Source organism: Ylistrum balloti, unplaced genomic scaffold (genome assembly GCF_031769215.1).
Source record: "Ylistrum balloti isolate Yb309-2 unplaced genomic scaffold, AGI_CSIRO_Ybal_v1 Utg370660, whole genome shotgun sequence".
NCBI classification, from domain to species: domain Eukaryota; kingdom Metazoa; phylum Mollusca; class Bivalvia; order Pectinida; family Pectinidae; genus Ylistrum; species Ylistrum balloti.
The window spans coordinates 348,616-420,704 of NW_026782400.1; the positions used below are offsets into that span (position 1 = coordinate 348,616).

Here is a 72,089-nt window from a genome sequence, read left to right on the forward strand (position 1 = left end):
ATTTTTTCAATTTTGTTCAAAACCTTTATAATGGGGTAATCTAAAGAACAAAAAAAATCACCCACGGCCACACCGAGAAACTGTGTACTGCTACCTAGGTGTTTAGAATTAAATTTCTTCTAGAAAGTTGTAGTGTTAGGTTGGAATTAGCAGTATTTTTGCATTTTTAGCATTTTTTCAGTAGGTAACCATGACAATCAAATGTCAGAAATCAGAGGAATTTTTTTACTCAAATTTCATCTCTCTACTGTTAATGTAATTGTTATGTAGTTTATAAATATATATACATGTAATGATGTATTTTTCATAACCAATCTGCTATACCTGTATATCTGAAACATGACAAATAATTTCAGGAAAAATGCAAATTAACTGTTTACTGCTACCTAATCATATATGATCCCAAACTACTCCGAATCTTGCCTGGTGCCAGATGATGACAAGAAGCTTGTGAAAATTAAACAGAAACGACTTACTGGACAACCTATTTTATGTATAGAGATTTCGTGTAATTTGCATTTAACTGTAGAAACATGAACGTGCTTGTACCTCTTAAACATTAACTGTACATTATGTTGTTCTGGGATTTAAGTAAGATGAAATTATAATGTGAATGTCTAAAAGAGATTTATTTTTAACATGATAGTATAATTATACTCATCCCAGTCACACAAAATACAACTGATGTTTTCAAATTTATTTAAACACCAATTTAAAAGTCTTCACGATTTATCAATCACTAGAAAAAAAATGATGTGTTTAGAGTGTGTCCCTCCATATTTAGCCATACACCTAATTGTTATACAGTGTAATGTTGTAACAGTGTACTTTATATTCCAAGCCACGTATCTTAATGCATTATATTGCGCCTGCATTTTCTCTCCTTGTTATTATGTGTAATATCCTGAGTACGATAGTTGTACACCTGAAGTACTTGCTTCTAATCGTGTTTAGTGTGATTTAAGGTTGCACTGGTGAATTGCAGATTGTACAAGGTTGTGTCAGTGATTTGTGGTAAAATGAACAATAAAACTTCGTATTCGGTCCTAAATACGTCTTTTCCAAGTGATTGTACTAATTGCCATCTTTACAGCAAAAACATATAAGTTAACATTGAAGTTTCTCTGATATTTATTTATCTGTTTTTTCCCCGTTTCAAAAACACGGTAAAAATATCCATTGAAATATATATATAATATTTAAATCACGCAAGGCATCATTCTGTCCTGTGATTGATGTAATTTTGTAGATATCGGGACTCAACCTTCTAGGAAAACATTTTCTTTTTAAGAAAGTAACAGTGATCAATCAATCGTATTTGTGAAAAATATGGTAAATGAGAAAACATCCAACATATTCAGAATTTCGACACATACGATATGCTACTATTTTGGAAAATGCTTTAACATTGTGAAAGTGAATCTGAAACTTTCGTGTGTTATTTTCCCTCGATAAACATTATGTTGCCTATCCAGAATATTCTATTCTAAAATTTGAACAAAGACAAATATATATCCAAAATGAGAAAACTGAACAGAGACCTGCCACAATTATGTAAGAGAAAACATGTCCCTAACAGGGACTAGATGTTGTACAGGTTACCATCGACACTACACCACAACACATGGTCATCAAAACTTTCTTGGCAAGGGTTCAGTTCCTTCTACATAGTTCGATGTGTGTAAGGCGCTATCACGCGACATCAATAAATAATACACCCACAAAAAGCACATAAAATGCTACAAGACACGTCTTCCCCCGTGAAATTACTCCTTGTAATCAATCTCATCAAACATAGAAATCGGGAACTATTTACGAGTTTATTCCAAACCAACCCATACATTTTTCCTGAAGTATCCTTCTTGAATTTAAAAGTTTTTGACAATGACATTCAGATGAAATTTACTTATATTTCTTCTTATTCCGTGTTTGTTTTAGGATTTCAAAAGCATCATTCAGTATTTCAAAATCAGCATTCAGTATTTCAAAATCATCATTCAGTATTTCAAAATCATCATTCAATATTTCAAAATCATCATTCAGTATTTCGACTTTAATGAGCAAAAGACAAGACAAATAATATGTAACTATCCACTGTCTTGTGTAATATGTACCTTACTACCCTTACTATTGATTCATACCGACCCCCGTGTCTACTAGACAACTTATAATTACGTGCCGAAAGTCTGTTTAAACCGGTCGGACGCCTGTTGGTCGGTGTGAGTATTAAAGGGGGGATAAGCAGCCCTATGATTAAGGATGTCCCGATTTGTAGCAAAATTTAGCTTTGGTAACTTCCTGGGGCGGTTCCTGGCGAATTCATTGAAGTGTTTATGTAAAACTGTAATTTTCACATCCATATTGGCACTCTCCGATAATGCGCTTCGGTCGTCAACTACCGCAATTTCTAGTTTTCCATTTCGGTATACAGCTTCGGCTTTCAATGACATTGGTACCCTTCCGTTTTTGTGAAAAATGATTTCCGGTTTGTTGTTGGACTCCGTTGACGCTTTGAACTCGTACGAATCCTCGGTGTAGATGCCTTTCTTTTTGGATTTTCTTTTTCGTTTTGCTGCGGCAGAGAAAGACTGCTCGGAGAAACTGCTCTGACCAGATGTGAGCTGTACTGGGTTTAATGAATTTATTTTAGGGAATTTTACAGACACATTCTCATTCCTAGTGGACTGTTTTGGTTGCCTTGCGTAAGCTGCATAGATTCCTCCGTATGGAGTGCTAGAATAAGCCATAGTGTGTTTATCTTTTCCTTGCGAATTCGGATTAAACCCAGCGTTTGAACTTGTCACAGATTTGATACTCCTGGTGTCCTCCTCGAAATCATCTTCATAAGCCAATGAATAGCTTGACACATCGTTAACCTTGATGGTAGTGTCGGATGACGCCATGGTGCTGGTTTGTGCACCAGAACTAGCCGATCTCTCCTCGGATTGCTGGGAGCCAGCAGCCTCGCTGCTGTTGACATTGTTGTCTGTTGCTTTCTTTCCTCGTGTTTCCGTTCCGTTTTGGAGCTTCTTCTTTTTTGGTTTGCGTTTGTTGAATGATCCAGTATCTTCCGACGAGACTTTCTGCGACTTCTTGCTCTTACCAACTGGGGCATTTTGCTCACTAGGTACTTTTTTCTCCTTTATCTCAGATTCAGAATTAACATCTTTGGTTGCCTTCTTTGTAGATTTCTTTCTAATGTTGGTTTGTTGAGAACCATTCTTACGCGCAGGATTCCTTTTTTGTTTAACAGTGGTTTTGTTTGAATCGACGTCTGGCGTGACTTTCTCGTGATGGAAAAGTGTGATAGCAGAATGTATAGCATCGCCCACCTCGCTGGAATCGACGACGTTTTTCTTAGCAAGAGTTTTGGTTTTGTTTGACCATGGCTTCTTCGTATCATTTTCTTTTTTATCATCCACAGAAAGTTCAACAACTTGACTATTTACTGAAGGCGACAATAGATTAACAGATGTTCTACTGCCAGTGAGCGCTGGGGTTGGAACCTTTTCTTCTGCCGTGTCTGTGGCCATGAATTCGAAGTTAAGATCTTTCATTTGTGTAAGATATTTTGGCTCTCCTCGGAAGCCACTGGGCGTGCCGTCCTTTTTAAGGATATCGCCTTCATTGTTCACAGACTCCGATCGTGTAACATTGTATTGCCTTCTGTAAGTATCAGTATCTTTTGGTGTCGACATCCTCCCATTGGGAGACGTTCCAGGTGAACATTCACTTCGATGAGCTAATGTCGTTTCTCCCTTTTCTTTTTCGTGAAACCAATCAAGGTCGTGTTTCTTTATTGCTTCAGTTGATTGAAGCATAAGGGTTGCACCTCGAGATGACGTTTGAGAAATATCGGATATAGATCCGGCTTCAACATGATCCTGATCGCTCGTAAACCAACTCATGTTGGCGATTCCGGACGCCATCTTTGCTTCAATCGGATCTGAGGATGTGTTGGCGATTCCGGACGTCATCTTTGCTTCAATCGGATCTGAGGATGTGTTGGCGATTCCGGACGTCAACTTTGCTTCAATCGGATCTGAGGATGTGTTGGCGATTCCGGACGCCTGTTCATTCTTCATTTCCTTGTCACTTTTAAGCCAGTTTACACTAACGGCCTCTTTGACTACCGTTTCACTTGGCTTTTGTTTGTTATGGTTCAGTTGGGATGCCTGTTTATCTATGTACCTGTCAGGTTTTAGCCAACTGTAATCGCCATCTTGATGGGATTTGGACGGTAATAGTGTTACCGGATCAGGTCTCTCGGCATCTTTTTCACCCGTTAGCCAACTCATATCAGTGTCTTTCATAATATCGGGTTTTGCGGTCTTAAAATCATTTTCCGATGTTAGCGAACTTAAATCGGAGTTTCCATCCGACATTGCCGTTGGAGTCTGCACAGTGGTAGAGGTACTATCAATATCAATAGTATTCTCCTTGACAACAGATCCACTTATGTTTCCTAAGTCCGCATTATTCCTGTGGTTATCGAGGGAATAAAATCCATCTTCTTTATCCTGTAGATTGGATTCAGAGGGAAGTTTTGTCAAATGGACTTCCTGTGGTGACTTTTTGCCTGATGATTCACTTTCCATATCCCGTAGATTGGGTACAGAGGGAAGTTTTGTAACATTGACTTCCTGTGGTGACTTTTTGCCTGATAATTCACTTTCCAACCAGGTAAAGCTTAATTCATTGTCTACACCTGACGCTGGGGAAGTTTTGTAACATTTACTTCCTGTGGTGACTTTTTGCCCGATGATTCACTTTCCGTGTCCCGTAGATTGGATTCAGGGGGAAGTTTTGTAACATTGACTTCCTGTGGTGACTTTTTCCTTTTCATTCATTGTCTCCATTGCACTTTTCAGTATCTGGCTTAATTACAACATGGCTTATGTTCGACTTAGAATCAATATTCGAGTTGGATTCTCTGTCTGTTTTGCCAATTTCCTCGTCCGATTTATTCTCGGAGAGTGAAATATCTGACAGTAAACTAATGACAGAATTTCTTCCATGTTCAGGTGCCACAATTTCATGTTTGGATACCTGAAGTTCCCGATTATACGTTTCCGGTGTACTCACTTCTCCACCTTCCAAAACATCCTTCAATTTTCCACTACTTCCACGTACTGGATCAACATTTAATATACCACCACTTCCGTCTACTTGTTTTAATTCCGGCGTGTTGTTACTGTCGCTCGCTAGTTCAATGACTTCCTCTATACTCTGGAAGCTGCTGTCTGTGATTTGCCGACCAGAAGTTCCATTGAACATTGCTGACAACGTGTTATTCACGGGTTGATGATTGTCTGTAGCCCCTGGTTTATCGCTGCCCAAGTGTTCGACTGGGTTCACCGTTGTATCAACCCTGTCATCGAAGAAATCAAACATCGAGTCCGCTGAATTGGACTCTGTAGGCAATGCCATGTTGTTTCTTCGTATACTGGTCAACATTGTGAGGTATTTTCCCGAAATACATCCGAAAATATTACGTCACACGATAATAGTATTTATGACGTCACACTGGGTTACAGCAGTGCTAAGATCGTCTTCCTGTCCGATTTTACCTTTCAACTGATAATCCCATGTCTTCTGTTGTTACCATATAATATAAACATTGTCTAAAGGACGTGTCCTTATATTTTCATATACGTTCTTCCTCTTGGTAATAATTGGTAAATTAAACACCGTCATCCGTTAAATTTTTATCAACAACAGTTTTTGTTATTCACTAGAACGCTATTGCACGTACTTTTACACAGTTCCCTGCTTTGTATAACTTCCTAAAAAGTCGGACCGTTGTGTACAAATAGTGCGTTTCTTATGCGAAACATTATTCTTAGGATCACTTTTAAACTTCACTTGGTTACACGATAAACATGTACATGTATCAGCCACGGTACGACATCCTCTTTGAGGTGATATTTAAGTAGTAATGCTATCCGAATGAATCGACAATGGCAGTTTGATATCCGCTTCTTTATGAAAGTTTAATTAATGAGCAGGTAAAAGTTAGGTGTTCCTATAAACTTATCGATTGACCGGCAACAAGAGATCGAGCGGGGAACAGAATAGCGATGAAGAGATAGAGCTTGTACAACACAACACCTGTTAGCCATGAATGTTTAACCATCTCCGTCGATACCAAGCTTACAAGTGGACACGCTCATGTCAGGTATCAGTAAGAAAATTTCTTTAAACATGAACTGTGTAAACCGTCCGCTGTATAGCATGAAACATGACCTGTGTAAACCGTCCGCTGTATACCATGAAACATGATAAGTGTAAACCGTCAGATGTTATGTGGAGGAACATGACCCGTGTAAACCGTCCGCTGTTATACCACGGAACATGACCTGTGTAAACCGTCCGCTGTATACCATGAAACATGATAAGTGTAAACCGTCAGATGTTATGTGGAGGAACATGACCCGTGTAAACCGTCCGCTGTTATACCACGGAACATGACCTGTGTAAACCGTCCGCTGTATACCATGAAACATGATAAGTGTAAACCATCAGATGTTATGTGGAGGAACATGACCTGTGTAAACCGTCCGCTGTTATACTAAGGGCCTAAAACCGTGTAAACCGTCCACTGTATAATACGGAACATGATCAGCGTAAACCGCCAGCTGTATACCACGGAACATGATCAGTGTAAACCGCCAGCTGTATACCACGGTACATGACCTGTGTAAACGGTCAGCTGTATACCACGGTACATGACCTGTGTAAACCGTCCGCTGTATACCACGGTACATGACCTATGTAAACGGTCAGCTGTATAATACGGAACATGACCTGTATTAACCGTCCGCTGTTATACTAACTTTCAAGACCTGTGTAAACCGTCCGTTTCATACCACGGAAAATGATATGTTAACTGTCCGCTTTCCACAACGGAAGAGTACCTGCATACGAGAACCGTCCTATCTACAAAACGAAAGAAGACCGGTGCAAATCTCTGTATAAACCGTCCATTTTATAATACGGTACAGGATCCGTATAGACAACCCGTTGTACCAAAACATCTTCCTATCTCATCTGTTACACAGTGGTCTAATTGACTTGTGTAGAGTTTGTACGCTCTCCGTAATAAAACAGTGTGTAGTGATGTAGAGTAAAACGCTCAAAGTCAGGATACAAAATAACTGTTTATTTTACCAGTGGATTTATACAGATATATTAATATGTTTTCTCTAACCTGTTTTCCACATACTTATAGATTGAACATTTCCAGTCGGACACAATCTAATCACACTTAATTTTGTTACGCCAATACTTGTTGGAATTGCTATAAAAATACGTTCTTACATTATAAAAGTGAGGCACTTGAATTTGTAGTGTGTGGTCACATGACCACCATACAGAATAGTTTTCTACCAGATCTACGGTTTATCATCAGCTGGAGAGATCGGGAGGCGTGTCTTGGTGACAATGCATCCTTTTTTTCCTGATGTTTTTAATCACTTTTATGATAAAGTATACATTATTAATAAGGAATGTAGATTAAAAAAAATTGTTCATGTTTTTTTTAGATGAATGCATGAAAAATAACAATTTCATATGAATGTAAAAATTAGTTGTCAGATATACACTGATAACTGCTTATTTATTTCTATTTTATAGACTTTAAAAACCAATTTTGCTTTGCAAGGCCAGAAAAAAAATCAAACAGTTAAAAAATTAATTTCACTTAAATTTCTGTCCAAGTGACATCACGTTTTCTATACAAGCTTTTTATGCAGTAAAAAATATTGAACAGTTAAATAATTAATTTCACTTTCATCTCTATTCAAGTGATCTTTAACCAATTTTCTATACAAACTTCTCCATAGATTTTGCACAGATTTAACAACAAACACGATTTATTGAGCTTTGAACTAGGAACTTTAACATTTCAATTTACCCAAGAAATGGATATAGATAACTCTAGCTCTGAAATTTAATAAGGTTGTCTGATGTCTCTCTATTCTTCCTACATACAAACAAAAGTAAGGCTTCACAGCTGGTACCTGAGAGAAACCTGTACATAAAATCTATTGAGGATCTGCAAGGTACTCACCGAAAGAATTAGGAAACTTGCGTTCATGTACATATTTTGAGAAATATAAGTAACAAGCTTTGACCCCAAAATTCAAATGAAAACTTGGTCTCGCTGGGATTCAGTATATGCTTATCATTTTTTAAGATTAAGGCACAGCTTAAAGCTCTATGTGACCATCCAGAAATGGATAAAACAAATAGCCCCAAAATACATACCACTGAGGTAAACCTGGAATCTGGAATGTATTAATCCTTTAATACCAAGCAATCAAATGCCTGGTATGCTGTTAAAAGGTTATTTAATTTATTTCCATGTTGTGGTACTATAGTCAAAAAGGCCAGCTAGAACATCTAGTCCAGTGTCATGGTCGACTTTGCCTCTTCATGCTCTGTGATTGCATCAAAAATATGATTAAAAGGCTAAGATTTCAAATCACAAATTTGACCAGAGTAGCAGGGGTATATGTAAATCCTGGTAGCATTTATGGGTTAGTATTTTTCATGTCATTTGTCTGTAATGTTATACAAGAAGGGTTTGGATTTCATCTACAATGTTTTCACATGTAAGTGTGTCCTCTAGGCCTATTTCAATCTTGTAAAATTTTATATTACCTATTGGGCCTTGAGGCTCAGACCTCAGGTTTTATCAAACAATTAGTTTCCTTGGCTATATAAAGTGCCTGATAAGATCTTTTCAATCCTATTCAGCCACTGCTTTGTTTGGAATAACATGAAATCCTAGAGATATTGTGGCACCTATCATTGTTTGATCTTTGTAAATTCTTAAAGAATTGGATCTTTTTCCTTTTTTCTTTCCTAGTTTTGCTTTTAATTATATGCAATTTTAAAAATTCCTCTCTAGAAATAATGAAAACAGTCTTCAACTGTCAAATCCAAGATGGTTGCCTGTTAGCCATTTTGTCTTTCTGAAAAAAGTCCCCAAATCAAAAGGGTACAACTATAGTATCTACATATGAAATTTGAGAGATCAATTTATTATTTCTCAAGAAACAGCGACAACATACTACCATTGTCTAATATTTTTTATACATGAAAAGTGATGACTATTACATGCCAAATGATCGAAGTCAAATGCAAAAGTCAAAACATGACTGGTCCCATGGGCATCATTCACTTGGATACCAAGCAGTTTAAGCAACCAGAGTGAAGTAGTGTCAGTAATGGTTTAGCTTAGAAACAGAATTAAACCTTAAAGCATGTATGCATCTGTATCACATGTCAACTAGTTTAGAAAATCTATTGCACATTAATCAAAACTCACCAATAATTATAGGCTAATATGTCTGTGTATATATACATATTGATCACATATTATACAACTTAATCAAAACCCTGTTCCTTCATCAGTAAGGATGTATACATTGAGAATAAATTCTCAAGGAAAAATTTATACAAATAGCTATAATACACATACATATGACCTTTTTTGAGAGAGATAAGCAAGACTCTGACCGTTAGTATGAATGTCCTGATTCTTTACAATACAGACAACAAAATTGATGCTGTGTGCTGTGTATGTATATAATTAATCTTGTGAAAATGCAAACCTGAATACACATGTCATCACAGATAATGAATCATTTGATTACATACATGGCTTTCTTCACTAAAGTTTCCTTTAACAGTAGTGCAACCTTTATACACGAGTGTAATACATGTTTATAGAATAAAACCAGTCACCTCTATCTAATAGAACGTTCAGCCAAATGGACTGGTCAGGAAATTGTAGTACATCAATAAGATATCAATAAAACCTTTAAGACTTTGACCAACAATTAGGCAGACCACCCTAAAATATTGCAAGGAACAAGGAAGTATGATTTACATGAAACTTGTAAAACACTGTGTCACACAGTATGACAAAGTGCAATTGGTCCAACCAATCACAACAGATATCTATCAACCAATCAAATTATCTATCAACCAATCATATATTTCTGTTAACTATCACAACACACATCTATCAGCCAATCACATCATATACATATCAACCAATAACATTATTTATCTATCTACCAATCACATATTTCTGTTAACTATCACAACACACATTTATCAACCAATCACATCATATATCGATCAACCAATCACAACACACATCTATCAACCAATCACATCATATACCTATCAACCAAACACATCATATACCTATCAACCAATCACATTATCTATCTATCTACCAATCATATATTTCTGTTAACTATCACAACACATATTTACCAACCAATCAAATCACACATCTATCAACCAATGACATTATATATCTATCAACAAATCACAATATCTATCAACCAATCACATCGCATATATCTTAACCAATCACATCATATTTCTGTCAAACAATCATATCATATATCTATCAACCCGTCACTTCTCATACCAAATCTCATAACATATGAAGACAAAATCAAGATACATTTTATCACATATCTCAGAAAAGTTACATTTTTATAGGTTTAAAGGTAAAAGTACGGAGGACAAAAGCAAAAATACCCATTCTGTTATGCCTTTTCAATTTATGATGTAACATCAAATCTATGACATCATAATAGATTTCTGACTGGCACAGCCAATGAAAAACACTACAGGGTATATACCCTAGTTACATAGAGGCAAAAAATACCACATGAGCAAATTCAATGGATAACAGGCAGATATGTGATAAAAATAAATATGATGCATTAAATAAATAAAGCCATACTATTTATTCTAAAATCTGATTAATGAGTTGATATTAAAATAATTATTATATACATTGTATAAGACATACTGTATAAATAAAATATCACATCCATTTCACAAGTAACTTCATCACTTTTTAATTCATACACAAAAATATCATCATAAACAACAAAGTGTAACTGTATTAAATGAAGCTGAGTCCCTGTAGAACAACAAAATCTATTATACTGGGTTGAGTCCCTGTGAAACAACAAAATCTATTAAACTGATTAATTCCTTGTGGGACAACACACTCTATTAAACTGGGTTGAGTCCTTGTGAGACTAATGAAATCTTTCACCCCCTTTAGAGTTGATATCAACCTGAGGGAGAATATTATCAAGGTATCAAACACGAGTTTGACAGCACAAAAATCTTCTCCCAAGGGAAGAGATCACTCTATTTGATCCTAAAAGGAGTGAATGATTATTTTTCTCTTATCCTGTTTCGCCTTTGCAAGACAAAGTGTATTGTGGGTAAACAAAATCTCATGGAGGGCATAAGGATAGTGACGCGGCCTGCGCCTTTAGACGCATCATGATTATGATTATAACTTCAACCTTTCACAAATAATAATTCTAGTGTACTTGCCAATTAAAGTCAAATACAATTATACTCTTGATATTTTACATACATTTCTAATACTGGTAATAACTTGTGGATTGAGTTGAATTTTAATCTTGATTGATAACACAGGATATTCAGTTTTAAGCTTAAAGTGTATGTGTATGACCTCATAAAAGTAGTTCCTCAAATAATATCAGTGACGACTCTTAAATTCTTTTCAGAATGTACAAAGAGCATGTGCAACTTGTCTCAACCCTAGGGTGAGACAAGAAAATCTCACACTGGGATAAAGTGTGGATTTACCTGTCTGAGGTAAGAGAAAATCTCCATTACACTGGTTTGAGCCCCTGTGGGACAAGCTGTATAAACGAAGATGAGCTCAAAGGGATCACACTGAATATTGATATTATGTTGGGCCCCAGTAAGACCCTATTCTTCATCCATACTATGTTTAGCCAAAATTTTCAGTTCAGATTGGGGCCATACTAAAACAAATTTTAACTTCTATCATTGACATGAGGAAACTATTTGGACTAATTCAAACCCAGTGTAGATGGATCTAGATAAAATTATACCAGATAAAGTAGCTAGGTTATAGTGAACTTGTACTATAGTGTGTAAGGCAGTGGTTAATGAATGTCTATTTTGGTTGTATTGGGTAATTTAAGGGAGGTAAGTCCGCCCAGAACAAGAAGAGCTGCCACCATTATCATAGGCACTGCACAGTGAACATCCACTAATTCCCCAAATGCAAGGTTTCCAAGGATTGCACCAATTCTACTTGCTGCAGAAGACAATCCCATAGCTGTTGACCTACAAGAAAAAACAAGGCTACGATGATGTAAAATTGTTTGATTTTGTAAGGGATAAATGTTTCAGATGTTCCAGTTGGAAATAATTTACAGGGATAAAATTATTTTTTAGGCAACACTACTCAAACTAGTATACAGGAGAGATGCAAGAGGATATATAATTTTCTTAGAATATGATTTTATCAAAAATACTTGACGAATATCAAATTTTGCACTATCTTTAATGACTGCAACAAAGCAAAATAAAATCCCTCACAAATATTTCTAACTTTACAGTAAATGAGCATGTTACATTATTCATTGTTTTATATTCATGCATAGATTCAAAACCATCAAAATCTGACACCTGGTAAAGATGGAAGCTGTACTTACCTGACACCTGGTAAAAATGGAAGCTGTACTTACTCCACACCTGGTAATGATGGAAGCTGTACTTACTCCACATCTGGTAAAGATGGAGTCTGTACTTACTAATCCCCTAGTGAAAATGGAGGCTGTACTTACTCTACATGGGGTGAAGATGAAAGCTGAACTTACCTGACACCAGTTGGAAATAGCTCAGCCTGAAGCACATCAAGAGCATTCCAGGCCAGTGTGGAGATGAGACCAAATGTACAGGAGAGCAAGAGATTCTGGATCTTATTGTGGATTAAGGGGATGAAAAACACTGACACACCAGATCCCAGCATACCAATCACTGCAGATACAAAAACATTATGATACAAACTTTTATACATTCATACCATATACCAAACAGAACCCAAAATATAAGTTCACTATAACAAGTAACTGTCTAACGTTTGTGAGATAATTACCTGAGAATCTTGGGAAATATGTTTGTATAGATGAATGACAGAATCCATAATCAGGTAACACAATAAAATACAATCTATTCTTAAGCCGAACAATTTTGTCCTACATTAAATATTTAACAGCTGAACTGTAACCTGTAAGTCCAAGCACAAAACAGAATTTTACCAGATTTTTTTTTTATTAATTGTGAGTGGTGCAAATGTTTTGTACTAGTGAGACCTCTGTGGCAGTGTATATGTTTTGTACTAGTGAGACCTCTGTGGCAGTGTATATGTTTTGTACTAGTGAGACCTCTGTGGCAGTGTATATGTTTTGTACTAGTGAGACCTCTGTGGCAGTGTATATGTTTTGTATGAGACCTCTGTGGCAGTGTATATATTTTGTATGAGACCTCTGTGGCAGTGTATATGTTTTGTACTAGTGAGACCTCTGTGGCAGTGTATATGTTTTGTACTAGTGAGACCTCTGTGGCAGTGTATATGTTTTGTACTAGTGAGACCTCTGTGGCAGTGTATATGTTTTGTACTAGTGAGACCTCTGTGGCAGTGTATATGTTTTGTACTAGTGAGACCTCTGTGGCAGTGTATATGTTTTGTATGAGACCTCTGTGGCAGTGTATATGTTTTGTACTAGTGAGACCTCTGTGGCAGTGTATATGTTTTGTACTAGTGAGACCTCTGTGGCAGTGTTTATATGTTTTGTACTAGTGAGACCTCTGTGGCAGTGTATCTTTTTTGTTATAGTGATACTTCTGTTTCAGTGTATATTTTTTTTTCTAGTGAGACCTCTGTGGCAGTGTATATGTTTTGTACTAGTGAGACCTCTGTGGCAGTGTATATATTTTGTATGAGACCTCTGTGGCAGTGTATATGTTTTGTACTAGTGAGACCTCTGTGGCAGTGTATTTATGTTTTGTACTAGTGAGACCTCTGTGGCAGTGTATATGTTTTGTACTAGTGAGACCTCTGTGGCAGTGTATATGTTTTGTATGAGACCTCTGTGGCAGTGTATATGTTTTGTACTAGTGAGACCTCTGTGGCAGTGTATATGTTTTGTACTAGTGAGACCTCTGTGGCAGTGTATATGTTTTGTACTAGTGAGACCTCTGTGGCAGTGTATATGTTTTGTACTAGTGAGACCTCTGTGGCAGTGTATATGTTTTGTACTAGTGAGACCTCTGTGGCAGTGTATATGTTTTGTACTAGTGAGACCTCTGTGGCAGTGTATATGTTTTGTACTAGTGAGACCTCTGTGGCAGTGTATATGTTTTGTACTAGTGAGACCTCTGTGGCAGTGTATATATTTTGTACTAGTGAGACCTCTGTGGCAGTGTATATGTTTTGTAATAGTGAGACCTCTGTGGCAGTGTATATGTTTTGTACTAGTGAGACCTCTGTGGCAGTGTATATGTTTTGTACTAGTGAGACCTCTGTGGCAGTGTATATATTTTGTTTTGTGGCAGTGTATATGTTTTGAGACCTCTGTGGCAGTGTATATGTTTTGTACTAGTGAGACCTCTGTGGCAGTGTATATATTTTTTATGAGACCTCTGTGGCAGTGTATATGTTTTGTACTAGTGAGACCTCTGTGGCAGTGTATATGTTTTGTACTAGTGAGACCTCTGTGGCAGTGTATATGTTTTGTACTAGTGAGACCTCTGTGGCAGTGTATATGTTTTGTACTAGTGAGACCTCTGTGGCAGTGTATATGTTTTGTACTAGTGAGACCTCTGTGGCAGTGTATATGTTTTGTACTAGTGAGACCTCTGTGGCAGTGTATATGTTTTGTGAGACCTCTGTGGCAGTGTAGTGAGACCTCTGTGGCAGTGTATATGTTTTGTACTAGTGAGACCTCTGTGGCAGTGTATATGTTTTGTACTAGTGAGACCTCTGTGGCAGTGTATATGTTTTGTACTAGTGAGACCTCTGTGGCAGTGTATATGTTTTGTACTAGTGAGACCTCTGTGGCAGTGTATATGTTTTGTACTAGTGAGACCTCTGTGGCAGTGTATATGTTTTGTACTAGTGAGACCGCTGTGGCAGTGTATATGTTTTGTACTAGTGAGACCTCTGTGGCAGTGTATATATTTTGTGCTAGTGAGACCTCTGTGGCAGTGTATATATTTTGTATGAGACCTCTGTGGCAGTGTATATGTTTTGTACTAGTGAGACCTCTGTGGCAGTGTATATGTTTTGTACTAGTGAGACCTCTGTGGCAGTGTATATGTTTTGTACTAGTGAGACCTCTGTGGCAGTGTATATGTTTTATACTAGTGAGACCTCTGTGGCAGTGTATATGTTTTGTACTAGTGAGACCTCTGTGGCAGTGTATATGTTTTGTACTAGTGAGACCTCTGTGGCAGTGTATATGTTTTGTACTAGTGAGACCTCTGGCAGTGTATATGTTTTGTACTAGTGAGACCTCTGTGGCAGTGTATATGTTTTGTACTAGTGAGACCTCTGTGGCAGTGTATATGTTTTGTACTAGTGAGACCTCTGTGGCAGTGTATATGTTTTGTACTAGTGAGACCTCTGTGGCAGTGTATATATCTGCGATTAGTGAGAGGTACGTGCGTTCTGATTTTTTGTGTTCTTGTGTGACCTCTGTGGCAGTGTATATGTTTTGTACTAGTGAGACCTCTGTGGCAGTGTATATGTTTTGTACTAGTGAGACCTCTGTGGCAGTGTATATGTTTTGTACTAGTGAGACCTCTGTGGCAGTGTATATGTTTTGTACTAGTGAGACCTCTGTGGCAGTGTATATGTTTTGTACTAGTGAGACCTCTGTGGCAGTGTATATATTTTGTATACCTCTGTGGCAGTGTTGAGACCTCTGTGGCAGTGTATATGTTTTGTACTAGTGAGACCTCTGTGGCAGTGTATATGTTTTGTACTAGTGAGACCTCTGTGGCAGTGTATATGTTTTGTACTAGTGAGACCTCTGTGGCAGTGTATATGTTTTGTACTAGTGAGACCTCTGTGGCAGTGTATATGTTTTGTACTAGTGAGACCTCTGTGGCAGTGTATATGTTTTGTACTAGTGAGACCTCTGTGGCAGTGTATATGTTTTGTACTAGTGAGACCTCTGTGGCAGTGTATATGTTTTGTACTAGTGAGACCTCTGTGGCAGTGTATATGTTTTGTACTAGTGAGACCTCTGTGGCAGTGTATATGTTTTGTACTAGTGAGACCTCTGTGGCAGTGTATATGTTTTGTACTAGTGAGACCTCTGTGGCAGTGTATATGTTTTGTACTAGTGAGACCTCTGTGGCAGTGTATATGTTTTGTACTAGTGAGACCTCTGTGGCAGTGTATATGTTTTGTACTAGTGAGACCTCTGTGGCAGTGTATATGTTTTGTACCTCTGTGGCAGTGTAGTGAGACCTCTGTGGCAGTGTATATGTTTTGTACTAGTGAGACCTCTGTGGCAGTGTATATGTTTTGTACTAGTGAGACCTCTGTGGCAGTGTATATGTTTTGTACTAGTGAGACCTCTGTGGCAGTGTATATGTTTTGTACTAGTGAGACCTCTGTGGCAGTGTATATGTTTTGTACTAGTGAGACCTCTGTGGCAGTGTATATGTTTTGTACTAGTGAGACCTCTGTGGCAGTGTATATGTTTTGTACTAGTGAGACCTCTGTGGCAGTGTATATGTTTTGTACTAGTGAGACCTCTGTGGCAGTGTATATGTTTTGTATGAGACCTCTGTGGCAGTGTATATGTTTTGTACTAGTGAGACCGCTGTGGCAGTGTATATATTTTGTACTAGTGAGACCTCTGTGGCAGTGTATATGTTTTGTACTAGTGAGACCTCTGTGGCAGTGTATATGTTTTGTACTAGTGAGACCTCTGTGGCAGTGTATATGTTTTGTACTAGTGAGACCTCTGTGGCAGTGTATATGTTTTGCAGACCTCTGTGGCAGTGTATATGTTTTGTACTAGTGAGACCTCTGTGGCAGTGTATATGTTTTGTACTAGTGAGACCTCTGTGGCAGTGTATATGTTTTGTTCTAGTGAGACCTCTGTGGCAGTGTATATGTTTTGTACTAGTGAGACCTCTGTGGCAGTGTATATGTTTTGTACTAGTGAGACCTCTGTGGCAGTGTATATGTTTTGTACTAGTGAGACCTCTGTGGCAGTGTATAGTGAGACCTCTGTGGCAGTGTATATGTTTTGTACTAGTGAGACCTCTGTGGCATGTTTTGTACTAGTGAGACCTCTGTGGCAGTGTATATGTTTTTTACTAGTGAGACCTCTGTGGCAGTGTATATGTTTTGTACTAGTGAGACCTCTGTGGCAGTGTATATGTTTTGTACTAGTGAGACCTCTGTGGCAGTGTATATGTTTTGTACTAGTGAGACCTCTGTGGCAGTGTATATGTTTTGTACTAGTGAGACCTCTGTGGCAGTGTATATGTTTTGTACTAGTGAGACCTCTGTGGCAGTGTATATGTTTTGTACTAGTGAGACCTCTGTGGCAGTGTATATGTTTTGTACTAGTGAGACCTCTGTGGCAGTGTATATGTTTTGTACTAGTGAGACCTCTGTGGCAGTGTATATGTTTTGTACTAGTGAGACCGCTGTGGCAGTGTATATGTTTTGTACTAGTGAGACCTCTGTGGCAGTGTATATGTTTTGTACTAGTGAGACCTCTGTGGCAGTGTATATGTTTTGTACTAGTGAGACCTCTGTGGCAGTGTATATGTTTTGTACTAGTGAGACCTCTGTGGCAGTGTATATGTTTTGTACTAGTGAGACCTCTGTGGCAGTGTATATGTTTTTTACTAGTGAGAACTCTGTGGCTGTGTATATGTTTTGTACTAGTGAGACCTCTGTGGCAGTGTATATGTTTTGAGACCTCTGTGGCAGTGTATATGTTTTGTACTAGTGAGACCTCTGTGGCAGTGTATATGTTTTGTACTAGTGAGACCTCTGTGGCAGTGTATATGTTGAGACCTCTGTGGCAGTGTACTAGTGAGACCTCTGTGGCAGTGTATATGTTTTGTACTAGTGAGACCTCTGTGGCAGTGTATATATTTTGTACTAGTGAGACCTCTGTGGCAGTGTATATATTTTGTATGAGACCTCTGTGGCAGTGTATATGTTTTGTACTAGTGAGACCTCTGTGGCAGTGTATATGTTTTGTACTAGTGAGACCTCTGTGGCAGTGTATATGTTTTGTACTAGTGAGACCTCTGTGGCAGTGTATATGTTTTGTAGTACCTCTGTGGCAGTGTATATATTTTGTGAGACCTCTGTGGCAGTGTATATGTTTTGTACTAGTGAGACCTCTGTGGCAGTGTATATGTTTTGTACTAGTGAGACCTCTGTGGCAGTGTATATGTTTTGTACTAGTGAGACCTCTGTGGCAGTGTATATGTTTTGTACTAGTGAGACCTCTGTGGCAGTGTATATGTTTTGTACCTCTGTGGCAGTGAGACCTCTGTGGCAGTGTATATGTTTTGTACTAGTGAGACCTCTGTGGCAGTGTATATGTTTTGTGAGACCTCTGTGGCAGTGTATATATAGTGAGACCTCTGTGGCAGTGTACTAGTGAGACCTCTGTGGCAGTGTATATGTTTTGTACTAGTGAGACCTCTGTGGCAGTGTATATGTTTTGTACTAGTGAGACCTCTGTGGCAGTGTATATGTTTTGTACTAGTGAGACCTCTGTGGCAGTGTATATGTTTTGTACTAGTGAGACCTCTGTGGCAGTGTATATGTTTTGTACTAGTGAGACCTCTGTGGCAGTGTATATGTTTTGTACTAGTGAGACCTCTGTGGCAGTGTATATGTTTTGTACTAGTGAGACCTCTGTGGCAGTGTATATGTTTTGTACTAGTGAGACCTCTGTGGCAGTGTATATGTTTTGTACTAGTGAGACCTCTGTGGCAGTGTATATGTTTTGTACTAGTGAGACCTCTGTGGCAGTGTATATGTTTTGTACTAGTGAGACCTCTGTGGCAGTGTATATGTTTTGTACTAGTGAGACCTCTGTGGCAGTGTATATGTTTTGTACTAGTGAGACCTCTGTGGCAGTGTATATGTTTTGTACTAGTGAGACCTCTGTGGCAGTGTATATGTTTTGTATGAGACCTCTGTGGCAGTGTATATGTGTTGTACTAGTGAGACCTCTGTGGCAGTGTATATGTTTTGTACTAGTGAGACCTCTGTGGCAGTGTATATGTTTTGTACTAGTGAGACCTCTGTGGCAGTGTATATGTTTTGTACTAGTGAGACCTCTGTGGCAGTGTATATGTTTTGTACTAGTGAGACCTCTGTGGCAGTGTATATGTTTTGTACTAGTGAGACCTCTGTGGCAGTGTATATATTTTGTATGAGACCTCTGTGGCAGTGTATATATTTTGTACTAGTGAGACCTCTGTGGCAGTGTATATGTTTTGTACTAGTGAGACCTCTGTGGCAGTGTATATATTTTGTACTAGTGAGACCTCTGTGGCAGTGTATATATTTTGTACTAGTGAGACCTCTGTGGCAGTGTATATGTTTTGTACTAGTGAGACCTCTGTGGCAGTGTATATGTTTTGTACTAGTGAGACCTCTGTGGCAGTGTAAATGTTTTGTACTAGTGAGACCTCTGTGGCAGTGTATATGTTTTGTACTAGTGAGACCTCTGTGGCAGTGTATATGTTTTGTACTAGTGAGACCTCTGTGGCAGTGTATATGTTTTGTACTAGTGAGACCTCTGTGGTAGTGTATATGTCTTGTATGAGACCTCTGTGGCAGTGTATATGTTTTGTACTAGTGAGACCTCTGTGGCAGTGTATATGTTTTGTACTAGTGAGACCTCTGTGGCAGTGTATATGTTTTGTACTAGTGAGACCTCTGTGGCAGTGTATATGTTTTGTACTAGTGAGACCTCTGTGGCAGTGTATATGTTTTGTACCTCTGTGGCAGTGTATATGTTTAGTGAGACCTCTGTGGCAGTGTATATATTTTGTACTAGTGAGACCTCTGTGGCAGTGTATATGTTTTGTACTAGTGAGACCTCTGTGGCAGTGTATATATTTTGTATGAGACCTCTGTGGCAGTGTATATATTTTGTACTAGTGAGACCTCTGTGGCAGTGTATATATTTTGTACTAGTGAGACCTCTGTGGCAGTGTATATGTTTTGTACTAGTGAGACCTCTGTGGCAGTGTATATATTTTGTACTAGTGAGACCTCTGTGGCAGTGTATATGTTTTGTACTAGTGAGACCTCTGTGGCAGTGTATATGTTTTGTACTAGTGAGACCTCTGTGGCAGTGTATATGTTTTGTACTAGTGAGACCTCTGTGGCAGTGTATATGTTTTGTACTAGTGAGACCTCTGTGGCAGTGTATATATTTTGTACTAGTGAGACCTCTGTGGCAGTGTATATGTTTTGTACTAGTGAGACCTCTGTGGCAGTGTATATGTTTTGTACTAGTGAGACCTCTGTGGCAGTGTATATGTTTTGTACTAGTGAGACCTCTGTGGCAGTGTATATGTTTTGTACTAGTGAGACCTCTGTGGCAGTGTATATGTTTTGTACTAGTGAGACCTCTGTGGCAGTGTATGTGTTTTGTACTAGTGAGACCTCTGTGATAGTGTATATGTTTTGTACTAGTGAGACCCCTATATATTTTGTACAATGTATATAGCTACGACAGTGTTAAACTTGTTTACCTAGTATTGTCTTTCGACCGAGTCTATCCATAAGGAATATTGTGAACAAGTTTCCCGGCAAGTTGGAGAGTGCTGTGAGGAATCCCGACTGATACGTCCAATTATCTGGAATTATACAGGTGTGGTTGTTTGATGTGGCATTAACGACCTTCACATGATCACAGGGAGATCCACCATATTTCTCTACACGAGAAAACAACTCAGGAAACCACATCCACAGCCCATAGTACCTGTCACAGAAAAGTTCTCATTCTAATACAATGTGTATTCAATATAATGGACTTTCATGTCCCCTATCTGCAGTAATGTGTCTCATAATGGCAGTGTCATGTCCCCTATCTGCAGTAATGTGTCTCATAATGGCAGTGTCATGTCCCCTATCTGTAGTAATGTGTCTCATAATGGCAGTGTCATGTCCCCTATCTGCAGTAATGTGTCTTACAATGGCAGTGTCATGTCCCCTATCTGCAGTACTGTGTCTCACAATGGCAGTGTCATGTCCCCTATCTGTAGTAATGTGTCTCATAATGGCAGTGTCATGTCCCCTATCTGCAGTAATGTATCTCACAATGGCAGTGTCATGTCCCCTATCTGCAGTAATGTGTCTTACAATGGCAGTGTCATGTCCCCTATCTGCAGTAATGTATCTCACAATGGCAGTGTCATGTCCCCTATCTGCAGTAATGTGTCTTACAATGGCAGTGTCATGTCCCCTATCTGCAGTAATAGTCTCACAATGGCAGTGTCATGTCCCCTTATGACTGTCAAGACCCTTAATTGTGGGGTCATCTCTACCGTTTGGAAGTAACAAGTCTCAATGGCTGTATGATTTCTTCTAACATCCAGGCCCCTCATGACAGTATAAAGTCACCTTATATCTCTCTAATGGCAGTATCACATCTCTCAAAGATGATCTCATAGCCCCTAATGATAGTGTCAGTGTCCCTAATGATAGTGTCAGTGTCCCTTAGGATAGTGTCAGTGTCCCTAATGATAGTGTCAGTGTCCCTAATAACAGTGTCAAGGTCTCTAATGATAGTGTCAGTGTCCCTAATGATGGTGTAAATGTCCCTAATGATAGTGTCAGTGTCCCTAATGATAGTGTCAGTGTCCCTAATGATAGTGTCAGTGTCCCTAATGACAGTGTCAGTGTCCCTAATGATAGTGTCAGTGTCCCTATTGGCAGTGTCAGTGTCCCTTAGGATAGTGTCAGTGTCTCTGATGAAAGTGTCAGTGTCCCTAATGATAGTGTCAGTGTCCCTAATAACAGTGTCAAGGTCTCTAATGATAGTGTCAGTGTCCCTAATGATAGTGTCAGTGTCCCTTATGATAGTGTCAGTGTCCCTGATGAAAGTGTCAGTGTCCCTAATAACAGTGTCAAGGTCTCTAATGATAGTGTCAGTGTCCCTTAGGATAGTGTCTGTGTCCCTAATGATAGTGTCAGTGTCCCTAATGATAGTGTCAGTGTCCCTAATGATAGTGTCAGTGTCCCTGATGAAAGTGTCAGTGTCCCTAATAACAGTGTCTTAGGATAGTGTCAGTGTCTAATGATAGTGTCAGTGTCCCTAAGGAAAGAGACAGTGTCACTAAAGATAGAGACAGTGTCCCTAATGATAGTGTCAGTGTCCCTTATGATAGTGTCAGTGTCCCTGATGAAAGTGTCAGTGTCCCTAATAACAGTGTCAAGGTCTCTAATGATAGTGTCAGTGTCCCTTAGGATAGTGTCTGTGTCCCTAATGATGGTGTCAGTGTCCCTAATGATAGTGTCTGTGTCCCTAAAGATAGTGTCAGTATCCCTAATGATAGTGTCAATGTCCCTAATGATAGTGTCAGTGTCTCTAATGATAGTGTCTGTGTCCCTAATGATAGTGTCAGTGTCCCTTATGATAGTGTCAATGTCCCTAATGTCAATGTCCCTAATGTCAGTGTCCCTAATGACAATGTCATGTCTCTTCAATGTGTTTACAGTATCATGCCCATTATCTGTAGCATTATGTTAGAAGATATCTCAATATGTCTCTTTTATCTGAGATTCTTTTTAGTTTCCTAGAAATAAATTAAATTGATCTTTAAAAGACATCTGCAGCTAAACAGCTAACATTTTACTTGGTGGCTAAACAGTATTTAAAGATGTATTCAAATACATACTTTATGAATAGAAAGAGTTCTTATGTATTTTGTTGGTGAAACCCGATGTTAAGCCAAGTGAGCTGAATACTGTACAGCAGTCACTTAAAGTTAAAAATTATATTTACCCAAAACTAATGGTGAAGGAAACAGTCAGCAGAATGATGGTGGATCGACGTAGGGGAGCTTGAAGTAGTTCAAATGTGGAGTTCAACAGCTGTAACATAATCATTTATACACTTAAAGTCTACAAGAGATTCTAATATTAAACTATCTATGTATAAAGTAAGGAAATCAAGCACAGTTCAAAATCAAATTATATACTTTCAAAAGGTTCTTGTTAAAACTGTTTGGAATACTGTACATATATAATGAAACATATTTCATTTCATTGGTTCTATTTTCAAAAGGACAAAATGGACAGATGTCAACTTGCAGTCAAAGTTTTTAAGTTTTCCTACACTAAATTTAAGGGGGGTTATTTTCCTTTTAGTTAGATGGATTTCATCCCTTGCTTATTTGGTTCAGGTTCAAATCAAGCAGCCCCATACTTACCCTTGTGACAGACTTTGAGCCACACGTGTGTTTGACATTCTTGTTGGCATTGATGCGGTGAAGTGATTCTGTTTTGTTATCTGATGACAAAACTATGGTCTCCACCTGAAAAGTAAATCTCCTCAATTTTAAACAATACACAAGTGCATAAAGAATAGTTGTATGATATTTTACACTGATTCCACTGTTTTTATTGATAATCACTTCCTTCTATTAACACTTCATGTGTGTTATTTAGACTTGTTAAACTTGAGAACATGCCAGATTAACTTAAGTACATAACTGATGTCTTTACCAATATTAATGCCAAGTTTGTGATAACCATTTAGAGTGCAACCATCAAGAGAAGTGCTTAGAATGTTCTGTGATTGTTGAGATTTGAAAGTAATATTCAATGTTTGGTGAGTAGTGTTAAGTGTTTTGTGAATACTGTTTAGGGTGTTTTGTGAGTAGTGTTTAGGTTGTTTTGTGAGTAGTGTTTAGGTTGTTTTGTGTTTAGGGTGTTTTGTGAGTAGTGTCTAGGTTGTTTTGTGTTTAGGGTGTTTTGTGAGTAGTGTCTAGGTTGTTTTGTGTTTAGGGTGTTTTGTGAGTAGTGTTTAGGTTGTTTTGTGTTTAGGGTGTTTTGTGAGTAGTGTTTAGGTTGTTTTGTGAGTAGTGTTTAGAGTGTTTTGTGTTTAGTGTTTAGTGAGTAGTGTTTAGTGTTTTGTGTTTAGTGTCTAGGTGTTTTTTAGGGTGTTTTGTGTGTTTAGGGTGTGTGAGTAGTGTTTAGAGTGTTTTGTGTTTAGTGTTTAGAGTGTTTTGTGTTTTGTAGTAGTATTTAGGTTGTTTTGTGAGTAGTGTGTTTTGTTAGTGTTTAGAGTGTTTTGTGTTTAGTGTTTAGAGTGTTTTGTGAGTAGTGTTTAGGTTGTTTTGTGTTTAGTGTCTAGGTTGTTTTGTGAATACTGTTTAGGGTGTTTTGTGTTTAGTGTTTAGGGTGTTTTGTGAGTAGTGTTTAGAGTGTTTTGTGTTTAGTGTTTAGAGTGTTTTGTGTTTTGTGAGTAGTGTTTAGGTTGTTTTGTGAGTAGTGTTTAGAGTGTTTTGTGTTTAGTGTTTAGAGTGTTTTGTGTTTTGTGAGTAGTGTTTAGGTTGTTTTGTGTTTAGTGTTTAGAGTGTTTTGTGTTTAGAGTGTTTTGTGTTTAGTGTTTAGAGTGTTTTGTGTTTAGTGTTTAGAGTGTTTTGTGTTTAGTGTTTAGAGTGTTTTGTGAGTAGTGTTTAGAGTGTTTTGTGTTTAGTGTTTAGAGTGTTTTGTGTTTAGTGTTTAGAGTGTTTTGTGTTTAGTGTTTAGAGTGTTTTGTGTTTTGTGTTTAGTGTTTAGAGTGTTTTGTGTTTAGTGTTTAGAGTGTTTTGTGTTTAGAGTTTAGAGTGTTTTGTGTTTAGTGTTTAGAGTGTTTTGTGTTTTGTGTTTAGTGTTTAGAGTGTTTTGTGTTTAGTGTTTAGAGTGTTTTGTGTTTAGTGTTTAGAGTGTTTTGTGTTAAGTGTTTAGAGTGTTTTGTGTTTAGTGTTTAGAGTGTTTTGTGTTTAGTGTTTAGAGTGTTTTGTGTTTAGTGTTTAGAGTGTTTTGTGTTTAGTGTTTAGAGTGTTTTGTGTTTTGTGTTTAGTGTTTAGAGTGTTTTGTGTTTAGTGTTTTGTGAGTAGTGTTTACTGTTTTGTGAGTAGTGTTTAGTGTTTTGTGAGTTGTGTCTAGAGTATATTGTGAGAAGTGTTTAGTGTTTTGTGAGTAGTGTTTTGTGAGTAGTGTCTTGTGTTTTGTCTTTAGCGTTTTGTGTTTAGTTTGTTTTGTTGTGTTTAGTGTTTTGTGAAGTGTTTAGAGTGTTTTGTGAGTAATGTTCAGGTTGTTTTGTGTTTAGGGTGTTTTGTGTTTAGTGTTTAGGTTGTTTTGTGTTTAGTGTTTAGAGTGTTGCGTGAGTAGTGTTTAGGTTGTTTTGTGTTTAGTGTTTAGGTTGTTTGTGATAAGTGTTTAGGGTGTTTTGTGAGTAGTGTTTAGGTTGTTTGTGTTTAGTGTTTCAGGTGTTTTGTGAGTAGTGTTTAGGGTGTTTTGTGTTTAATGTTTTGTGTTTAGTGTTTTGTGAGTTGTGTTTAGTGTTTTGTGAGTAGCGTTTAGTGTTTTGTGAGTAGCGTTTTGTGAGTAATGTTTAGTGTTTTGTGAGTAGTGTTTAGAGTAGTTTTTGACTAGTGTTTGGAGTGTTTTCTGAGAATAGAATTTTACAGATAGCTTACTTCAAATGGTATGATAGCTTTTGGATTGTTGATATCGTAAACCTTTTTCAGCACTACAGCTGCCTGCTCTGCTTTACCTACCTATTAAACACAAGATAATAATAACCTTATTTTAAAAAAATGGGAATCAACAGCATCTTAATGATAACAGAAATAACAGTTAACAGAAATTTGAAACACTATGGCATCACACTTATAGTCAACAGAAATTCATAATACCATTGTATCACACTTACATTTGATGAAAATTTGGAACAATTTGGCATCATGCTTACAGTCAGCAGATACTATGGACTCAATGACATCATGATGATAACAAAGTAAGTTTAAAGTTAAGTAGAAACATTTACAGTCAGCAGAAATAAACTAATAGTTAACAGAAACTCTTACATTTGGCAATAAATACTTGAAATCAAAAGAAATATGCTTACATTCAACAGAAATTTGGGGCTTTCTGGCATCAAAAAGAAAAGAGCTGCAGAAGACAGACTTGGAAAAGTGCAGATCGCAATAAAGATCCTCCAGCTGTCATAGGTGAAAGTTGATGAGAAGTAGCCAATATCAAGAGGTACGATGATCCAAGCCAACCCTAAAAATATTTTTATTTATCATATTTCTACCTCTTTTACCAAGGTATCACAGTAATGGTCATCACCATCACAACACAGAGTAACCATGGTTACAAAAATAAATCTTCACCATCACAACACAGAGTTACTATGGTTACAAAAATAAATCTTCATCATTATCAACACAGAGTAACCATGGTTACAATTGATAAATCTTTGCAATCAAAACACAGTAAATACGATTACAAGATGAGTTAATACCACAACATCAGTTAACATGGTTACAAGTGATAATTCTTTTCCATTACAACATGAGTTACTATGGTGACAAATGATTTTTATAATGTAGCTATTCTTGACAAATGCAGTGGCTTAATAATTAATCCCAAACTCGACAATACTGGAATATAATGTAATATGTACTTTTTGCTCAGTTTAGAAAATGGGACAGAATTGGCCAGAAAATGTGCATACCTGTTTTTAAAGATGATCTACAGTCATTACCAATAGGCAAGAGAATCACAAATCATTTCCAAAATCATGAAAGTGACACAAAAAACAGACTACTTACAGGAAATATGAATAATGTATGATTATGCAACTGATAAAGTGTAGACTAACACAGAGTTGTACCGTACACTGAGCATGTATACCAATACCTCCCAAAGACTATTTACATGCAAAAACTGAAATGTTTTTTGTTTTCTTTTCATGTCAATTAAAAAGATCAGTTTGCTGTAATAATTTGATAACAGAGTCTAGTGTAAGTTTTATGGTAAGTACCTGCAGCAATGATGTTTCCAAACATCCAAAATGTTGCTAGGACACTGATCATAGTTCCTCGTTTTTCTTTTGGCTGAAACTCCGTAAAATAGGAGAAGATAACTGGAATACTTCCTCCTACACTGAAAAAGTGAAAATATAGGCATATCATGAGTATGTATTTGTTAACACTATACAACAGTGGTAGGGAAAAAAAAATTAAAGACTTAACCTTGACACAAAACTAAAAATTGCCTATATAAAAAATTCTGCAATAGTTGATATCAAACTATTTTGGTATATGCTCTACCATCTCAAAATTTACTGGTTATATTAAAACTTTGGTGAATAAGATGAAATGTAACTTGATATAGGTACAGGGTAGATACACATACACATGATCGGCCTCATTTGGAAAGCAACGCTGTTGCTTTACTTACCCTATTCCACTGAACAGCCTCAACAACAAGAAAAGCCAAAATGTTTGAGAGAAACTTGATGCAAGTGCTGCAAGTCCATTAACGGTTAGTGAGCCTAGTAAGACTTGTCTACGGCCATAATGGTCAGCAAGTGAGCCCCATCCATATCCACCTAACATCATACCTGTTAACAAATATTTACCTTACATCATACCTGATAACAAATATTTACCTAACATTATACCTGATAACAAATATTTACCTAACATCATACATGTTAACAAATATTTACCTTACATCATACCTGATAACAAATATTTACCTAACATTATACCTGATAACAAATATTTACCTAACATCATACCTGATAACAAATATTTACCTAACATCATACCTGTTAATGAATATTTTCCTAACATCATACCTGTTAACCAATATTTACCTAACATCATACCTGTTAACAAATATTTACCTAACATCATACCTGTTAACCAATATTTACCTTACATCATACCTGTTAACAAATATTTACCTAACATCATACCTGTTAACCAATATTTACCTTACATCATACCTGTTAACAAATATTTACCTTACATCATACCTGATAACAAATATTTACCTAACATCATACATGTTAACAAATATTTACCTAACATCATACCTGTTAACCAATATTTACCTTACATCATACCTGTTAACAAATATTTACCTTACATCATACCTGATAACAAATATTTACCTAACATCATACCTGTTAACCAATATTTACCTAACATCATACCTGTTAACAAATATTTACCTAACATCCTACCTGTTAACAAATATTTACCTAACATCATACCTGTTAATGAATATTTATCTAACATTATACCTGTTAACAAATATTTACCTAACTTCATACCTGATAACAAATATTTACCTTACATCATACCTGTTAACAAATATTTACCTAACATCATACCTGTTAATGAATATTTTCCTAACATTATACCTGTTAACCAATATTTACCTAACATTATACCTGTTAACAAATATTTTCCTAACATCATACCTGTTAACCAATATTTACCTAACATCATACCTGTTAACAAATATTTACCTAACATCATACCTGTTAACCAATATTTACCTAACATCATACCTGTTAACAAATATTTACCTTACATCATACCTGTTAACAAATATTTACCTAACATCATACATGTTAACAAATATTTACCTAACATCATACCTGTTAACCAATATTTACCTTACATCATACCTGTTAACAAATATTTACCTTACATCATACCTGATAACAAATATTTACCTAACATCATACATGTTAACAAATATTTACCTAACATCATACCTGTTAACCAATATTTACCTTACATCATACCTGATAACAAATATTTACCTAACATCATACCTGTTAATGAATATTTACCTAAAATCATACCTGTTAATGAATATTTACCTAACATTATACCTGTTAACAAATATTTTCCTAACATCATACCTGATAACAAATATTTACCTTACATCATACCTGATAACAAATATTTACCTAACATCATACCTGTTAACCAATATTTACCTTACATCATACCTGATAACAAATATTTACCTAACATCATACCTGTTAATGAATATTTACCTAAAATCATACCTGTTAATGAATATTTACCTAACATTATACCTGTTAACAAATATTTTCCTAACATCATACCTGATAACAAATATTTACCTTACATCATACCTGTTAACAAATATTTACCTAACATCATACCTGTTAATGAATATTTTCCTAACATTATACCTGTTAACCAATATTTACCTAACATTATACCTGTTAACAAATATTTACCTAACATCATACCTGTTAACCAATATTTACCTTACATCATACCTGTTAACAAATATTTACCTAACATCATACCTGATAACAAATATTTACCTTACATCATACCTGATAACAAATATTTACCTAACATCATACCTGTTAACCAATATTTACCTTACATCATACCTGATAACAAATATTTACCTAACATCAAACCTGTTAATGAATATTTACCTAAAATCATACCTGTTAATGAATATTTACCTAACATTATACCTGTTAACAAATATTTTCCTAACATCATACCTGATAACAAATATTTACCTTACATCTTACCTGATAACAAATATTTACCTAACATCATACCTGTTAACCAATATTTACCTTACATCATACCTGATAACAAATATTTACCTTACATCATACCTGATAACAAATATTTACCTAACATCATACCTGTTAACAAATATTTACCTTACATCATACCTGTTAACAAATATTTACCTTACATCATACCTGATAACAAATATTTACCTAACATCATACCTGTTAATGAATATTTACCTAAAATCATACCTGTTAATGAATATTTACCTAACATTATACCTGTTAACAAATGTTTACCTAACATCATACCTGTTAACCAATATTTACCTAACATCATACCTGTTAACAAATATTTACCTAACATTACCTAACAAATATTTACCTAATATCATACCTGTTAACCAATATTTACCTAACATCATACCTGTTAACCAATATTTACCTAACATCCTACCTGTTAACAAATATTTACCTAACTTCATACCTGTTAACAAATATTTACCTAGCATCATACATGTTAACAAATATTGCCTAAGACATCCTTACCTGTTATCAACAAAAATATCACCTCACATCATTATCTATTAGCTGGTATGCTAAGAAGAGCTGTTATCACACCTACCAACAAATATGATTGAGTTGAGCCATCCTTTGTCGTTCGAAGTCAGGTTAAGATCACATTGTGCTGCTGGCAACACAAATGAGATGGACAGGACTTCTATAGCATCACTGGACACAGCCCATCCACACAATGCCAGCACCATAAAATGGAATTTTCCATACCCTTAAATTAAAACACAGTACAGCTTACAGTAAAACAAAATAGAAACAGAGAAGACAGGCCAATATGAACGGGAACATTTGAAGTGTAATGCAGGGAAAAGTATCAAAACAAGAACTTCTCATACTCTTCATCACAATCTTACATATCGTCATACCAGACTTCTCATACTCTGTACCACAATCTAACACACCATCACACAAGGGGCTTCCCATTTACATTTTAGATCACAAGACAAAAAGATGACATTATTTTTGAGCGATGTTGAGTGATGTTGGCCTGTATTTGCATATCGCCTCATATAACAAATGTTACAGCTAAATGTAAATCATTTTATAATTATCAAGAATTTCATGCAAATCAGTCAATAAACACTATCAGCTGGGAACTGAATTTGTGGACAGACAGACAGACAGACAAACAGACATCAGGCACTTGTATCTTCAATACAGGACCTAATATTTTTATTGAATAGATATATCATATGTTTGTGTGTTTTCACCTTAAATTACTGAAATATTAATATTTTTAAGTATTGAATGGTAATCAGTTTGTATCTATTTTGAATACAAATGCAGTTTGGATGACAGATAGATAATATTCTAATGTTTGTTTATCTGTCACCCAGATTGTATTGATCCTGCCAATAAATACAATATGACAATTGTTCCATGGTTAGAAATACTGAAATTTAATGAATTATACATTAACACTAAATGACAATAATCTGAAACCATTGCCTCAATGCGTACCTGTTTTGCTAATTGCCTCCTCATAAGTTACAGCATACAGGTTATCTGTAAGTAGAAAATACAATATTGAAGATAATGCAGTATCTAATCTGACTACAACAGCACAAACAATCTACATACTCCTAAAAACACAGGTCATCATGTTGAGAAGAGAATAAGACCTAAGGAGAGGATGTTGAGAGTCATTCTTTAATAGTCATACCTCAGATGAGTATGTTGATAACCATCGTTTATCTCTATAGTAACATCCCAGGTGAGGATGTTGACAACCATGTATTCTTCTCTTGTCGAAACATTTAATGACTAGAATAGAAATCTACCAAGAACTTAATAAACAACCAGCTAACGTTTTGCTGCACTGGATTAAAAAGTACATTATCAAAATGCAAATTTAAAAAAATGTATAAAATCACAACTACGCCATATAGATAATGGCATCAGACAAAAGACAGAGGTCCATACCTAGGGTGCTGTAGCACAGCAGGTCTCCAAACATTTGTTAAATAAGTTAAATCAAATACTCCAACATAAACGAGTATTTTACAGCACTGCTACCTTGTCAGGTGCCCATCTTAAAAATGTATGAACACATACACACAAAACAAACAGGAAAAAACTAGCAATGTTGTACAGTTGGTCTAGACTACAAGTTGTGTATATCTTTATACTCAGTCCACATCCTTGTGGCTACTCCATTGCAATTATCATAATGTAGGGAGGACAACAACTACATTTGGAATAAATAAAAAATGGTACAATACACAAAATAAGATCCCCAGGGTACCCAGGGAGACTGAATCAGGGTTGATAACTACCAATCCTCCCATCAACTAATATATACTGAGACTTTGGTAGGTCTGGAGTCTCCTTCTCTGTGCTCCATCCCACATTCTTTACCACTTGAATAGTAAACAAGCACAGCAAAGGGGTCGCACCACCCGGGTTGGGGGCCAAGCAAAATGCTCCCTGCTATAAACTTTGAATGTAAGTAACACCATCAAACTAACTATTTCATTTAAATGGTATTGGTCCCTCCACCTCAGCTAGAGGAAACTCCCCAAACCCCTATTCCTACAGTTTTGGTATCATACAAAGCAAATATATACATATACTGGTATGTATATATATATATATATTTGAAAAGAATGCCTTATCGATACACAAAGCATTTTTAAGTTACATCTATATGTTTATATATATATCTGGTTTTTTTTACAATATGATAGGAAAATGTGAGTATTACTTTAGTAATGGAAATAAACTTTCTTTCTGGTAGTATCAGATTTCAGGTGATTCATTGCAGAGACAAAAAGAAATGTTCATTTGATGTTTACATATATAATGGATTCTAATGATAATGATATCTTTATGATAATGATGTACAGAGGTGACAGCTGTCAATATGTTGATATCTTAATGTTAGGTATATAATGGTAGTGATGACATATACATCTTAACATGAAAAAAAATGGGTGATGATAAAAAATTTGAAGCTAAAGTGTGGCTTCCTGACGATGATGATGATGATGATAACGATGATGAGGAGTATAAAGATGACAACATCCTCTTCTGCCATCAGTAAACCTTACTGTGATGGTGTATTTAAGGTGAAACAGTGAGGTCTGTTTGATAATGACATGTTCTACCTTCATCAGTAAACCTTACTGTGATGGTGTAGTTGAGGTGTAACAGTGTGTTTGATAATAACATCCTCTATTACATCAGTAAACCTTACTGTGATGGTGTATTTGAGGTGTAACAGTGTGTTTGATAATAACATTCTCTATTACATCAGTAAACCTTACTGTGATGGTGTATTTGAGGTGTAACTGTGTTTGATAATAACATCCTCTATTACATCAGTAAACCTTACTGTGATGGTGTATTTGAGGTGTAACTGTGTTTGATAATAACATCCTCTATTACATCAGTAAACCTTACTGTGATGGTGTATTTGAGGTGTAACTGTGTTTGATAATAACATCCTCTATTACATCAGTAAACCTTACTGTGATGGTGTATTTGAGGTGTAACTGTGTTTGATAATAACATCCTCTATTACATCAGTAAACCTTACTGTGATGGTGTATTTGAGGTGTAACTGTGTTTGATAATAACGTTCTCTACCTTCATCAGTAAACCTTACTGTGATGGTGTATTTGAGGTGTAACTGTGTTTGATAATAACGTTCTCTACCTTCATCAGTAAACCTTACTGTGATGGTGTATTTGAGGTGTAACAGTGTGTTTGATAATAACATCCTCTATTACATCAGTAAACCTTACTGTGATGGTGTATTTGAGGTGTAACAGTGTGTTTGATAATAACATCCTCTATTACATCAGTAAACCTGACTATGATGGAGTTTTTGAGATTTAACAGTATGGTCTGTTTGATAATAACATCATAACATCCTCTATTACATCTGTAAACCTTACTATGATGGTGTTTTTAAGATTTAACAGTGAGGTCTGTTTGATAATAACATCATAACATCCTCTATTACATCTGTAAACCTTACTGTGATGGTGTAGTTGAGGTGTAACAGTGTGTTTGATAATAACATCCTCTATTACATCAGTAAACCTTACTGTGATGGTGTATTTGAGGTGTAACTGTGTTTGATAATAACATCCTCTATTACATCTGTAAACCTTACTGTGATGGTGTATTTGAGGTGTAACTGTGTTTGATAATAACATCCTCTATTACATCAGTAAACCTTACTGTGATGGTGTAGTTGTGTAACAGTGTGTTTGATAATAACATCCTCTATTACATCAGTAAACCTTACTGTGATGGTGTTTTTAAGATTTAACAGTAAGGTCTGTTTGATAATAACATCATAACATCCTCTATTACATCTGTAAACCTGACTATGATGGTGTTTTTCAGATTTAACAGTGAGGTCTGTTTGATAATAACATCATAACATCCTCTATTACATCAGTAAACCTGACTATGATGGTGTTTTTCAGATTTAACAGTGAGGTCTGTTTGATAATAACATCATAACATCCTCTATTACATCTGTAAACCTTACTGTGATGGTGTATTTGAGGTGTAACTGTGTTTGATAATAACATCCTCTATTACATCTGTAAACCTTACTGTGATGGTGTTTTTAAGATTTAACAGTAAGGTCTGTTTGATAATAACATCATAACATCCTCTATTACATCTGTAAACCTTACTATGATGGTGTTTTTAAGATTTAACAGTGAGGTCTGTTTGATAATAACATCATAACATCCTCTATTACATCAGTAAACCTGACTATGATGGTGTTTTTCAGATTTAACAGTGAGGTCTGTTTGATAATAACATCATAACATCCTCTATTACATCAGTAAACCTGACTATGATGGTGTTTTTCAGATTTAACAGTGAGGTCTGTTTGATAATAACATCATAACATCCTCTATTACATCAGTAAACCTGACTATGATGGTGTTTTTCAGATTTAACAGTGAGGTCTGTTTGATAATAACATCATAACATCCTCTATTACATCAGTAAACCTGACTATGATGGTGTTTTTCAGATTTAACAGTGAGGTCTGTTTGATAATAACATCATAACATCCTCTATTACATCAGTAAACCTGACTATGATGGTGTTTTTCAGATTTAACAGTGAGGTCTGTTTGATAATAACATCCTCTATTACACCTGTAAACCTTACTGTGATGGTGTTTTTCAGATTTAACAGTAAGGTCTGTTTGATAATAACATCATAACATCCTCTATTACATCTGTAAACCTTACTGTGATGGTGTTTTTCAGATTTAACAGTGAGGTCTGTTTGATAATAACATCATAACATCCTCTATTACATCTGTAAACCTTACTGTGATGGTTTTTTTCAGATTGAAGTTATGGCAAATAAAAATATACCTGAGTACTGGAGATGTTGCTGTGATATTTCCTCTTCTGTCATAGTGAGGCTAGTAAATCTCACTTACAGTGTGATAAACAGTCAATGTGTTGCCAGGACTGTACAGTATATGTATGTAGAAATACCTCAATTATACTTCTATAGATGTCTGTGCATTAACATATTGATCGTTGCAAAACATTTTTTGCTTTACATTTTTTAGTGATTCACTTCAGTAACAACAACTAAATATAGGTCACAGCTCTTTATTAACAGTGTTAATGCATCATCACTTCACTGATAATGTATTATACTAGAGGATAAAGAAGATATTTTATATTGCTAAGCATAATTTCCATCTTATACAATGTAAATTGGACACTTACTATTTTAGGGAAATTCACCCATTGTTCACAATGGATAAGTTACTAGTTACAACTACCCGAAACTTCCCTCCATTCAAATTGGAATGTACCAGTATGGTAACTGCATATTGTTACAAAAAACTTCCAGCTAACCATAGTGGAAAAGCCAGTTACCTGAAGTTATTACCCAAACTTCATTCACCATGGAATAGTGTGATATCTAGATATGGACGTCACAAACATCCCACTGCTATCAAAGGAATAGTGTGCAACCCACCATAATAGAAAGTATAGTTACTAGACATAGTTACTCCAAACTTCATAGCACTAACTAAGGAAAAGTATGGTTACTATCAACTTTCTGTCACTCACAATGGAAATGCGTCGTTATAAGACTGTTTACTTCAAACTTCCTATCATTCACAATTGAAAATTGTGGTTATTAGATTTGGGTACTAAAACTTCCCATCACTCACAATGGAAAAGCATCACCACAAACATGCAAAAAGAGTAATGGTTCTTATGCACTGGACTTCTCCTTATTGAGATCTATCTACCTATGAAATTTCATGTTTATACCCCTTCTAGTTTTAGTGTAGTGCTCCTAACAAAATTTAAGTAAGAAAAATAACAAAGGGCAATAACTCAAAATGATGCAAAAGAGGGTGATGGTTCTTGTGCACTGCATTTCACCTTGTTACGATCTATTGACCTATGAAATGTTATGTTGATACCTTATAGTTTTAGTGTAGTGCTCAAGACGAAATTAAAGCATGAAATATAACCTCATAAATTATGCTAAGGAAAGTGATGGTTCTGGTACAATGCACTTCTCCTTTTATGAGATTTATATACCTTTAAAATTTTATGTTGATACCTCTTATACTTTTTATGTAATGCCCCGGACAAGATTATGATGGATGAATAAATGGACAATGCACCCACTATATGCTCTCCCTTTGGGGAGCATAAAAAGTGAGGTTTCTAGATTTGATTACAATAAATTTCTCATCACTCACAATGAAAAGTGTGGTTACTAGATTGTTTACTACAAACTTTCCAATACTCACAATGGAAAGATTGGTAATGAATACAGTTACCCAATAATTCTGACCTCCCTTAGTTTGTAATTGTGTGTTATTTTATTTTTCAATGTTACACAACTGCCCTGCATATAACATTGTACAACAGAGAGATGAGGTGAACTCTAACTGGGCTGATCTTTAACTTAATTATTTAATAGAACAGTAGCAATATGTTTAGATATACAGATGACATGTCTTTCTGGACATGGTGAATACTGTACAAAGAGATCTTCCTTATCACTTAACTTTGGAAAAACGTTATCAAGCAACAATCGCTAATTGGTTGTTGGTTAACAATAAAACTTTATATGTTGTTTTATAAAACACTGCTTCAAATACCTTGGTAATTAAAATACATCATGTAAAATGTTTACATAAGATGAACAATAAATCAACACAAAGTTAAACTCTGCTACAAACATCATCAATAAAAAAGAAATTGAGCGGAAATTGAATAAAACACCCTTATATTTTTCATCATTCATTGTAAATATTATCATATGGATTAACTCAATTACTGTAAGTGAATAGCTTAACAGAAATATATTTTAGATCTATTTGTGCTAATATAATTATGCTAAAATATGAAAGTGCTAATTGAATTTTCTCTATGTTGTTCATTACAAATGCACAATTGCAAGTAAACTATATATCATTGCATGAAGTTTGTATGATTCTTTTTTACTGGGTATTCCTGTATGATAACAACAGAACCTTGTTAAACAAGTGTTTTTAATGACAATAATTTAAATTGCTTTCCAATCCAGGATAATCATGCAATTTTTAGAAACTAATACAATGTTTAAATCACATGATTTATCCCTGTCTTGAAGAAAGTTGAATTGGATTGAATTAAGAACCATCTTCCCTATTGCTTTCAACAATTAACCTAAATGTCAGAATGATGCCATACTATTTTTTTTATATTACCAAATTTATTTTTTTATAAAATGTATATTTATTTTCTTAATTCTGTGTTTTTTTTTCTTTTTACTTTCATAGCTTTCATATTTTGGAATATGAATCAATTACATCTGATGACATGTTCGGTAGTGCATAAAAATAACAGCAGGTCAAGGGAGAGGCTAATGAGAGAACATCTAACAATCAGATTAAAAAAACTTGAATGGGCATGTGCATGAGTCCCAATGTCATAAAAAGCAGTTGTTAAAATCTGCTACACTTTGCTGTTATCATTTAATACATCAAACTATGCCACTACCCTTGTCTGTTGCTATGCCAAACTGTGCCTGGAACTACCCTTGTCTGTTGCAATACCACACTGTGCCTGGAACTACCCTTGTCTGTTGCTATGCCAAACTGTGCCTGGAACTACCCTTGTCTGTTGCTATGCCAAACTGTGCCTGGAACTACCCTTGTCTGTTGCTATGCCAAACTGTGCCTGGAACTACCCTTGTCTGTTGCTATGCCAAACTGTGCCTGGAACTACCCTTGTCTGTTGCTATGCCAAACTGTCCCTGGAACTACCCTTGTCTGTTGCTCTGCCAAACTGAGCCTGGAACTACCCTTGTCTGTTGCTATGCCAAACTGTGCCAGGAACTACCCTTGTCTGTTGCTATGCCAAACTGAGCCAGGAACTACCCTTGTCTGTTGCTATGCCAAACTGAGCCAGGAACTACCCTTGTCTGTTGCTATGCCAAACTGTGCCTGGAACTACACTTGTCTGTTGCTATGCCAAACTGCATCTGGAACTACCCTTGTCTGTTGCTATGCCAGACTGAGCCAGGAACTACCCTTGTCTGTTGCTATGCCAAACTGTGCCTGGAACTATCCTTGTCTGTTGCTATGCCAGACTGAGCCAGGAACTACCCTTGTCTGTTGCTATGCCAAACTGTGCCTGGAACTACCCTTGTCTGTTGCTATGCCAAACTGTGCCTGGAACTATCCTTGTCTGTTGCTATGCCAAACTGAGCCAGGAACTACACTTGTCTGTTGCTATGCCAAACTGCATCTGGAACTACCCTTGCCAGTTGCAATGTCAAACAAGAGAATTGGTAGAACCAATGGATAATCCCCAAAAAAATACAAATGGGCTCATTTTCTTTTTTATAATTTTTTCCAATATCTCTGTTTAAAAAAATCATAATACAGTATTACCAAGCATGAAAATATGTATGACAAAGGGCAGCAAGAAGGCATCGGAGAAAAAGAAGTTAGGACAAAATTTAAGTATGAAAAATAGCAAAGGGCAATAGCGCCTAAATTATGTAACAGAGAATGGTTCTTGTATGCTGCACTTTTCCTTATCGAGATCTATCAACCTATGGAGTTTCATGTTGATACCTTTTGTATTTATTTTCTGATCTGCTCTGGACAAAATTATGATGGACAGACAGATGGATAAACGAAACAAATGGATGGACAGACAGATGAACAAAGTGATGACTATATGCTCTCACCTTTCATCAATAATTTCATCTCAGGTAGTGCAACTGATATTTTTTATTCCTGCTGTCTACTCAGAAATGTATTAGCTATTCACCAAGAAACATGGCATATCTACTATATGCTGCTATTTCTACTCAAATGAGACTCCATGAACTACTAAATCTGCATCAATTCCCTAAATACTAACACAACTAATGAAATGATTTTTAACTGAATATGATTAGCATGAGTAGCTGTTGATGTAACAGAGAAGCTGTAAGATAAATGTAAGTGAGAGACTGTGAGATAAATTTAAGTGAGAAGCTGTTAGATAAATGTAAGTGAGAGGCTGTGAGATAAATTTAAGTGAGAAGCTGTTAGATAAATATAAGTGACAGGCTATGACATTATATGAAAAGCTTTGAGTAACAGAGAACTTGTGAGTTATATATGAAGTGAGAAGCTGTAAGATAAATGTAAGTGAGAGACTGTGAGATAAATTTAAGTGAGAAGCTGTTAGATAAATGTAAGTGAGAGGCTGTGAGATAAATTTAAGTGAGAAGCTGTTAGATAAATATAAGTGACAGGCTATGACATTATATGAAAAGCTTTGAGTAACAGAGAACTTGTGAGTTATATATGAAGTGAGAAGCTGTTAGATAAATGTAAGTGAAAGGCTGTGAGATAAATTTAAGTGAGAAGCTGTTAGATAAATATAAGTGACAGGCTGTGACATTATATGAAAAGCTTTGAGTAACAGAGAACTTGTGAGTTATATATGAAGTGAGAAGCTTTTACTAAATGTGAATTGAGAATTTTTGAGTTAATGTAAATGAGAAGCTATGAGTTAAAATGAAAAGCTTTGAGTAACAGAGAAGTTTAGAGTTATGTAAGTGAGAAGCTGTGAGATTACGTGAAAAACTTTGAGTAACAGAGAATTTATGAGATATCTGTGAAGTGAGAAGCTGTTACTAAATGTAAAGTGAGAAGTTTGGAGTTTATGTAAGTGAGAGGCTGTGAGTTTATTATGAAAAGTAACAGGGAAGTTGTGAGTTACATAAGTGAGAAGCTGTGAATAAATGTAAAGTGAGAAGTTGTGAGTTAATGTGAGAAGTTAATATATGTTAAGTGAAAACTTTGATTTGATGTAAGTAACATTAGAAGCTGTAAGTAAATGTAAGTAACCAGCTGTGAGTAAATGTAAGTGACCAGCTGTGTGTAAATGAAAGAGAGAGACTGCGAGTTAATATCATAGAGAAGATGTGAGTGACAGAGATGTTGTAAATTAAATGTGAGAATTTATGAGTAAATATAAGTGAGAAGCTGTGAAACACTGCCCATTAAAAGCTGTGAGTAAATTAAGAGGAAGTTGTGAGTATTAATATAAGCTTTGAAAGGTGTAAAAGCATAGATTTAAACCAGAGAAGTGGATGATCAAAAGCTTTGGGTTAATAAATTGAAGTTGATAAAGGTGGCATGATAGAAGGAAATATAAGACCACAGAACTGAGTTCAGTACACTGTAAAACAAAATCGTAAAGATAAATAAAACACAATCAACAGATGTGTACATGAACATATGCTAAATTAACATATTTATTAATCTATGTCGTCATACCTTGTACTTCAATATCTCTCATTACTAAGTGATCAATATTGCTATTTTCATTATGAGAATTGGTTTATACTCGACAGGCCTAATAATGATGTAAAAATTCCATAACTTATCAGAAATTACATTGAGAACCAAATCTAATTTAACTATTAATACTGAGAATTAATAATTTGTTCACCATTTGCAGAGGGTATCAAGAATACTGGTATATATGTGAATTTATGGATTATAAGTAACATGAAACCTATAGCTACAATTGTTTGATAGAAAAAATGCAAATAAAAACAAGAGGCCCAATTGGCCTGCAGTGCTCATCTAACATGCCTCTAGGCCTTTTAGTTCATGAGAAGAAGTCATTTAACTGTTTTAACAGTATGACCCCTGTGACCTTGAGTATAGGTCAAGGTCATGTTTTTTGGCAAAAATTTGTAGGGTTTCATGTGAGGAATATTCCAGCCAAATATTATGCCTAAAGGCCTTTTAGTTCACAAAAAGATGTCATTTAAATGTTTTAACAAATCTGGCCCCTGTGGCCTTGAATATAAGACAAGGTCATCTTTTTTTTCGCAGATTTTGTTTGGCTTTATCTGAGGAACATTCCAGCCAAATACCATGCCTCTAGACATTTTAGTTCATGAAAAGAAGTTGTTTAAAGGTTTTAACAAATTCAGCTCCTGTGACCTTGAATGTAAGTCAAGGTCATTTATTTTTGCAAGCTTTGTCAATCTTCATCATAGGAACATACCACCCAAATAGCATGCCTCTAAACTTTTCATGAAAGGAAGTCATTAAAAAGTTTTAACAAATTTAGCCCTGGTGACTTGATTATAGGTCAAGGTCATTTCTTTTTGCAAATTCTGTTGGGCTTCACAAAAGAACATACCAGCCAAATATCATGCCTCTAGGCCTTTCAGTTCATGTGGCCTTGTGTGACCTTAATTTATAACCAGTTGGTGTAGCTGATTATGTATGACCAAATTGGTAACCAGTTGGTGAGTTAATTCTTTATGGCATTAACTTGTAACCAAATAAGAAAGTAAATTTTGTGTGACTTTGTTAACCTGTTGGTAGTTAATTTAATGTGACCTTGATTAGTGTTAGTATTTATAACCATAACTGTTAGTGTAGGTATAACCATAAGAAGATACTCACTGCAGCCTTGTTCTGTAGACATCAGATGAGACCGTTCATCATGATCAGAGTTTTTCGCTTCCTCAGTCATCATTGTTAATTTTGAGCTTATAAAATACCTTCAGAATTCTTCTCATATCCTTGAAGCTCCATACCATACACTCAGTTCATAATCTGTAATTAATGTATGTATATGTACAGGCAAATAATGGTGAAAACAATAGAGCCAACTTTAGTAATTCTAATGTTGTCCTGATTCCTCAAGTGACAATGCAATAAATTATGTTTTCCCATAAGTGAACATAAGCAATTATGGCATGTTTTGGTTTTTCATAATTTTATGTTTTAGTCTAAAATGATGCTATATCTTGAGCTCTAAGCACACAGACAATGACAGGAGCTTGTTCTGACCCCTTTACTTTTGCCTGGTGAATATGTATATTTTGAGGGCTGAACAAGGCATGTGATGCATGACAACAAAAGTGTTACTTTGGCGATAGTAAGTTCTATAAACCTAATAGGAACTGCATATTATACATGTCATACCCGGTACCTTTATTCACTGCATACTTTGAAAATCGTTTTAAAGAGGAATCTACCTTCGCATGTGGTGTATTGTTTACATAATGGTGTATGACAGCAAAAAATAAAATGTTTTTTCTTTATACATTTATGAAGAAAAAAATTTAACAAGGAATCCCTGATGGATCACTACTATATGCAGTTATGTGAATAATCTTGTCCGAGATGATTGCTTACTTACCAGCTGTTATATACCTAGAACACGATATTAGATGTTTTCAAATGTAATGAAAATGCTGTAACATGGATGTACAAACATGTGTCACAGCATTGATCTACATGTGTATTCACATTATCAGCAACACCTTGGAATCAAACTTATGACCAATATCTTTTGCTTACTTTTGTCATATTTCAATATATATTCTCATTGACAATTAAAGTAATGCCTGGGGCGATTTTTATGTGGCTACTTTCTCCAAACAAACCCATCCCAACAGACAACAGGGAAACTGTATGGAGGTTATAACTTGCCACACTATTTCACCTTTGGGTGCATAATTAACTACAGGTGTTAAATGGTTGTTTTATGGCCTGTGATCATAAAATGAACAAAATGAAACTTGTCCACGATTCATTTTTTGCATGTACAACAGCTTGCCCCTTGCCATTAATATTGAGATGAATACATATATAAATATATAATTAAAATTTCTTTGTCAGACTGTTTAACCTGTCTGTAAATACACACTGAAGATTGTGTCCCGACACCATTTATAATTAATAATGCTATTAACTCCCCTTATATTTTAATAATAACATTATATCACAAGGTATGTTACTATGTAATGTAATACAATCGACTGAAGATGGCTGCGAGACCTGAACATGTTAGCTAATTCATTTGCAATGTCAAGTGTTTGATTTTCTATAAAATATACAATTCAGCAAATTCACCCTGCTTTAATGATGAATTTATAACCATAAATTGTATTTACAATTCTCCCTCATACTCTGAATTTTTAATTTGAAATAGAAACAGGTAAATGACTGCAACAAAAAATGCCATCTTTTTAACATGACCCAATAGCAATTATGATACTGAATATATCTGGATAAGATATACTTATTTTTGTTATCTAACGTTTTGCTTAAATCACAATTTAGAACATTGACATCATTCTCCAGCAACTACAGTGCATAGACATTGGAAATATTTAGTAGGTGGGTATGAATCTACCTGCATTCTATGTTAAGCCACAATATAATCAATGGAGATGATAGAGTTTGTGGTGATTTTAGTCTTCTTTTGTTGCAAATGTTTAAAAGAACTTTTTGTTCCTATCTCAAATGATCCTGTATTTAGGTAACTAACTTACTACTCAAAGCGGTTACTATCTCTCAAATGCAGGCTTGCATGAATTGTGTCCCACCTGTTAACATGTTAAAAAGGAAATTTATTTAACTTACTTGATCCGGTTGACAGGCGTCTTGTCTGATGATCAATAAACCGACTACAGTGATCACAAGTGGTATCCTGGTTTTATGTATTGATACGAGTACGCTTACGCAAGAAACCTGGATGGACGGGTCGGTAAATAGAATGATTTTCTTGACCTACTCCCTTGGAAATGAACACATAACATAGTCGAACATAGAAACCGCTAAATAAATAATAAATTCAAAATGTCATACACGGCTTTTTATGGACTTCATATTTGAATACGGAATAGCACATACCATCAGTATATTACGACAAAAAACCAAATTGATAGATAACCAAACAGTGGTTGATCACATGATCTAGGTTGAGTTATGTTTTCCCGTAATCGGGTTTAACTGGCGTTTCTTTCAAGCGCTCGGGCTATCTTGATTTGGCTTTTTCTAATAATAGTTAAAACCCGGACATTTTTCCGTCGTGGGATTATTTTATAAAAACAAATGTGGAAAGCCACTTTTGTGTTTCTGTCCCGATCTGTTCCGATCAAAACTTCAACAGATTTGTTGTACAAATGCCGAATTTTACCAGTGACGTAAGCCAAAATAACTGTTCAGCGCAGAAATATAATTCTTAACTTTAACGATTTTTACAGTGATTTTATTAGTTTTCGTAAATAAGCTTGTTCATAACGACATATCAATTCGCTTATTTCAACAGTTATCTTTATTTTTATTGTTAAACGTATTTTTTAGAGAGTAGTGGGTGAATTATCTGCACGTGCTAAATACAACTGTTTCCCATGTGAAGAAATAGGCTCGCTCAATTAATTAATATTCATAAAAGAAAAACGGCAAAATATTTGTGACGCCATCAAAGCTTGAGAGGTGGCAAACATGAAAACAGGGGTTAGGAGGGGGTACAAATACATTGTTCATTTTTTTACTCTGTAGCCAATATTAAATGTAGGGGCAAAACAAAAGTTAATTCCTTTTTATTTGTCAAATAATGTATATGAAGTTGAATGCACGAGGATGTAAATTTATGCTATTTATTCGAGAACTGCACTTGTTCAATAGTATTTAAAAAGAATTCGGCAGTCATATTTACATTTGAACTGTGACTTTATGATGGCCTCTAATACAGCAGCAATCTAATCATTATTAAGAAAAACGGTTGAACGGTGACACCGGTTTAGGATACCTGATGAAGATTTTTTTCTTCATACGGTTTTTTGCAAGTTATAAGCCTAGTTACCTCGTTGCTGACCCCTTAAAATTTTGATCACAAATGCGTTATTGACCATTTCAAAGGTCTCAGGGACCTTTAAATCTGCTTCTTCTTCGGTATTGTTTCCGGAACCTGAAAATATCAAGTCGGTTCTGTGTATTACATACGGTGAACCTTGCCGTTATCGAAGCATTGACACCAGTAATGTCATCCAAAGTCATCGAAGTCATCGCTTACCGCTTCAGTTTTGTGATTCTTCTGGGAACCTCGAAAAAATAGCATAATGATATTTTTTATATCAATGCATTCCAAATGGTGTAACGTTTAATAATTGACCAGATAAAATGTGCCCGGCCCCGCTAATTATAAGAATGCACCCATTCTCTGTTCTCCTGCTATACCTTTTTTGAGAAATTTTTTTTTCAGAAATAAAGATGGCGGATATGCAAATTAAGTGAGCGAGCTTAATCTGCCGTATGTGTCACTGGTGATTACAACAAACATATATGGCGGGCGTATTCCGACAATGACACCGTCAATTGCAAGATAAATAGAGAACACATGAAGGAAGATAGAAGTGGCGAGTCTCTGGCAGACTTTTGTCTTTCTGTCAAGAGCCAAAATGCAGCTTTTATCTGAAGAAACTGACTATGTATTCTATTTATCATGCAACACTGATTGAAAACCATACTATCAAAACTTCAACAGTTTTGTTGTTCAATCTTTGTTTACCTGTCGTTGACGTTACGCTGAATTTTGCATGATTACGTGCTCCAACACAGAAAGCACGCAACTGTAGTTTCAAACTTTAACGGATATGACAGCGATTTTATGCATTTTCGTAATTAAGCATACTCATTACAACATATAAATCACTCCTTTCAACAGTTATTTATATTATCAAGCGTAATTTTAAAGTAAATTCAGAAACTAATGCACGTGCTAAAATGCAGTTGTTTTCCGTAACTGCCGAATACAGCAAATATATATTGTAGCACGTGCTGCAGGATGATAGTAGAACACACGTCGACATTACAACTTTTGAGCACGGGCGTAGAGACTAAATCCGTGACATCAATAAATTCTTATTTCTATATCATAAAGATTATTGTAAGCTTTCGACCACTAAGGTTTTAAGTTAACTTGTCTAATGTTACTGTTACAAGCAATGTAGTTGTGGTCAGATTACATTTACATGTAGGTAATATTAAAGGAGTGGTAGAAACCATTACCTAGAGCAGAAAAATGTAAATGGGTTCCGGGAGCTGTCTCCCTTACACTTGGTCACGGACATAGTATGTCCTAATCCGAAGGGTTCTGATTATCTATCCGCGATTTTATTTTGTCTTTGTCGCGGACCGATAGTCGGAACTCCTCCATATGTAACTAGCGACATTTACGAGGGTCGGCATGCAGACAACGTTTTATAAGGTTTACAACAGCGCGATAGTTGTAAATCATACATCGATGGAAAGATACACCATTTTTCTACTAATTTGCGTTATCTGTCAAAGCAATTAAATGTTCAATTGCAAACCAAGTATTTCCGCTCATTTGCTCGAAAACTTTACTTCAACAAAGACTTTGCTTTTGGTAAGTTTACAAAAGAAACTGTATTCAATGCCACCAGGCTTCCTTGCCCATGAGTCGTCCGTTTGATGGCAAGTAAACCACGTTCTTAGATATGAAGTCTGTGATTAAACTCACTTGTAACAAAGCCTTGTGTACTTTGTGGTAATCCTTGTGAAAACGTCTTTCACTAATTTTTATAGTGCATATCCAGCTATCTCTAAGGGACACCATGGGTTACGTCCCCTTAGCGTTTGTCGAGTCGTAGGCACGAGAGCCCACAGGAAGAATGGGACTAGTCATGGATGAGTATTTTTATAAAATTACTATTACACACTAAGTAGATAGCATTTTACTCGGAGACCCGTAAAGACATGGTTATATAAGTATCTGTTGTAGTCTTCATAAAGGTTACACATAGCATGTCGGAGTGCATATGGTCAGTTATTTCAAAGGACGCGCCAGTAAAAACCCCAACTGAGAACCCCTGTGCTTTACCTGAACACGTGTGAACTATAACCATCTCTTTCATGGGATAATTTCTCATCGTTTGACTCTATGTCCTATATGATTTCATACAATACTATAGTCAATATACGAAGAAATCATCTGATTTGGTCAGGTTGCGTATGATAAAGACATCATTGGATTTGGTTTAAAAAAAAAAAATAAAAACTGCGAGAAGATCTAGAATTTGAAAAAAGAACAGTTGGTTATTACCGTAGCAATTAAAATTTAAAGATTTACAACTGAAAACTCTTGATAAAGGATTCGGATTGGACGGGATCAACAACATCTACCGTTAACTATATCTTCAAATAGCCCATTACAACTAGGGAAAGAACGACAATGATAAGAAATTGTTTAATCAAAGCATTTTTAAAAAGACATTTTCCCTACTGTGGCAATGTTTCTACCCAATATAGATACATAGTACATAGCAAATCTCGAATTCATTGAACTCGTACATTTTATTTCTCAGTAAGATTATAAATAGCAGTTAATAAGTCAATTCATATGTGTAACCATTTGCTTGGTTGTTGCAACATTAATCCATGTTCTTAATTTTCAAGCAACAAGTCCGTGATTTTTTCACAGTCATCTTCATACCAATTCAAGAAATATTTTGATCTAAAATTTCACTACTTTGAATGTTGCGTTCATTTAGGATAAACACGAAATTTTGTTCAGATATCTTCATCTAATCGCAAAGATTAATTGAAATATTTTCAGACACGTGCAGTTTTTCAGTTAGTCCAGTAACAAAAGCTTATTACAACAGTAATACTTATTGTAGATATTTGCATTTTCCATGATAGAAATCAGTGTTTTCTATATGTAGATGTGCATTGTATTTTGTGAGAAGGCGTACAATTGTTCTAAGGTTGACAATAAATATTTTTGAATTGATAACTGTCTGAAAATTCTGGCAAATTTCATATGACTGTTTACCTTCTACATAATGCTATCGTCGACATTATCTAATTCCCCAAAACTTCAAAACATTCATTTGCAATCTGCCGTTGCATTGCATAAAAATTGTAGCTATAATCGATCTTTCCTATTAACACTCATAATATATCGATCTGACCCGACTCAAAAAATGTACAGCTGTGAACTCCGGGGTTTTTCTTAAGCGGACGCCCGATTGCCCGTGCCGGGTTAAAATCGGCGCGGGCAAGTCTGTTTTCTATCACGGTTGCCCCCCGGACAAGTGAAAATTTCCTTAGCGAGCGTCCGTCGTTATCTTTACATTCGCGTATTTGTTTTCCTTTCGGGTCATTAATTTGCTCCTGGATCCGGTATGCGTGTGTAAAAGCATTTTTGATTGGTCATTAGGATGGGATCGGACCAATGATGTTGCACGGAACATATACGCTATGACAGCGATATGAAAATGGGGTCTTCTGCAGACAGCCTTGTCTGGGAGTGTTCGTTTTGATTAAATCTAAAAGTAACGACTGTTGCAATCGAAAATGGCAGAGAACAAAAAACTCTTTTCCATATTTCAAAAACAATCTTCAACTGAATCATCGAAAAAAAACATCCGTAGAATTTATTGCTCAACCTGAAGGAAACACAAAAACTCAGCCTCAAACTCCTGGTATTTTAGAAAGACAAGATTTTGTTTCTCAGTCTACTCAGACTAGTCTATGTTTATTAAATTGTAATCCAAAAGTCACACAAACTGATACATTTGAACTTGATTACAAAGATGATTGGGAAGCTGAAACTGAAAGCTATACTAGTGACTGATTTCTATGAAGATGAAATGGATGAAAGTTAATTTGAAAAACATGTCACAGGGAGGACCGTTTGAAACTGGCAAAAAAGCTTATAAAGAATTTGCTAGCCTCATATACTAGAGACTGCTTCAAAGGAATTTAGGATGATTTCAAATTATTCTGTATTCAAATCTGAAAATAAAACTGCAAATGTCTGAGAAAATCATGTAATTCAGATGTATTAAAGTTAAAATGAAAAGTATAGGCTGTTAATTAGTGTTTTACAGGATTTTTATTTTGATTTAGCTAGTCACAAGTGTACTGTTAAATGTTTGAACTTTATATTATTTTAAGTTATTAAGTTGATTGTTGAGTTGAAGTTAAACTCCCATGTGAATAAATAGAGATTTATATGCAAAATGTGTTTTTTAAATGCAATGTCTGTTTTTATTTTGATTTAGCTATAAATACCAGGCCATATTAGATGTAGAGAAGGGATTGAAGAAGAAAGATGTTGCGAAGAAGTACGGGGTGCCGCCCAATACAATTTAAGATACACATACCGAAAGTGAACCGAACTCTAATCTCCGATACAACCATGCTGCCCTGTGTATGAATGACCCGATGAAAGTGGTATGCTGCATTGTTATTCGTTGTTATTTGATGTCTCTTGTCCTTTTAATAAACATGTTAAAATTCATATGAATTTTTTTCCTTCCTCCGATATTCTGTGACAAAGTTGCGTTCGAACAGACATTTGATAGATTATGCAAGCGATCAACACGAGATATTGATAAGGGACTCTGCATATAACACAAACGGACACAATACACATCTTTTACAGGTGTATTTTTTGTGGTTGGACGGTCACCATTCATGAGTCGAAGTCCCGATGTATCGAAGTTTTCTCGACGGTCCCTTGAACTTCGACACATCGAAGTTTTACTGTATTTGCAAGGGCACTTTTAAATTGTTTGAAATTCATATTAATTAAAGTTTTTAAGTTGTTTGTTGAGTTAAAATTAAACTCCCTTGTGGATAAACAAAATAAAAAATCAAATGTAAATTTGTTTTTACCTTTATAATATATCAAAATTTTGTATAATACAAAATATTTGAATGCATGTGATTTACGCATGTCCGTATAAAAAAAGGTGTACACTTATATAGGTCAAGCCCATTTCAGTGGGGACAAGTAAAAATTCCTGGTACTTGCCGTCTGGACAAGTACGAATGAAATCCTTAAGAAAACCCCTGGAACTAATAAAAACAATGTTTCAATTAAGTTTATTTCATGTTTGAAAAAAAAATTATAGTCACTGGGTATCTCTAACCAGCATTTGATCAACCGTGTTTTATTACGTCGTTCTAGATACAGAACTATTAAACTTTTTACAATACTGTACTCCAGGGGGTGACGCTTTAGAATAGGAAGAGTACGTACGAACAGAAGTTGTTGATTTTTTGTGACAGAGAAATCGATTAAGATTTTTTTCTAAACTCAGGTCACAGAAACTGGTTGGGTGACATTGCTAGAGTACTAGAAGCACACTTGCTCTCGAGACAGTAACGTGTAAGTGGATCGAGACCATTTCTGCAATCTTGGCTAAAATGCCATTTTTAACCAATCAGAGCAATTTCCGGTTAAATGTAAATATGCATATATATGAAACGTTTGACTTTACTGTACGACATAACCAAGATTAAGTAAACCAACGATCATTCTTATCGCACATGGAAACGTTATAACAGAAACAAACAACTCATTAGTGAAAATTAGCATGGTACAATATGTTTGCTGTTAACGAGTTGAAACACCCCGTATGTCATTATTTGGCTTTTCTGTGTCTATGTCTTTTGTATTGAAATGTGTGTCTTTAGTAAAATCTTCGAGATTGCAGGTGGTAAACACTACTGGTGGACTAGTAGTCTTCGTGGTTTTCCGTGATACAAATTCTCCTTAGTCACATCGTACATCGTAGATATCGAAATTTAGGCCCGTAGCATCACCGAAATAGAAGGACGAAACAACTTTATGACGTAGTTTAATACATTAATTTGATTTACTTTATCGAAGTCTAAATTTGTATTGAAATGTGCCATTCACCCACGTGTCTTTTGTACAGTCTCAAAGGAAACATGAAAGGATTGCTAATCTGTGAATCATGTCCAACTGACAACACGTCAACGTAACTGAAAGACGTGGTTTTCATGATTTATATATAAAAAAAGAACATAGCTATGTTTTCATTCAAGTGTGAAATGAATGTGCAATGTAATGAAAGATACTATTGTAAACGTTTGTCCATTTTACCAATAAACCATAATGGCTTATGCCAGTTATATAAAGCGCTGTTGCCAGAAATCTCGGGACGAACTACCGGAGTTACTTCTGGACAGCGTGTTTAGCCTAATGACAGACTATCCTTCATATTAGTGAGAAAAAATGCCGGAAATCACCGTCTAAAGCTGTTTACCGATAAAACGTCAGCTGGGAGAAAGTTATTGAACGGAGTTATAACTAAGCATCAATAATGTGCTTCATTAGGCTGGGCAGTGGTAACCAAAGCTCAGAGAGAGCCTGGGAATAGGCGGTAAAATATACACAATCTGACGATAGGCTCGGCAAACGTGCAAAGTTTATCATCTATCGGTGATAAAATACAATTCTGTCCCTAGTGTATGTTGCAGCTCACAACAGTAACTGAAAAAAACCGACAATATTTGAAATACCTGGTAAAGTTTCCACTAGTTCTGTAAGATAATAAAAAATACTAGATAATCTGAACAGCACAAAGCTGAAGACGTTTCTAGGATTGAAAAATTTCAAGACCATGTTGGGGAAAAACCCCTACACATCATGACAGAAACTAAGACATCAAAACTGTATAAAGAACCAAGGAAATACAGACCATATAAGGATCTAATGGATTACCAACATACCATGACAGGAACCATGGCGACACCAGTAGACCATAACAGGAACGAAGGAGACGCAAATAGACCATAACAGGAATCACAGAGACACCAATAGGCTATAACAGGAACCATGGAGACACCAACAGACTATAACAGGAACCATGGAGACACCAACAGACAGTAACAGGAACCATGGAGACACCAATAGACTATAACAGGAACCATGGAGACACCAACAGACAGTAACCGGAACCATGGAGACACCAACAGATAGTAACAGGAACCATGGAGACACCAACAGACAGTAACAGGAACCATGGAGAAACCAACAGACTATAACAGGAACAATCACCAGTCAGTGATAGGAACAGAGGCGATAGCGAAAGGGAAAAAAACTAACGGGGGCTGATTTAGATACAAATTGATACTGGACCGAAAACAGTTGATTATTATCTTTGACTACATTTATATTTGTTTTCGTCAATTAAAAGTATAAGATCAAGATGAAACCAGCAGTCTGTAAAATCCATAATGTAAAGGGGAGCATGAGAGATGCACTGATACCAACCAGGTGTCACAATGGAATTGGCACTTGTAAACGAGTTTAAATCATCACCCGATCTCATCGTTAGGCACTCTCTCCGCTATAGAACAGTTAATTGCCCAACGTTGTTGTGCATTTAAACCAATTCTGATAAATACAAACTAAAAACAAAAGAAAGGAAAAACCGTAAACAAAACAAAGCAAAGCACAGAACAATCTGATCAAATAACACAAAAAAAGAAACAAACATGCAATAATAAAAAAAAACTATTTACAGAGAGTGGTGTATATAAACATTGACTTCTGTAGACAGAGAATGGTGTATATAGACATTGACTTCTGTAGACAGAGAGTGGTGTATATAAACATTGACTTCTGTACACAGAGAATGGTGTATATAGACATTGACTTCTGTAGACAGAGAATGGTGTATTTAGACAGAGAGTGGTGTATTTAGACAGAGAGTGGTGTATATAAACATCGACTTCTGTAGACAGAGAATGATGTATATAGACATCGACTTCTGTAGACAGAGAGTGGTGTATTTAGACAGAGAGTGGTGTATATAAACATTGACTTCTGTATACAGAGAATGGTGTATATAGACATTGACTTCTGTAGACAGAGAATGGTGTATATAGACATTGACTTCTGTAGACAGAGAATGGTGTATATAGTCATTGACTTCTGTAGACAGAGAGTGGTGTATATAAACATTGACTTCTGTAGACAGAGAATGGTGTATATAGACATCGACTTCTGTAGACAGAGAGTGGTGTATTTAGACAGAGAATGGTGTATATAGACATTGACTTCTGTACACAGAGAATGGTGTATATAGACATTGACTTCTGTAGACAGAGAGTGGTGTATATAAACATTGACTTCTGTAGACAGAGAATGGTGTATATAGTCATTGACTTCTGTAGACAGAGAGTGGTGTATATAAACATTGACTTCTGTAGACAGAGAATGGTGTATATAGTCATTGACTTCTGTAGACAAAGAGTGGTGTATATAAACATTGACTTCTGTAGACAGAGAATGGTGTATATAGACATTGACTTCTGTAGACAGAGAATGGTGTATATCAACATTGACTTGTAGACAGAGAATAGTGTATATAAACATTGACTTCTGTAGACAGAGAGTGGTGTATTTAGACAGAGAGTGGTGTATATAGACAGAGAGTGGTGTATATAGACAGTGACTCGAATAAGGACAAACCATTCTAGATATACACCTATGTGAACCTTATTTACGCTGTAGATCATTGAAAATTTGAAAAGGCATATGTTAAGGTTATTTTATTTGTCATCCATATGATATAACAATGTCACTATAAACAGGTCTCGCCGCGACTGCTTGGTGTTAACATAGTCGTGGTATTGTTGTTCATTTTATTTTGAATCGGTCATATTTCGTTTGTTCTGTGACTTTGCAGTTAAGAAATATTTGCTTAAGTATTATCCACAAAATGGACTTGTTTCTAATAATTTGGTGACAATTCAAACATATAAGTTTTCATAGCGATACAACTTTGGTGTGAATGTGTATTCTATGATATTGCCTAACGTAAGAAACTAATCACCGACTATTCTGTGTCAAGTTTTTTACTGTCGATATACTGATCTCATACTGATTTCTTTGTGCGATATGAAACTGGACATGTTGATACTTGTTAGTTTACCAGTTGGTCATCATTGTATACCTTCTACTCATTTAAGAATGTGACATTCCTAATACGGAGTGTGTTGTCGATGGAACAGACGACGCTAACTCTTCCGGAACTCTTATTCTTATTATCCTTGGTTTTTTATCAGGAGTCTTCGTTTAGATCTTTCTTTTCTTCATATTTCGCTTTTATTCTACTGAATTTGAGTTTGGATTATGATTATGTTGACATCTTGGTATAATCTTGATTTTTTCTACGTATAGCCAAGTTGTCTTATTATTGTCAGTATAAAACGTATACGTTATCATACATTCTCTGTCTTCATTAGATGTTCTGAGCATCAATCGCCTGTGATAAAATCATCATGCATCTGTATCCTGACCTATGCACAGTGTACTAACGTACTAGACAAACGTTTGAAGCAAATACGTGTTTCTATTTGTTTACTTTTGGTTAAACGGATGGAAAATAATCAGCGTCTTTTTGAAAAAAAATGCTGGTATTACATACAACATTTATCTTGCAGTATCAATAAAATGGATATCTGAGATAAGATCGCGTGAGAACGTGGTCACGTTTTACGAATGGCTTCTGTTCTACTTATCTTTTGTCCATTTCTGGACACAAGTAATTCTTTCATCTGCACGTAATGCATTCAAACTCCGTGGGCAGATAAACAGGAGCGGCTCTATATTGGACCAATAAAAAGAGGCCGTATAGATGAGGAAGAACGAGCAAGCAGCCTTCATTGTCACGGTCAACTACAACAAGCAGACGACCGCTTACTGGCAGTGACGGAAGTTTGAACAGGCCATTTTTCTGCTTCAACTACAGGTAAGTGCATCTTTTGAAACAAAATGCACTGCTTACATTGTTACTATTATATGGCAGTAATTTTTCTGGATTAAAAAAGACATTTAATCCGAATTCCTTTATTGTAATTTACAGTTGTTATGTGTGAAAGTTAAGTTTAGCGGCTAATGAACTGCTACCATTGAAGTATAATTGTGGTATTGTTACCTTGCATCTACTGTAGCAGTTTTACACAACAATGACAACACAACTTATGTTGTGACCAATCTGTACATTAATGTTATTCTGCATTCGTAAATGAGCTCTTTCTGCTGGGAAATATCTGTTGAATATGTTTGGGAACTATTGGTGTTTAACTACAGAGGTTAAAAAAGCCGAATGTAGATACTTCATTTTACTGTACTATACAGATAGGCAACCAAAATGGATCGCTCACGATATCGAAAAAGTTTTGCTTAAAAAATCTATTGCAAGCTTATTTGACTTTCAAAACAATAGAATCAGTAATTAAGATAATTGATTTTACATTATATTTTTACATTTAGACAAAACACTGAAATCAATTGCGCGATAGATTTTCAATAAAAAAAAACCATTCATACAAGTTTTGAGTTCGTGTGAGAAAAATGAGGCACGAATTTTATCAATTATTTTTCGAATGTTTTTCGTTGGCGAGTCAAAAGTATACTTGACATATTCCCATTGTTATCAGAATAGTACATAACTTGAAGACATTGTGACGATTCCTACCGTTATTGTAGTATCACTGTTAAATTACTGTAGGCTTATCTATGTACTAAATTATCAACTGTTTCCGAAAGCATTGCGACCTTACTATGGGATGGTTTTGGGTTTTCCAGTGTCTTGGAGCACTATCACCATGTACATGTATATCTTGCCAGACAATCGTATAAACTTGGGAACACAGGAAAAATTCCTACAGCCTGTCATATGCACATTCCACATACTTTTTCGGTTGTTTCAAACACTTTGCCACTTCTCAGCTTGCTGAATTGTGAATGTTGAATGTTATATTTCTCCTTGAAAAGATTGATTTCTCTGTATATTTTTCATCCTGAAAACGTTTTCTGCCATTTCTAAAGAACAACAACGTTCCTTTCAGTACTAATTATAAATTAACAAAAATTCGAAAGAAGCATGAAAGAATCTCCTTCCACATTTTCGCCACCGGTCACAAAAAGAAGAAAAGATAAAAAAAAAAAAACCCGCCAAAATCGTATACATTTTGTATAGAACAAGCTCTGAGAAAGAAAGCTACATTTTATCTATTTGCAAATTTCATGCGAGACTTTGATAGCTTAATGGGAGACATGGCATGCAGAAAGTATTATTATCGGTCATGATCTATCAGGATTAAAGTATTTGGAACAAGCATGATAGTTATGCCTTTGGCTAAGCAAAATAGTAGAAGTTGCCGTGTACCATTCAAGGTGCGAAAGAACGTCAAAATCAGCTAGGGTAAGTTAAGGACGGCCTCCCGGTGCATGTACTGTGAGTGTATGTGATGAATGCTGTGTGTTTTGGGAGGCTGAAAAAATGTTTTTGTAACTGCGGATCTGAAGCGGACTTAATAGTGGCACACCTCTGAAAAACGCATAAGCATGTCACCCAAGCGGTCACATTTTACTGACAACGAATGAACCCATTGTACCACTACCATATTACTTAACGTTCATCAGGGAATGGTAACTACGATGTATATTTTAAAAGAATCTGGTATGTTTCAACCATTGTCAACAATAAAAAATTTCATTACAAGAGTGAACGAGACAGTGAGGAGGAAAACATTAAGAAGAAGAAAGATATTTATAATAGAGGAATTTACGAGTTCCATACGGCGTCTCCGCAATAATGTTTACCTCGTAGTTTAACTTGGCCCCAACGTCATTTCGTTGACGTCGAATAAAACCAATCGAACGTAAAATTTTGACAATAGCCAAGACAGTTTTATCCTGATCGATCAATTCCATTATTCGTACATGTTTGACAAGAATTTTAAAAGTGAATAATTGTGCAAGAACGTCCCAAACTTGCTCAACTGGTGATAAATCATATGGTTTTGATAGCCCATCGAGCATTTACACGTTATTCTGCTGCAGGAAATGTCTGCAGACGCGTCTTGAAAATGGCGCCAAGGCCAAGGTGTCATAAAAATGGTAGATACACTTGTTCCGATATTAAATATCAGTTAAATTGTCATTTAACAGAACAACGACTTCCCCACCGATATATCCCAAACCGTTACACTTCCGCTGCCAAAGCTGTCTCTTCGCGAAACGCTGCCATCTTCGCCTCCACAAACACACGCAACACCCCTGACAATCTAAGGAACAGGCAACATCTTATTTGCACCCATTAAAGGTATTTGCCAAGAAAATTTGGTGTAAACTTTCTTTTCTATTTTTTGATATTTAAAAAGAATAACTCTGTAACATTAATGTGGCTAATTATACTTAACGTTATAACGATAGAAATACGTTACATGCTTAAGACAATACTTTTCACATATGATATGAAAAAAATGTTTAAAACCCTTACTATGTCACTATTGAAATAACTGCGTAAATTCGAAGTAATGAATTATTTACCAGGCTATATATCGTATATATGATATAACACGTTTCATTCCAACACCCCTATTCCGACGTAGATTTGACGTGTTGAACGTTTCATATGAACGAACTAATGTGCCGTTTTCCATACAGTCTTCATCCCCATGTGTTTGCTGTTAAATGGTAGCGTGGTGTAAATCTGTCACCCATCTCTGTAGAATATTCTGTCGAGAGATATCAGAATTGTCACGGTGTTGTCTGTAGTGACGTACAGTTTGTTGGTCGATTCCTATAACGTTAACTGATGCCTATAAATCAGAGATGTGGACACATTTGGTGAGACATACATTTATACGCTTTATATTACGATCCGTTTATATCCTGAAATGTGTGAATCGCTTTTTTGCTGACATGTTATGAAATATAGAAAGGCTGTGAAGTGCTTTTCCATGAAATATAGGAAGAAATAGTCAAAACACTATTTAAATGATAGACATAGAGTATCTATAAAATGGTTGTCAATCTACTCATCACATTTTCTGTATAATTGTTTTTTATAGAAATACGGGGAATGTTAATACAACTATAAATAATTAATCGATACAATGTGTTTATGTCGCTGATGATATGATTGTAAAAACATCCTAATCTACTCCTAATCTGCTATGAAATTGTTTTGAAAATGAGAACTTTGCAATCAGAAAAATCCAACTGCCTTCCCCTTTCCACCGCACAAAAAATAAGAAGGAAATGGTATGAACTGTTAAAGTGGGCGTAATTAAAGAGACATTATAATTGCAAATGTTACAGAGAATGAAATGCAATGTTTAAAATTAATTTGAACATAAAAAAACTTTTCAGTGAAACAGAAAAGATATACGGCGTTAGATGTATTACTGATTTGTCACATCAAAGTAAAAATTAGGAAAATACTTAACACAGTTAACACATTCGTGCGAAAATGTGCCGTTTGTGCCGCACGTGACAAATCATCCCCACTAATTTCAATCCGTAGAGCTATGAAAGCATTTTAATTAAGGACTATAAATCATTCTTGCTCAAAATTGTATTCCTGATGATACCCACGATAACTCCAGGATATTTCACTTTAGAGATTTAGCAGGTATACGAATGATTTTCGAGCATGTTCTGCAACACGAAGATGGTCATAAAACATCTCTCTCGGAAATCTGGTTTGTATTAATGTTTCTCCAGCACGATTATTGTAATATATATGAACTGCCCTTGGAAATCGAATCAGTCATGACATGTAATCACCCACAGGTGGGGAAGCAGGTGTATATTCAGAAATGTAACGCCACACTTATATAGCTTAGTTGTTGAATATTCTTGGTGGTAACTTTGTAAGTTCATATTTAATACAGGACCATAGATATGTGAATGTGAATTTAGGAGGACGAAATAATAAAAATGATCGAGTTTGATGGTAATAATTTCCAGGAGACTTTTGGCAAATCTATGTGAACAAATTGTCCGTCTGATGGCTGATTTGTTTGCGTTTTTACACAGTAGTACAAAAGTGCCGATTCTGGGCCATCCATCTGAGTCATCCAGTACACTCCCCTGTGGCAAGGGGGTAACGACCGATGGTGTCCTATGTATCTCATTGATGACGTATTTGGGGTTTTCCAGGTCGTATCTACTTCAAGAGCGATTGCATCACATTTAGAAACAGTCAAACCGGGTTTAACCGGGTTTTAAAACATTCTATTACATGCAAAATAAAAAAGAGAAGACGGTACATATGTACAACATTTTATTTTCCCCGTTGCCATGGAAAGAATGTAGGTCGTTGAGCCATCCTTCACCATCCTCAATACCATTACTTACTGTAGTATATAAATCAAAATAAGAAATTATAACTATACGAGCATCCTCTACCACCCTTGTTATAGTAATATAACAATTTGTGTATATGTAACACGGGGTCCCGACACTGGATCTTTCTGGTGTAGTTCACTCTCCTCGGTTACATCAGAAGTGTGTATCCAGGAATTGGATTTTCTTTGGCCTGTGCAGCCATTTCACAAGATACTGTTTGTTTTGAACCTTTCCCTTTGGTTTTCAAAATGGTCGTTGTTCCTTACATCCACTTTTTGTATCTCGGACTGATAAAAAGTTCGATTGATTTCGTCCCCATCGTAGTCTTGAACTCGTTAGAGGGATATTCCTCCGCGAAGGACCTATTGAGAAATGATCAATATCACCCCTGTCCACCTCTGGTCGTACTCCCTCGTGAACGGATTCCTCAAATAAAGTGCCTTAATAACAGATGCTTCTTTCTTGTCTTTAAGCGGTCTCATCCACAAGTACTTAGAGAACACGTCGATCACCAAGAGTATATCAGAATAGCCATCGTTTTCACTTTGGAACTTAACAATGCCCATGAGATCTGCAGACCATTGATCGTCAATCCCCGTTACTAGTATTCTATAACTTTTGGATTTCCCCGCTCTCTATTTTCTTTTTTATCGTACCGCAATGTCGATTAAGGAAGGTTGTGACGTCTAATTTGCCTTAACATTCGGCTGGAACGGTGATCATTTTGAAGGATCCACTTAGTGCTTTCTCTGTACAGTGTGCCTCTTCATCCATTTTACGGCTACTTTCCCGGTCAGACTCGTTAAAAGATTGATTAACAGATGAATGAGGCTGATCGTTTTCTTTGCCTTCCTTTCCGTGTTGATCTATACCTCATCCTTGTTGATATCTCCCGTGAGATTTTAAATGTTCGCTTTATCTGTCAGTCCTCCTAAACGATTTACCACAGCAGGTATGTTTGGGTTCCACGTGAACATTCTCGTAAGCCTATCCTTCCTCCCAAACTCTTTGTTACACTCGTCACGTATCCACCGTCTATCTCCGTGTTCCGCAATATGTCTCGTAAGTGCATTTTTATGCTCAAATGCTTTGTCACAATGTGAACAAGACCATTTCCCCTTCTTAGTCTGAACATCTCCTGGGTCTGAAGTCTTTCTTTTTTTCCATGGTATCTACAATATTGAAAGAATATACACGAGACAGAATTTGTCGAAGAGCTCAGCAAAGCAGGTAACACAGGATATAGACGACGTCTTCAAACGACCAGAGAGTTATTGGCCACGTCTATCGCACATATACCCAACAGAATTAGAATTCCATTACACGAGTACTCTTCTAACTTAGTCGCTAGCCTAGATCTTTCCTCATACCGAAACCAACAGTGACAGCTGTATGATAAGCATGCACTTCAATTTCCCTCTCTTGAATTTCAATTTTCTGCATGGCAACTTTCGCGCATCCCACATCCCATCGTTTACATGTTGTAACTGATTTGATTTCCAAAGGCTTGTTCCCAATGTCGCGTTTTGTGATTTTGTCAACTGACAAACTCATAAGACAGGCTTCAGGAGAGCTTCAGAGTGCAAGAAAGACGAAACAGCTGTGTGATGCAGTTTAATTGTCATAACCTCTTGTTATAGGGACAAACCTCATTTCCTCCCGTTATAAGGACAAATATCATTTTCTGTCGTTAAGGGGACAAATCTTAGTTTCTGTCGTTATGGGGACAAATCTCATTTCCTCTCGTTATAGAGACAAATCTCATTTTCTGTCGTTATAGGGACAAATCTTAGTTTCTGTCGTTTAGGGACAAATCTCATTTCCTCTCGTTATAGGGACAAATCTCATTTTCTGTCGTTATAGGGACAAATCTCATTTCCTCTCGTTATAGGGACAAATCTCATTTCCTCTCGTTATAGGGACAAATCTCATTTTCTGTCGTTAAGGAGACAAATCTTAGTTTCTGTCGTTTAGGGACAAATCTCATTTCCTCTCGTTATAGGGACAAATCTCATTTCCTCTCGTTATAGGGACAAATCTCATTTTCTGTCGTTAAGGAGACAAATCTTAGTTTCTGTCGTTATGGGGACAAATCTCATTTCCTCTCGTTAAAGGGACAAATCTCATTTCCTCTCGTTATGGGGACAAATCTCATTTCCTCTCATTATAGGGAAAAATCTCATTTCCTCTCGTTATAGGGATAAATCTCATTTCCTATCACTCTGGTTGTCACCCCGATAATATTGATATCACTGTCTGTTTGTAACCCCAATGATACTGATATCACTGTCTGGTTGTAACCCCAATGATAATAATATCACTGTCTAGTTGTTACCCCGATAATACTAATATCACTGTCTGGTTGTCATCCCAATGGATGTAATCTAAGTTCCTGTTGTGGGTGGTTCATTTTTAATATTGTATCATAAATATGATTTTAGCGATAAATAATTGAAGTAATTTTATATGTGTCGATGGTGTAATGCGAGTTTTTGACTGTGTAATTATGGATTGTAGCGAATGACATTAAGACAGTGTATCTGAAGTAAGATATATGATACAGCTTAAGGATGAAACCTCTATTTAAAGTAATTAAATGACAATATCTAACAAATTCATAATTAACACTGTAAAACATCCTCAACTAAATTTCCGTTGTTGACATTTCTAATGGTAATTAAAACTGAAAAGAAAATAGTGTGTCCGTGTGTTGTCGTAACGCATGGCTGGTATCAGATAGAGTAGGAAAAGAGGTATTGCTATTGACAGTAAACCCCAAAGTAACCATCATTCCATTCCCACACTCTACCATTCCAATCCCATCGAAAGGTCAGTTGCAAAAAAATGTGACAGGAAACAAGCACATAAAAAGAAAAGAAACAAGAAAGCAGAGAGATAGACTGAAACACACCAGTAATGATATCACGGGAAAAAACACTGGAGACGAAAGCAGATAATAGGATTATGATATTAATTGAACCTATGTTTGGTATGCCATAATGTGTGGGGATCAAGACTGGGTCGTTAATATTTCCCGGTATCAAGGTTTCCATTCGCTTTTCCATCTAGCTCAGCAAAACATGATGTATTAAACATTTATTAGTGATATATAGTTAACTATATTATCTGTTTACCGATGAACACACTGCTGGATGTAGGGAACTGCTATAAGCTCCTGACATCTGGGCCCGTATTCATGAAACCGTTCTCATGCTCAAGCATGAATTTTGTGCTCAAGCCTTGTCTTGTTTAAGTTAAAAAATAATAAATAAGGCTGATTTTGCCAAAGATTAAAAAAGAATTGAAAGGACTTCAAGTCAAAGTTATATCCAATTTTTATATTTGATATATGTATTATTTTATATGATTTAGGCGAATTATAAAAAAAAGTCATCTTGAGCACAAAATCTATGCTTGAACATGAGAATGGTTTCATTAATACGGGCCCTGAACACGCGCCATGGTGGACAACGTCAACTCACAGGTCGTTAGATCACATAAGTAATATAGTTATAATGTAGGTAGGTCCTGTAGTTAGGGTTATTAATGTATGAGGGATTATCATTGTAAGTAGGGTTATTAATGTAGGTTGGGTAATTAGCGAAGGTAGGATAATTGATATGGGTCGGGTTATTAATGTAGACAGAAAAAAAGACGAAAGACTGGAGCTTGTCATTTTTGTCTTTCTTCATCCCCGCCAAAATGTTTATATTTTAAGACACTGGCCATGTATTCTATTTATTCTGCAAATCTGATCGAAAATCAGACCATCAAAACTTCCAAAGTTCTGTTGTTCAATTTTTGTTTAAGCTGAATTTTGCCTAATGACGTATGCCAAAATAATTGCCTGGCACAGAAATGTAGTCCCAAACTGCAATGGATATGACAGCGATTTTATGAATTTTCAAAAATAAACTTGTTAATTACAACATAAAAAAAAATCACTCATTTCAACAGTTATTTTGATTGTTAAACGTAATATTGAAGAAATTCAGAAATTAATTCGCACGTGCTGAAAATACAGCTGTTTTTCTGTCAGTACCGATTACAGCAAAATATATGCGGCAGGATAAATACAAGTAATCTCGATATTGTGATTTTTTTTATTATTTTATTGTTAAGAGAATTTATCTTTTGTTATAGTTTAACATTTTGTTTAATCTTATTTTATTGAAAATGATATTGAATTAAAGTGACTTACACTTTTGAATTCCGCAAAAGTAATTTGTCTCCAACATACATATTGGAGAAACTTTCCGAGGTTTGTAATCGTTCATTTCCGCTGTCTGGTGTTAAGGTCAGAATCCTTAATTTCCTTCGATATTTCCATATTACCGCTTCGGTAGACTTTCATTTCGTGTTTTGTGAGATATTCCGAGGTTAACACGAACAGACATATCCCCGCCTGTGTATTTTATGATAAAGCTTTTGTAACCAAACTGCTTAGGTGGTCAGGCTGTAATAACCTTGTCCCCGCCATTGTTCTGATCTTGTCCAGGCGTCTTAACGATGAGAAATATTTCACCAAACACATAGATATGAAGTAGTTACCCAGAAACATGTTAACTTCGAGTGCGTGAAATCATAAGTACCGCATCAGAAAGCCGAGTAGGAAGTTACATTTCATTTTCAAAAGAGTAACACTATACACGACTCGCGGTTCTTTCATCTGTATATTTAATGCTAGTTTTTCCCACCAAGTATGATGGTTTGACAGAAAAAAATTTATCACGCAACTAGATGCTTCCTTAAAGTATTTTTTCGATATTGGATTTCGATATTTTTCCTTCTACAGTATACATACTGTGTTGCTGTAGGAATTGTATACTTGTATTACGACTATTGAACTGAATATAAGATTTCTGTCCTTATGAACCAGTATCGGAAAGATGCCATTCAAAGTGTAGTATTTCGATTTTTAGATATTTGTAAAAGTTTCTTGAATTTCGAGCTAGATATAATGTAATTTATTTTTGTAAGTCGAGTGTCATTCTATCGTCTGCCTTGTCTGTCGACATAAAAGTACACTTCGATAGGCACCTTACAGAATGTAGTGAGGGTTTCTTGTCTAGGTTTTCACTTTAGATCTGCCATTCTTTCTAAACTATCAACTTATTTGACTTGACAAACCTTAGCAAAGATATCCTGTTAAATTTGTTCTCGTTTCTCCGTTTTCTCGAAGTCATCCAAGAATTCGATGCTTATCCTGTGATGATGACCAGTGAAAACAAAAATTTTATTATGTATCACGTGATGAAAAATGATAACAGCAGTTTTACAACCTTTATTCTTATAGTGACATCACGGTAACAATTACATGTCAAGTGTGTCACCTTATAAACAAGGACAGTTGGTTTTCGCAGAAATATGCACATATAGAGCTTAATTAATGATTCTAAAAAAGGAAACTATTACCTGTTGGTCATTAAAACACCGCCGTCAGTAAACAAAAAACACTTCCACCTTGATCGAGACGTTGTTGGTGATTAATGTCACTTATTTCGTAATTCTTAATTGATTCTGAGTTATCAAACATTTGCCACACCTTTAACAAAATTCGGTGCTGAAAAACGGAATTTTATTAACTCTGTCACTTCTGTTGCTGTCATTTCCACCCGTTTTCATGTGATCATGTGATCATCTTACAAAATAGAACTGTCTCGTTTTCAAAACTATCACGTATACCTCTTACGGGTGCTAAATTTCAGAAAAATTTCCCGAATCAGAGAGGTGGTCAAGCTGGACACTGGAAATCTACAGTAAATATCGGACAATTTAAGAAACTAAGAAGAAATATATTAAACACGTACAGTCTATAACAAAAGGAATGCATTTCTGTGATGTCTCTTTAAGTATATTGGAACAGTTACAGTAATTATTTTGTCATTCATAGCTATACATAGAGATGTATATGACAGTGACGACAATAGACATGTGATTAACAAGTTAGTGACTTAATGTTTTCGTTACTTCGCGTAAAAGGCAGCAGGAAACAGTTAATTAGCATTTTTCCTGAAATTATTGGTCATGTTTGAGATATAAAAGTATAGCAGTTTGGTTATGAAAAATACATCACTACATATAAATTTATATCTTTAAACTAAAAAACAATTATATTAATAATAGAAATATAAAATTTGTGGAAATAAAAAAAAATCCTCTGATTTCTGACAGGTGATGGCCATGATTACCTTTGAAGAAATGTTAAAAATGCTGAAATACTGTTAATTCCCACCTAACACTACAACTTTACAGAAGAAATTTATTTCTGAACACCTGTCTTAAAATCAACAACACTGTCATGGTTACAAACTACTTACATTTCAGCAAATTCCAACTCGGAAATTCTTCACAACATGGCCACGTGTAAACACTATGAAAATTTCACTTCTTGTAAAGCTAGGTTTTGGTGCGTAGACACAGCTTCGAGACTACCTAAACGGTAATCTCCAACACAAAGCTAAAATATTATTCTGAAAAAAATGAAACCCCACATTGTCCACTTAAACATGATAAGACCAATTTTAGCAAGGTTTTATTTTTTTGTTTTAATTAAAATACTTATAATGGGGTAATCTAATTAACAAAAATATCACCCATTGCGACACCATGAAACTGTGTACTGCTACCAAATGTCATTTTATTATGTCGCATTGAAAGAAAATTAGCGGGAGAGATAAAAGAGAAAAACGACAACAGAAATCGGCCAACAGATGTGACAATGATCACAAATATCCTTCAGAGTTAAGATTATCAAAAGCTCCATTCTCGTGAGTTAAGATTGAGGGGATTACTATATAAATGAACCTTGTTTATGTCGTGGTTAGTGTGTGCTTTTCGTGTTTCAGGCAACAAGGACGATGGGTTTCACAGCAAATGTTCTCTTTTGTCTGATCAGCTGTTCCCTATACATATCACTCACACACAGTCACAGAATTCCATTTATCCGGTATCTACGGACAGGAGGGGGGTATCCTATAATGGAGCGGGTAAGTACTAAAACACGGAGAATTCCGTTCATCTGATATCTACAGACAGAAAGTGGTTCACATATGATAGAGCGGATAAATACTAAAAACAGAGAATTCCATTTATCAGGTATCAACAGACAGGAAGTGGATCACTTATAATGGAGCAGGTAAGTACTAAAAACAGATCATTCCGTTCATCCGATATCTACAGACAGGAAGTGGATCACCTATAATGGAGCGGGTAAGTACTAAAAACAGATCATTCCGTTCATCCGATATCTACAGACAGGAAGTGGATTACCCATAATGGAGCGAGTTAGTACTAAAACATATTATTCCTATATCTACAGACAAGAGGGGGTTACCCTGATTGAACAAGTAAGTACTAACACAGAGCAGAATTCCGTTTATCCGGTACATGCAGACAGGAAGTGGATCTCCTAAAATGGAGCTGGTAAGTACTAAAACAGTGAGAGTTCCCATTATCCGGTACCTACTGACAGGGGCAATCTGTTTTTTAGGTATATCTTAAACAGACATAACCTAGCTATATATATTACTTATCTTATTCAAATGTCCAGGAAAAATGTCAGTGCTACCCTTCATAATGTGGACAAAATAAAATCATGGATATACAAAAATCTAGAAAAGTCTGGATCATTATGCCTTCTATCTCACATCATCAATAAATATGGATATATCTAGTTTGTAAACCAATCAGGAGTAAAACCATCATTAACGAACGTTTTAAAGCTACACTAAGGGTTATTCGTATTTATATCATATATCAGGTTAAAGGTTTTATCGTTTGAATGATAGCATTCTTGTGTTCAATGACAGATAGAAATAAACTTGGCCCTTTAATTTCAGGTATACCTAGAATCGTCGGGACGCAGTCAGGAGCCGCATGTCGAAGATGTACGTATACTGTATATCACCATTTCTAACAATGCTCTTCTTTTGTTGTACATCAGTTAATTTCTGTTGACATCTATCGCTTGACATATTTTTCTAGGACTGCAGTATTCACTGTTCCTGAAAATATGTCAAGCAAGAATGTGACCAGATAAAATTCTATCTAACTATGTCTACATAGTTTGCTTGCATAGGAGAAGATAACCCGCCAAATATGTTTTAAGGTGTCACTATTACGCGCGAGTGAGACTGACAAATCCTCCCAAAGGGCCAGAAGGAGATGGTGCGATTCAATACTAATGTCGGCTGGAAATATATACTGGTGTTGGTACAGGTCAGAACAAGTCTATACATCATTGCTGGCCGACTGTTGGTCTGTCAAATAGCTATAGAAAATTAATTCGACAAAAAAACAATGGTCTCATTTTTCACACTCTAGTGGACACTTGTACATCTCCATGACAACTAATACGGAACATCAGTTTAATCTGATATGACACGCATCCTCTTACATTAAGGGAATGACGGGCTGTCAAGCGATGGGAATTAATAATCGAAACCATCTTTTATTCTACTTCAACGTTATTAGAAAATTATTTTTCCATGGCTATGGTATCTTAAATCAATCACCATGAGATTTGACAATCAAAATGGCGAAATCCTTGAATCATTAAAACGTAATAAGAATTGCCGGATGTTATATTTTAACATGACACGGTTTCAACAAAAATGTCCATCACGTGATCTTAATAGCCTCACTTAGGGCGCGCGGTCACCGCACGAGCTCGGTTAGTACATTGCCTCCATTAACTTATCCGTATTCTGACATCTAATGACACAATCTATGTCACCAGTACCGTCAGCAGACTCCCATGGTTCAGTAGATACCTAAATAACGACTACTGCTGCCAAGTAAAATCCCTATGATATTGTTTTTAGGAAAGTTTTATTCGATTTTTGCCAAAGAAGCGATGTGACGCCCGTTAACACGAATGTGTGCACGGATACTTATAATGATCACAGCTGAGTAATTACTATCATATTTACAACACTGCAAGGCACACTAATGCGCGTTTTTATAGGTCGCTCTCCAGAATGAACAGAGAACAAGAATATTATCTACGAACACAAAATATGCTGACAGCATTTATCAACGTACATCATACGAAATAAGTTGTTTGTCCATTGAACATATTTTTATTCTGAACAGTCACATAACTTCAACTCATCTGCAACATGTTGCGACAGTAGAACTTTGAAGTAGTGTTTTTATGTATCAGTTGATTCAGTTGACTGATGCTAAGAATACAACCAGAAAGTGCCGTACTATGGAAAAATAAATAACCAGAACAAACTTATACATGTAAATTACATGACATGTTACTTCTCCTACTACAACCCAAACTAAAATTATTTCAGTTCAAAATATCCGTCAAAACGGATAGAATCTCTGTTTGTTTCTTTAAAATTCCAAGTAAGTACAAAAATCATAATCATTGGAAAAAAGAAGTTGACCGAAACCATTTATAAAATTCACCATATGCCAATCCAGGTAATGTCACGTTCTCAATGTAAGCACCGTGATAGTCAAATTTTGCTATTGTATGATGGTCTTTGCTTCAGATTAATAATTGAACTGTTTCAGAAGTGCGGTAAGCCGATGGACTCGTGTATACCTGACGTAACTAAATGCTGCAACAACATGAAGTGTTTAAACCGGGCCCACAGCTATTGTCTCTATCCACTCGAGATGTGTCTCTGTATATCCCCGACCGCACACAACGTGGACATGCTCTAGTCACATGATCCTCACGAAGGTCACGTGATAATTAATATTACAAAAGGATACGCTGAGTCGTCCCATCAGGAGTTAGATGTAGTGTTGAAGTTCTTCGAGGAAGTCTGATGCAGTAATGTACAAGATAAGGAAATATCATCTACAAACTTTTTATTAAATCGACTCGAATATTGTTCTATGACGAATCAAAGTAGATAAATGTCACTGCATTATGTAAATGATGTTGTTCATGCTATCATTTCTACACCAACTCGCCATTTTATGATATATAACTATTAAATTTGGTTTATATCAATCATCAGACTGTTATTTACTAATGTGGTGATGTGAGCCTTGGTACTGCATATGTATGTGATATGTTACTGGGAATTATTTTACACCCCCTTGATTGTAATGCACTTTCTTCGTACGACTCTATAGGACAATACTTAATATTCCTCAGAAGTCATAACTTTTTACATAGGTACGCTTGAGTCACTGACTTTGGTCGGATTTAAATCATGTTAAATAGCGTAATATTTAGTTTCAAAAGAATCATGTCTCCTAGGGTGTCGTATGAATCACGTGATGTTTTAATATGGTTGGGTTTAAAGGCGTGGACACCATTGAGCATCATCTGTCATAAGCCAACCAAAGGTCAATCACCAAGTGTCTTCACTCCTAAACCAAACAAAGGTCAATCACCAAGTGTCCTCACTCCTAAACCAAACAAAATCAATCACCAAGTGTCTTCACTCCTAAACCAACCAAAGGTCAATCACCAAGTGTCCTCACTCCTAAACCAAACAAAGGTCAATCACCAAGTGTCCTCACTCCTAAACCAAACAAAGGTCAATCACCAAGTGTCCTCACTCCTAAACCAAACAAAGGTCAATCAACAAGTGTCCTCACTCCTAAACCAAACAAAGGTCAATCACCAAGTGTCTTCACTCCTAAACCAAACAAAGGTCAATCACCAAGTGTCCTCACTCCTAAACCAAACAAAGGTCAATCACCAAGTGTCTTCACTCCTAAACCAAACCAAGGTCAATCACCAAGTGTCTTCACTCCTAAACCAAACCAAGGTCAATCAACAAGTGTCCTCACTCCTAAACCAAACCAAGGTCAATCACCAAGTGTTCTCACTCCTAAACCAAACAAAGGTCAATCACCAAGTGTCTTCACTCCTAAACCAAACAAAGGTCAATCAACAAGTGTCCTCACTCCTAAACCAAACCAAGGTCAATCACCAAGTGTTCTCACTCCTAAACCAAACAAAGGTCAATCACCAAGTGTCTTCACTCCTAAACCAAACAAAGGTCAATCACCAAGTGTCCTCACTCCTAAACCAAACCAAGGTCAATCAACAAGTGTCTTCACTCCTAAACCAAACAAAATCAATCACCAAGTGTCTTCACTCCTAAACCAAACCAAGGTCAATCACCAAGTGTCTTCACTCCTAAACCAAACCAATGTCAATCAACAAGTGTCCTCACTCCTAAACTAAACCAAGGTCAATCACCAAGTGTTCTCACTCCTAAACCAAACAAAGGTCAATCACCAAGTGTCTTCACTCCTAAACCAACCAAAGGTCAATCACCAAGTGTCTTCACTCCTAAACCAAACACAGGTCAATCACCAAGTGTCCTCACTCCTAAACCAAACAAAGGTCAATCAACAAGTGTCCTCACTCCTAAACCAAACAAAGGTCAATCACCAAGTGTCCTCACTCCTAAACCAAACAAAGGTCAATCACCAAGTGTCCTCACTCCTAAACCAAACAAAGGTCAATCACCAAGTGTCCTCACTCCTAAACCAAACCAAGGTCAATCAACAAGTGTCTTCACTCCTAAACCAAACAAAATCAATCACCAAGTGTCTTCACTCCTAAACCAAACAAAGGTCAATCACCAAGTGTCTTCACTCCTTAACCAAACACAGGAACGTCAAACACCAAGCGTCTTCACTCCTTAACCAAACACAGAAACGTCAAACACCGAGCGTCTTCACTCCTTAACCAAACACAGAAACGTCAAACACCGAGCGTCTTCACTCCTTAACCAAACACAGAAACGTCAAACACCAAGCGTCTTCACTCCTTAACCAAACACAGGGACGTCGAACACTGAGCGTCTTCACTCCTTAACCAAACACAGGGACGTCGAACACCGAGCGTCTTCACTCCTTAACCAAACACAGGGACGTCGAACACCGAGCGTCTTCACTCCTTAACCAAACACAGGGACGTCGAACACCGAGCGTCTTCACTCCTTAACCAAACACATGAACGTCAAACACCGAGCGTCTTCACTCCTTAACCAAACACAGGAACGTCAAACACCGAGCGTCTTCACTCCTTAACCAAACACATGAACGTCAAACACCGAGCGTCTTCACTCCTTAACCAAACACAGGGACGTCGAACACCGAGAGTCATCATTTCTAAATAATACAAAAACCACAAACGCCCAAGTTCAAAAAGCCGTTCCTTAAACACACAGAAAAACGTCAATAACCGAGAGTTATCGTTCTTTAACCTCACAAAGAAACACCTAATGTCATCGATTCAAAGACGTACCTTCAACGCTTCTATACCACACCGAGAAACAAAATACACCAAATGTCATCCCCACAAATCCACACAGAAAAACATAAAACACGGAGCGTCATCCCTCTGATACAACACAGAGGAAGATAAAACACTGAGCGTCATCACTTCTCAACCACACAGAGGAAGATATAACACTGAGCGTCATCCCTCTGATACAACACAGAGGAAGATATAACAATGAGTGTCATCCCTCTGATACAACACAGAGGAAGATAAAACACTGAGCGTCATCCCTCTGATACAACACAGAGGAAGATAAAACACTGAGCGTCATCCCTCTGATACAACACAGAGGAAGATAAAACACTGAGCGTCATCCCTCTGATACAACACAGAGGAAGATAAAACACTGAGCGTCATCCCTCTGATACAACACAGAGGAAGATAAAACACTGAGCGTCATCCCTCTGATACAACACAGGAAGATAAAACACGGAGCGTCATCCCTCTGATACAACACAGAGGAAGATAAAACACTGAGCGTCATCCCTCTGATACAGCACAGAGGAAGATAAAACACTGAGTGCCATCCCTCTGATACAACACAGAGGAAGATATAACACTGAGTGCCATCCCTCTGATACAACACAGAGGAAGATAAAACACTGAGTGCCATCCCTCTGATACAACACAGAGGAAGATATAACACTGAGTGCCAGCCCTCTGATACAACACAGAGGAAGATAAAACACTGAGTGCCATCCCTCTGATACAACACAGAGGAAGATAAAACACGGAGCGTCATCCCCCTGATACAACACAGAGGAAGATAAAACACTGAGTGCCATCCCCCTGATACAACACAGAGGAAGATAAAACACTGAGTGCCAGCCCTCTGATACAACACAGAGGAAGATATAACACTGAGTGCCATCCCTCTGATACAACAAAGAGGAAGATAAAACACTGAGTGCCATCCCTCTGATACAACACAGAGGAAGATATAACACTGAGTGCCATCCCTCTGATACAACA

The 72,089-nt window shown here is 36.2% G+C and overlaps 3 protein-coding genes across 3 annotated transcripts; 2 read left to right on the plus strand and 1 right to left on the minus strand.

Annotated features, from left to right (window-relative positions):
• Positions 1 to 11,879: 11,879 nt before the first annotated feature.
• LOC132557336 (synaptic vesicle glycoprotein 2C-like) lies at positions 11,880 to 43,658 on the minus strand. Its single transcript, XM_060221822.1, has 13 exons — positions 43,483 to 43,658; positions 41,512 to 41,664; positions 31,032 to 31,076; positions 30,121 to 30,282; positions 27,365 to 27,527; positions 26,946 to 27,067; positions 26,025 to 26,182; positions 25,594 to 25,674; positions 23,338 to 23,442; positions 22,911 to 22,999; positions 20,656 to 20,885; positions 12,711 to 12,870; positions 11,880 to 12,174 (listed from the first exon to the last, which is right to left on the minus strand). The coding sequence occupies exons 2-13, from the start codon at positions 41,582 to 41,584 to the stop codon at positions 11,991 to 11,993; spliced, it is 1,572 nt and encodes a 523-aa protein (XP_060077805.1). The 5' UTR covers positions 41,585 to 41,664; positions 43,483 to 43,658; the 3' UTR covers positions 11,880 to 11,990.
• A 22,042-nt stretch (positions 43,659 to 65,700) lies between these two features.
• Positions 65,701 to 68,524, plus strand: LOC132557328 (uncharacterized). The gene is made up of 3 exons (XM_060221813.1): positions 65,701 to 65,829; positions 66,682 to 66,729; positions 68,372 to 68,524. The coding sequence occupies exons 1-3, from the start codon at positions 65,701 to 65,703 to the stop codon at positions 68,522 to 68,524; spliced, it is 330 nt and encodes a 109-aa protein (XP_060077796.1).
• Positions 68,525 to 69,060: 536 nt separating this feature from the next.
• LOC132557326 (PGC-1 and ERR-induced regulator in muscle protein 1-like) lies at positions 69,061 to 70,477 on the plus strand. The gene is made up of 3 exons (XM_060221811.1): positions 69,061 to 69,077; positions 69,251 to 69,861; positions 70,017 to 70,477. The coding sequence occupies exons 1-3, from the start codon at positions 69,061 to 69,063 to the stop codon at positions 70,475 to 70,477; spliced, it is 1,089 nt and encodes a 362-aa protein (XP_060077794.1).
• The last annotated feature ends 1,612 nt before the right edge of the window (positions 70,478 to 72,089 follow it).

Excerpts from the sequence above, each read along its gene's own strand:
- LOC132557336 (XM_060221822.1), bottom strand. The coding sequence starts at position 41,584 with ATGATGACTGAGGAAGCGAAAAACTCTGATCATGATGAACGGTCTCAT. Across the intron at positions 31,077-41,511 it reads GTCTACAGAACAAGGCTGCA|ATAACCTGTATGCTGTAACT; the intron begins GTGAGTATCTTC and ends TTCTACTTACAG. Across the intron at positions 25,675-26,024 it reads GCCCCAAATTTCTGTTGAAT|GTAGGTAAAGCAGAGCAGGC; the intron begins GTAAGCATATTT and ends TGTGTTTAATAG.
- LOC132557328 (XM_060221813.1), top strand. The coding sequence starts at position 65,701 with ATGGGTTTCACAGCAAATGTTCTCTTTTGTCTGATCAGCTGTTCCCTA. Across the intron at positions 65,830-66,681 it reads GGTATCCTATAATGGAGCGG|GTATACCTAGAATCGTCGGG; the intron begins GTAAGTACTAAA and ends CTTTAATTTCAG. Across the intron at positions 66,730-68,371 it reads AGGAGCCGCATGTCGAAGAT|AAGTGCGGTAAGCCGATGGA; the intron begins GTACGTATACTG and ends GAACTGTTTCAG.
- LOC132557326 (XM_060221811.1), top strand. Across the intron at positions 69,862-70,016 it reads CACTCCTAAACCAAACCAAG|GTCAATCACCAAGTGTTCTC; the intron begins GTCAATCAACAA and ends AACTAAACCAAG.